Consider the following 72,089-nt stretch of genomic DNA (forward strand, 5'->3'; position numbering starts at 1 on the left):
AATATTATTGGTGAGTCCCATACACAATCGTCTGGGCTTACTTATCTAAATGGCCTCGCCAGTGGAGGTCCTCACCAACTAGGATCACTTGTGGTCCCTAGCAACGAGGATCTAACGCGATGGCCTCGCTGATCGACCAACGTGACAAGCCAGTAAGATCGCCCCCTGTGTCTACAAAACAGTAAGAAGTCTCACAACACCAGGTTAAAGTCCAACAGGTTTATTTGGTAGCAAACACCATAAGCTTTCGGAGCGCTGCTCCTTCGTCAGATGGAGTGGAAATGTGCTCTCAAACAGTGCACAGCGACACAACCCCAAGTTACAGAATACTGATTAGAATGCGAATCCCTAAAGCCAGCCAGGTCTTAAAGGTACAGACAATGTGGGTGGAGGGAACATTAAACACAGGTTAAAGAGATGTGTATTGTCTCCAGACAGAACAGCTGGTTAGATTATGCAAGACCAGGAGGCAAGCTGTGGGGGTTACTGATAATGTGACATAAATCCAACATCCTGGTTTAGGCCGTCCTCATGTGTGTGGAACTTGGCTATCAGTTTCTGCTCAGTGACTCTGCGCTGTCGTGTGTCGTGAAGGCCGCCTTGGAGAACGCTTACCTGAAGATCCAAGGCTGAATGCCCGTGACCGCTGAAGTGCTCCCCCACAGGAAGAGAACAGTCTTGCCTAGTGATTGTCGAGCGGTGTCCATTCCTCCGTTGTCGTAGCGTCTGCATGGTTTCCCCAATGTACCATGCCTCGGGACATCCTTTCCTGCAGCGTATCAGGTAGACAATGTTGGCCGAGTTGCAAGAGTAGGTACCATGTACCTGGTAGATGGTGTGCTCACGTGAGATGATGGCATCCGTGTTGATGATCCGGCACGTCTTGCAGAGGTTGCTGTGGCAGGGTTGGGTGGTGTCGTGGTCACTGTTCTCCTGAAGGCTGGGTAGTTTGCTGCGGACAATGGTCTGTTTGAGGTTGCGTGGTTGTTTGAAGGCAAGAGGCGGGGGTGTGGGGATGGCCTTGGCGAGATGTTCGTCTTCATCAATGACATGTTGAAGGCTCCGGAGGAGATGCCGTAGCTTCTCCGCTCTGGGGAAGTACTGGAAGCCTTCAGGAGAACAGTGACCACGACACCACACAACCCTGCCACAGCAACCTCTGCAAGACGTGCCGGATCATCGACACGGATGCCATCATCTCACGTGAGAACATCATCTACCAGTTACACGGTACCTACTCTTGCAACTCGGCCAACATTGTCTACCTGATACGCTGCAGGAAAGGATGTCCCGAGGCATGGTACATTGGGGAAACCATGCAGATGCTACGACAACGGATGAATGAACACCGCTCGACCATCACCAGGCAAGACTGTTCTCTTCCTGTGGGGGAGCACTTCAGCAGTCACGGGCATTCAGCCTTGGATCTTCAGGTAAGCGTTCTCCAAGGCAGCCTTCACGACACACGACAGCGCAGTCGCTGAGCAGAAGCTGATAGCCAAGTTCCGCACACATGAGGACGGCCTAAACCAGGATGTTGGATTTATGTCACATTATCAGTAACCCCCACAGCTTGCCTCCTGGGCTTGCAGAATCTCACTAGCTGTTCTGTCTGGAGACAATACACATCTCTTTAACCTGTGTTTAATGCTCCCTCCACCCACATTGTCTGTACCTTTAAGACCTGGCTGGCTTTAGGGATTCGCATTCTAATCAGTATTCTGCAACTTGATGTTGTGTCTCTGTGCACTGTTTGAGAGCACATTTCCACTCCATCTGACGAAGGAGCAACGCTCCGAAAGCTTTGGTATTTGCTACCAAATAAACCTGTTGGACTTTAACCTGGTGTTGTGAGACTTCTTACTGTGTTCACCCCAGTCCAACGCCGGCATCTCCACATCATGTCTACAAAACAGGTCAGACATCAGAATTCTGTGCTGTGTTTTTCACTCCTACCTCCCCAAAGTCTGATGAAATATTCAAAAGCTCAACACCATCCGGGGTGGGACGGTGGTACCGTGGTTAGCACTGCTGCCTCACAGCTCCAGGGACCTGGGTTCGATTCCAGCCTCGGATCATTGACTGTGTGGAATTTGCACATTCACCCCCTGTCTGCTCTGGGTGCTCTGGTTTCCTCCCACAGCCTGAAAGACATGCTGGCTAGGTGCATTGACCCGAACAGGCGCCGGAGTGTGGTGGGGAATTTCATAGTAACTTCATTGCAGTGTTAATGTAAGTCTTACTTGTGACTAATAAATAAACTAGAACGAGAAACTAGATCCAGGACAAAGCAGCCCACTTGATCGGAACCCCATGAACCATCTTAAACTCTCTCTACCACTGGCGCATCGTGGCAACAGTGTGTACCATCTCCAAGATGCATTGCAGCAACTCACCAAATCCCATCGACAGTAACTTCCAAACCCACGACCACTACTATCCAGAAGGACAAGGGCAGCGGATACCTGTGAACACCTACATCTGCAAGCTCCCTTCCAAGCCACGCACCACCCTGACTTGGAACTCGATCACCACTCCTTCACTGTCACTGGATCAAAATCTTGAAACTCCCTTCCTAACAGCACCGTGGGCCAACCTAAACATCACAAACTGCAGCACTTGAAAAAGAGGTCTTACACCATCTCCTCCCAGGCATTTAGGGATGGGTAATAAATGCTTGCTTAGCTGGTTTACACTTACATCCAATGAATGAATAAAACAAAAGTAAGGATGACCTCCATGGTCACCTCATCAACATTAATTCCACACCATCCACAAGTTCCCCTCCAAGCCACTCACCATCCTGACTTGGGAAATATATCGGCCGTTCCTTCACAGTCGCTGGGTCAAAATCCTGGAATTCCCTCCCCAATGGCATTGCAGATCAACCCACAGCACGTGGACTGCAGCGATTCAAGAAGGCAGCTCACCACCACCTTCCCAAGGGCAACTAGGAATGGGCAATAAATACTGGCCAGCCAGCGACACCCATGTCCCACGAACGAATAAAAAAAATCATAGCACCTAAAGAGCAGATGATCCAGTCAGTTATCGCATTGTTTTTTGTGGATCTTGCTATGTACAAATTAACTCTTGTATTTCCCTATATTACAACAGTGACCACACTTCGAAAGTAATTCATTGGTTTTAAAGTGGGTAACAGTTTTTAAAGGCATTATATAAATGCAAGTCCTTCATATCCTAATGGGCCTAGAATGCACTGCCAAGTGAGGTGGTTGAGGCAGTTATGTTAGCCACATTTAAGACTTATCTTGTTAGGCATATGAACAAATGGGAATAGAGGGATATAAACGGTTGGTCTAGAGAGGTAAACGTGATTGGCGCAGGCTTGAAGGACCGAAGGGCCTGTTCCTGTGCTGTACTGTTCTTTGTTCTTTGTTCTAATCCCACTGGGTCTGACTTTTCCAGAAAGGCCAATATGCCAAGAAAGAATTAGGGAAAAGAATTAGGCACTTCTTCCGCCACCTTCATCTTTGGCTTACCTTGCATTAAATTGATCTTTCTCTACCCTCTAGCTATGACTGTAACACTACATTTTGCACTCTCTCCTTTCCTTCTCTATGAATGGTATGCTTTGTCTGTATAGCGCGCAAGAAACAATACTTTTCACTGTATGTTAATACATGCGACAATAATAAATCAAATCAAATCTCGGGGCCACGAGATGTCTATCACCGTGGGCTCTCTGAGTGAGACGACACTAAAGGTCAGGACGCAACACTGATGCCCGTTCCACTCTGGCTCACAAACTGATTAAAATACCAAGGCACCGCTGCTATAATTGGGGGACAGTCAGCAGCTCGTCAACGTGTTGCACAGGTCACGGGGCTTTGTCTATTTGAGATGCTAGCGCTCGTATCCCTCCACCTCCAACTCACAAGTGAAATTCCTTTTGAAAAAAAAAGGTTTTGGCCCAGAATATACACTATTTAAAGAGGTTACTGCCTCCATCAAAAGCAAAGAGACAGGAATTTCCGACACATACTTTAAGTGTTCACAGATTAGTATCCAATGACATGATTTCTGAGGCTATGTTCTTTTTAACTTCTGGCCCGTGTCCGATAAACCAACTCTCTTTAGCTGCAGTGCAATACCTTATACTTACTTCCTCACAATGCTTGGAGAAACCTGGTATGTGTGCAATTGTGTCATGAGAATGCAGAGTAAAAATGTAAGCCGCTAACGCAGCATGATTTATTGGCTTTCACAGTCTGTTGAAGATCCTGTCGTTACGACGATGCAGCAACACGTATTTGTTCTGCGGTCACCTTTACCATCCAGCGAGTGACAGTGATTGTTTATACTCCATGTTGACATTTCCTTTGCCACGGGTTGGCCACTTGACCTTAACCGTTGACAAAGCTTGCCAGGACATGGTGTGGCACATATTTACAAAATCCTCTGAAACACGAGCACAGCTCTTCACACGGCCTGTGTCTGCATTGTGTGGCACTCCCACCCTTCTGTACAGAGTCATACAGCGCAGAGAAGTCCCTTCAGCCCATGGAGTCTGCAGCCGACAATATCTATCACTAAATTTGCGCTAATCCCATTTTAAATTAAAGTTTATTTGTTCACCACAAGCAGGCTTACATTAACAGTGCAATGTAGTGACTGTGAAAATCTCCTAGTTGCCACACTCCGGCGCCTGTTCGGGCACACTGAGGGAGAATTTAGCATGGTCGATGCACCTAACCAGCACGTCTTTCGGACTGTGGGAGGAAACCGGAGCACCCGGAGGAAACCCACACTGACACGGGGAGAACGTGCAAACTCCGCACAGACAGTGACCCAAGCCGGGAATTGAATCCAGGTACCTGGCGATGCGAGGCAGCAGTGCTAATCACTGTACCAGCACTTTCCCATTTCCCAGCATTTGTCCCATATCCTTGAATGTTGTGATGTTTCAAGTGCTCATCCAAATACTTTTTAAAGGTTGTAAGGTTTCCGGTCTCCGCTACCTTCCCAGGCATTGAATTCCAGATTCCCACAACCCTCTGAGTGAAATGTCTTTTCTAAAATCCCCACTGAACCTCCTGCCTCTTACCCTAAGACTCTGCCCCCTCGTGATTGACCCCTCAAACAAGGGGAACAGCTGCTCCCTACTCACCCTGTCCATACCCTTCAGAATCTTATACACCTCAATCATGTCCCCCTCAGCCTTCTCTGCTCTGAAGAAAACAATCCAAGCCTATCCAATCTCTCCTTGTAGCTCAAATGCTCCATCCCAGATAACATCCTGGCTTACCTCCTCTGTAATCCCTCCAGTGCTCTCACATTCTTTCTATAGTGAGGTGACCAGAACTGCACACAGCACTCCAGCTGTAACCTAAACAATGCTCTGGTGCACACAACCTATAGAGAGTAGCAGGCAAAGGCTGCAAAATAGGTCATGTGGGGGTCGGGGGTAGGGGCGGGGCTGGAAGGGAGGGGAGGGGCCGGGGGAAATACCGCCCATTATTTTTGATCCCCGCTCCTAATTCCTCCTCCAAATACCTACTGCATGACTCTAGCTGGCAGCAGTATGAGATTAAATTAGCTGTTCAAAACCTTGGTGTCACATTCAACCCTAAAATGAGCCTCCGGTCTCATATTCATTCTAAAATGAGGACAGCTCACTTCCAACTCCTTACTATTGCGTGACTCTGCCCCATCTCAGCTCATCTGCCTTACAAACCAATTTCATCATTTTTGTTACCTCTTGACAATTCCAATGACTTGACCATTGATTTGACAATTGTCTTGACCCATTGCCCTGGCTGTTTATTTGACTATTCCATTGCACGCCTGGCTGCCCTTCCACATTCTACCCTCTGTAAACTTGCGATCATCCAAAACTCTACTGCCAATGTGTTAACTCACATCAAGTCCGGTTTCCCTATCACCCCCCACCACTCCCCACCCCCTGCTCCCCTTCCCCCCCCCCACCCCCGCCCCAACCCCCAGTGCTCACTGACCTGCCTCTCAGTCAAGCAGCATCTCGATTTTAAAGTTTTATCCTTGTTTTCAAATCCCTCCATGATCCTCCCCTCCTGGTCTCTAATGTTTGCCAATCCTGCTACTTCCAAGACACCTGCATTCTTGAATTCTGGTCTCTTGTGTATCATTGTTGCATATGTGGCATCTGTATAGGGCGGCACGGTAGCACAGTGGTTAGCACTGCTGCTTCACAGCTCCAAGGACCTGGGTTCGATTCCCAGCTTGGGTCACTGTCTCTGTGGAGTTTGCACATTCTCCTCGTGTCTGCGTGGGTTTCCTCTGGGTGCTCCGGTTTCCTCCCACAGTCCAAAAATGTGTGGGTTAGGTTGATTGGCCATGCTAAAAATTGCCCCTTAGTATCCTGAGATGCGTAGGTTAGAGGGATTAGCGGGTAAATATGTAGGGATATGGGGGTAGGGCCTGGGTGGGATTGTGGTCGGTGCAGACTCGATGGGCCAAATGGCCTCTTTCTGCACTGTCGTGTTTCTATGATTCTGTGATTTCTATGATTCTGTCACTTTAAGACAGCACAGCAGAAGTGAGTCACCTGACTTGAGGAACCAATGGAAACTGAGAGTGAGTGGCCACACCAGAGGGCTGCCTCTCTCAGGCAGAATCTTCTAGAAACCATGGAGTAAGCATGTAAAGACTGGAGCTTTGACTCTGTCTACACTTCCCGCTGCATCAGCAAAGCAGCCAGCATAATTAAGGACCTCACGCACCCCGGACATACTCTCTTCCATCTTCTTCCGTCGGGAAAAAGAGGTCATGTACCAACCGACTCAAGAACAGCTTCTTCCCTGCTGCCATCAGACTTTTGAATGGGCCTACCTCACATTAAGTTGATCTTTCTCTACACCCTAGCCATGACTGTAACATTACATTCTGCACTCTCTCCTTCCCTTCTCTTGGAACGGTATGCTTTGCCTGTGCAGTGTGCAAGAAACAATACTTTTCACTGTATACCAATACATGTGACAATAATAAATCAAATCAAATCAAAGCTCTGCTGCAGGGTAGCCAAGGGCTTCAAACTCCGCCACCAAGTTTCTCTTATTAATAAATAACTTCCTTGTTCTGAGCGAAGCCTGAAGCATCTCTTAACAGCTCCAGAAACCGGTCAAACAAAAATACATAATAATGCTCAACTTTAATGGTTCCTCTATTGGTTGATCTATGTTTAGTTGCCTTGGCCCCCAACTCTGGAATTGTCTTCCCACACCTCTCTGCTTCACTCTCCTCCTTTAAGAAACTCATTAACACCGATGGGAGGATTTCTCCCGTCCCGCCCACCACGGGAATCGTAGCAGGCGGGGGACAAACCACACAAAGGTCCATTGACCTCGAGCAGGATTCTCTGGTTTTGGAGTGAGCGCGTCCGGAGAACCCCACCCTATGTCCTTGACCACGTTTTCAGTCACCTGACCTAATATCTCCTCATGAGGCTCGGTTAAACATAGAGTATCGAGGTTTACAGCATGGAAACAGGCCCTTTGTCCCAACTTATCCATGCTGCCCTTTTTTTTAACCCCGAAGCTAGTCCAAATTGCCCGTGTTTGGCCCATATCCCTCTATATCCACCTTACCCATGTAGCTGTCTAAATGCTTTTTAAAATTCAAAATTGTACCCGCCTCTACTATTGCCTCTGACAGCTCGTTCCAGACACTCACCACCCTCTGTGTGAAAAAATTGCCCCTCTGGACCCTTTTGTATTTCTCCCCTCTCACCTTAAACCTATGCCCTCGAGTTTTAGATTCCCCTACCTTTAGGAAAAAATGTTGACTATCTAGCTGATCTGTGCCCCTCATTATTTTATACACCTCAATAAGGTCTATGTTTGTTTTACTTTGTTCTACTTTGTTTTATAAAGCTCTGATGAAGCACCTTGGGACATTTTATTACATTAAAGAATCTACATAAATATAAGTTATCGCTGCTGCTTGCATTTCTCAATCTCTCACCTCTAAATGCTGCTCGAATTTGTTTATATTGTCCACTTCAATGCTTTTCTTGCTTAATACTTCATAATTCTATAATCATACACAGTAAAATCATTGATCCCTTGCTTCCATTCGAGGGGAGTCATGCATGTGGAGAGTTTGGGTCAGAGAAATTGCACTCCAGGATTATAGCCCACACTCCAAGTCTGAACACGGTTACTGGCTCAAAGCACTGATTAGTGAGTGAGTAAAGAGCACGTGTCAAGAGAATTCTAGCAAGCATCTGACTTTCTCCTAACCTCCAATTTTCACCTTGCGTCCCCCTGGTATTCTAATCATTATTCACAGTAAGCTATTTGCTGGATCTAATTCTGATGCTAATGTGAGGGATCATATGATAAAATCCTCTGGCTTGTCACTGAATTCCACATGAGTACTTGGGACAAATGTCTTTCCGCAGATTATTTTTAAAATCCAACCATTGCGATCGTCCGTGACACAGGATTGTTTGTGATATAGAGTGTTTGTGGGGCAGGGAAGTCGGGGGGAGGGAACTGGGGGGATGGGTAGTGGGTGGGTCGGGTGGGATGGGGGGGCGGGGGATGGTATCACTAGGCTCGGTGTCCTGGACAGTCAGTTCCTCAGGGGCAGCACAGTGGCACAGTGGTTAGCACTGCCAGCTCACAACACCCACAACACCAGAGAGCCGGGTTCAATTCCAGCCTCGGATGTCTGTCCGTGTCGAGTTTGCACGCTCTCTTCGGACATCTTTGGACGCCAAGGTCTAATTTATCATGGCCAATCCACCTAACCCGCACATCTTTAGACTGTGGAAGGAAATCGGAGCACCCAGAGGAAACCCACACGGACATGGGGGAGAACGTACAAACTGCACACAGACAGTCACCCGGGTCCCTGGCACTGTGAGGCAGCAGTTCTAACTACTATGCCACTGTGCTGTCCATATCAATCACGTATCCTTCCACCCCCCTGTCCCCAATCTCCAATATTTGTATAACCAATGGATGAAAACGTTCTAAGAAAAGAAAGATTTTTAAATGCCTTGTTGAATTTTCTCCCGCATTTTCACAGCAATGATTGGGGAGGCGATGGCCTAGTGGTATTATCGCTAGACTATTAATCCAGAAACTCAGCTAATGTTCTGGGAACCCGGGTTCGAATCCCACTACAGCAGATGGTGGAATTTGAATTCAATAATAAAAATTTAGAATTAAGAAGCTATTGATGACCATGAACCCATTGTCGATTGTCGGAAAAACCCATCTGATTCACTCATGTCTTTTAGGGAAGGAAATTTACCGTCCTTACCCGGTCGGGCCCACATGTGACTCCAGAGCCACAGCAATGTGGTTGACTCTCAACAGCTCTCGGGCAACTAGGGATGGGCAATATATGCTGGCCAGCCAGTGACGCCCATGTCCCATGAATGAGTTTAAAAAATGACCTGCAGTCTTCAATTCCTGGAAGGTCCAGGGTGATCCTGGAAGTTTGGCAAACATTTGCTGAGATTGTGGTCAAACCTGCTTGATAACACAATTTATCCAGCTTTCTGCAGCACTCGTTTAGTGGTATGTTCATGAAACGTCAGCAAAAGTTGTTGTTCTCTTTATTCTTAACCACAGTCACTTGTCTTTGTGTTCCAAAGCCCTGAATGTAAAATGAATGACCAGACTTGGGACAAGACACAATTCAATTTTCATTTCCCTTGAGGTGGCGTTCACATGGAACACATGAATGACAAAGACCGTCCGGAAAAGCATTGCAGGGACAGGGCATACTCTGGCAATGAATACTCTTATTTCGATCTGGAAGGAATATTATCTTAAAACCCCTGAGGAGCAGGTTGCAGAAGGCAGGGCCAAACAAGGTGGCAACGTGAAGCTAATATGATTTGGTAGTCAAGAGGGGCATGGTGAGAGTGCAACAGTCAACAATGTGTCAGAGCTGGAATGTAGTGTAGGCCAGGTATGTAAGAAAGAAAGGAAAGAGATTACTTCTGCATATCCTCCCTCATTGTCTTTTAGAATCATAGAATCATAGAATCCCTACAGTGCAGAAGGAGGCCATTTGGCCCATCAAGCCTGCACCAACAACAATTCCACCCGGGCCCCATCCCTGTGACCACACATATCTTACTCTGCTAGTCCCCCTGACACTAAGGTGCAATTTACCATGGCCAATTAACCTAACCTGCACATCTTTGAGTGTGGGAGAAAACCGGAGCACCCGAAGAAAACCCATGCAGACACGGGGAGAACGTGCAAACTCCACACAGACAGTATCCTGAGGCCGGAATTGAACCCGGTCCCTGGCGCTGTGAGGCAGTGGTGCTAACCACTATGCCATCGTGCCGGCTTTGTGTCATATGAAGAGGGGATGATCATCGTACAGTAGGGAGACGACAGGATGAAGGACGGCCAAGCAACAACCGTGTAGCACTTAAATGAACATTCCAAAATGTAACTATTCACTGGATTCCAATGAGGATGGATGTCACAGCACGTTTAGCAAATGTTAATGGGATTTGTTTTTCTTTCGGTTGTTAATGGATGACTGGTGGAACTCTAATTATTATTATTTTTTAAACGACAACCACAAGGCAATTTGAAGAGTAATTAACATAAATTACAAGCAGCTCTTTGGCTTTGCAATATCAATCTTTACGTTAGGTTTTCGCCAATAGTAATGTTTTTCTTGGATTGAGAAAGGCTCCATTGTTTAATTATGCCAAATGCCGTTTGGTTCTCAGGCTTTCTTACATTTCCATATTGAAGTATTGGGGAGATTTTCCATTGTTGGGGTTATTGCAGTCCCACCTCCTCCTCACCATCCATCAACTCGGCCAATGCCCCACTCCCCCTGCCTGTGATTATTCTGCTCATGGTCTAAGGGTAGGCACTATTTTACAGTGCTTAAAAGGAGAAAAATAATTACAGGGATAGGGGAAAAGGGCACGGGGATGGACTACATTGATTATTTACCAACTGAGATTATTATGTTTTCATTTTACAACCATCAGGACAGATGCAAGAATGCCAAATTTCAAAGGGAGCAACAATTTATGCTGCATGCAAAAAAGGTGTTGGTTGGTTGGCAAGTTGACACAAGATGGTCGAGGTGTTGCCTTGGATAATGCACCAGGGAACTGCTGTTCCTCATGGCATTGCCTGGACATGTACCTTTTTCCTGCAGAGGACAGGTCTCTGTTTATGAGTATCTGCAGCTTCCAGCAAGCTCAAGTGAGCCTCATTGTGAACCTGACTGATAATCTTAAATTGTTTGTTTGTGTAATTCTTAGTACACTCAGGAATGTTCAGTAAGTACTGCCCAATTGTAGAATCACATCTAACATTGGACACTATATTCTGGGTTTTGCAAGCACGGACTGATTGAGTGCAATCAGAACTCTGCCTGTTGTGAATAGCTGAAGGGGCATGCTCTTGAAAACAATCCCGCCTACCATTAGGACATATAACCCACATACCTGTTATCACACTGGTACTGAAACTCTTATTCCACATCACTCATTTACATGGCAGGCAGAACATCCCCTTGGCTTGACGGCAGCATCCTGTTGATGGAATCTACCATTTGTGATGCTACTGCATAGTAGCAGTGTGACTAACTGGATTGTTCTTCACAAAGAGGAGGCACTCTCTAGATGGGCTGAACGGCCTCTTTCCTTGCTACCATCTAGTACACTTCTACAATTCTATGTGTTTCTACCACGAGTGACAGAACACTACCCACTTCCCCACCCATTATATCTGATGCTAAATCTTACTTGCAAAGGGCAAAGCTGTTTCTTTTGGCAAGTCTGTTGGTAATAAGCGATCACAGATTTAAAGTAGTTTTTAAAACAATTAGGGAAGAAAGGAGGGGACAGTGCTTCACACAGAATGTTGTCAACCTACCTGAAAAGGTGGTGGAATCAGATTCCACAGGAATCTCAAAAGGCAATTGGACATGGACTTGCGGGAACTGTCTGCAGTGTTATGAGGAAATCTCTGAGCTGTGGAATTAAATTGGATAGTTCAGTCAGAGAGCTAGCACAGAGATGACAAGTCAAATGATCTTCTTTCTGTGGTGGAAGAGTCTAGAATTGGTAAACTAAGCTACAGGCCAGGAGGCCCACCTCACCATTTCACTTCTAGGCCTGATCTCTGACCTGAATTGGACTGATTCCAAAGATGTGCACATTCGGTGGATTGGCCATGCTAAAATTGCCCGTTGGTATCCAAACGTGCGTACGTTAGGTGGATTGGCCATGGTAAATGCGTAGGGTTATGGGAATAGGATGGAGGGGTGGGCCTGGGTGGGATGCTCTTTTGGAGAGTTGGTGCAGACTCAATGGGTCAGGTGGCCTCCTTCTGCACTGTTGAGATTCTATGGTTCTATGGTTGTTGTTCTGAGACGAGTGCCTCGACCTTGGACTCTCGGGCATGGGACTTGGTTCTTAGTCATACTCTGGTATCTGCTTAACACTTCCTTATTAAACAGATTACAGAATAGGCATGTTGCTCCTAGGAATAATTTCAACCTCCCTCCCTTTCTCAAGTCTAGCATGAGACTAATTGGTATCAGTGATACCCCATCATCTACTCATTCATGAGCACAGCATGGTGGCACAGTGGTTAGCACTGCTACCTCACAGCATCAGGGACCCAGGTTCAGTTCCAGCCTCGGGTGACTGTGCGGAGTTTGCACATTCTCCACGTGCCTGCGTGGTTTCCTCCGGGTGCTCCGTTTTCCTCCCACACTCCAAAGGTGTGCAGGTTAGGTTGATTGGCCATGAGAAATTAACCCTAGTGTCAGGGGACTTGCAGGGTAAATATGTGGGGTCACCGGGATAGAGCCTGGGATTGTAGTCGGTGCAGATTCAATGGTCCGAATGGCCTCCTTCTACACTGTAAGGATTCAATGATTCCATCTGTTAACCCTTTATATGTCCCAATTAGATCACCCCTTAATCTTCTGCGCTCGAAGGGGAGTCACTCCAGATTTGCTGGAGTTTTGCTCTTGACTGTTACATGTAACAGCTCCTTTGCTGGGGAACGAGCATGTGTTGAGGGGGGACAGTATTTCATCTGTGTCCAGAATACAAACACTCACCTGAAGACCCCACGCACCTGAAGAATGGACAGCTGGTTGAGCCGCCCACCATAAGAGATCCCAGCCCCTGTGGAACCATGGGCCAACAAGGGCAAATGAAAGAAAAACTAGACACAAGTTAAAAGTGACAAAACCTCCAAGACAGACTGTCAATCCCTCAGCCAGTAAATCTTTTAAGCTATGCAGAATCTTGCGGAACCACGACGTGGGTCTGTTTGCAGACGACAAGGTGATGCATCCATTCAGAGCGCTGGTGTAAAGACAGGCTCCTCTGTTAATCCAAAGGGCCTGCAGCTGGGACTGCGAGCACCTCGACACAGGGGCTATCAGTAGATAGTGTCACGGCCATATATTACGCGCAAAAGAGACACGCATAGTCATTTCTGTTATCTGAGCCCGTTGAGGAATTTTCATAATCTCCCAGCTTGCACTTTACTGTGCTTTCCCTGCATCTCCCTGTCAGGGGAAATAATGCCTATGTCCGAAACTGTGAAATAAAGCTACCTTCCTAGAATGAGAGAATAAAGCACGGAAAGAGGCTATTCTGCCCCTCATGTCCCTGCCTGCTCTTTGAAAGAGCTATCCAATTAGGGCTTTAAATATTCCCCCTTTGAGAACTTAACCAATTTCCTTTTGAAAGTGACAATGGAATCAGTCTCCAGCATCCTTTCAGCGAGTGCATTCCAGATGGTAACAACTCGGTGTTCTACAATAAATCACCCTGCCTGGAGTGGGCTCTTGTCAATTACTGTAAACCTTTGTCCTTTAGTTACCAATCCTTCTGCCGGTGGAAAACGGTTTTCTCTTATTTGCTCAATCCAAATAATTCATGGGGCAGGATTTGCCCCGTGGGCTTCTGAACCATCAGAATGAACTGTGGATCAAAAGCCCACACTGCACAGTAAAGAGTCACTGACTTTCCCTGAGCATGATGTGGAGATGCCGGCAGTGGACTGGGGTGAACACAGTGTGGTGAACCATAGTTGGTTACCACTATGAGTACTGAACCATAGATGGTCAGCACTATGGGTACTTGTAGATATGTTACTGTTGTCACTGTTGGGGTTAGGGTTGGGCTGTTCTACCTGTTGATATTGTCCTGTGGTACACTCCAGTTGGCTCCACCTACCTGGAGGAGTATAAAGGTCACTGCACTGCCTGGTGACCCTTTAGTCTGGGATTGTATTGTATAAAGTGTGCTCCATTCTTGTTAGTAATAAAAGCCTTTATTTCCCGGGTACAATCCAGCCTCCCGAGTGATTTAATCGCGCACCACACCGTAAGAGTTTTAACAACACCAGGTTAAAGTCCAACAGGTTTATTTGGTAGCAAATACCATTAGCTTTCGGAGCGCTGCTCCTTCGTCATCCTTCGTCTTCCTTCCCAGAGCAGCCAGCTAGTGGTCAGAGGGTGGGCTCGACACCCAATGAAGAGAGGCAGGGGACTCCCAAAGCTGGGAGGCCAATCAGACATTTACACAAGTCTCTAGTGTAATCTCTGGGAACAGCAATGATGTCTCCAGTTTCTCCACATAACTCAATTCCAAATCCCACGCACCATTCTAGTCAATCTCTTGTGCACTCTCTAAAGGATTCGAACTTGAAGTGAGATTAGCCCTGATACTATAAGATTCAGTTCATGAAATAGAGTATAATCTAATGGCAAAATTTACAGACTATTCCTGATTTACTGGGAAGGAGGCTACCAAGGGGACACTTGCAAAAAAATGCAGCTAAGTTAAAATTGAGTGCAACATTGGTTTGAACAAGCACTGTTGGTATCAAATTAATTAGAGGTCATCTAGAATATGTAGTCTACATGGACTTCAGTAAAGCTTTTGACAAGGTCCCATTTGGGCGGCCCGGTGGCACAGTGGTTAGCACTGCTGCTTCACAGCGCCAGGGATCCGGGTTCAATTCCCGCCTTGTCTGTGTGGAGTTTGCACTTTCTCCCCATGTCTACGTGGGTTCCCTCCGGGTGCTCCGGTTTCCTCCCACAATCCAAAAATGGGCGGATTAGGTGGATTGACCTTGCTAAATTGTCTCTTAGTGTCAGGGGCACTAGCTAGGGTAAATGCATGGGATTATGGGGATAGGGCCTGGGTGGGATTGTGGTCGGTGCAGACTCGATGGGCCGAATGGCCTCCTCCTGCACTGTAGGATTCTATGATCTACGATAACATGTGGGATCAAGAAGACAAGAGCCCATTGACAAATTGGATCCAAAACCTACGTAGTGGCAGGAGGCAGAGGGTGGATGTTTGAATGTTGTTTTTGTGACTGCAAGCCTGGGTCCAGTGGCGTATCACAGGGATCAGTGCTGGTCCCTTGTTATTTATTGTGTGCATCAGTGACCTAGAAGTGAATGTACAAGGTATGATTAGTAAGTTCGCAAATTATCTGAAAGTTAGATGAGTTGGTGTGAAAGGGGATTCCTAAACAGATAATAAGACTGTATTCTGTTCTGAATCTTATTAGCTGGTTAGTGTTCATGCATCCAGGGGCATATCTATCCTTGGCAGTGAATGCATCTATTCATTAATGTTGCAACATATGTTCCCTTATAGGAATCCTGCGGAAAAGATTGCTGCTGGCTAACAGGTTCCCAGACCTCCGGTTTACCACCTTTCAGTAACTTTGCTCGGCTAAAGTGAATATTACTTTTAAAATATCATAGAATATCATAAAATATCAGCATATATGTTTTAAAATCATAACTTTTTGTTTTGATTGTCTTATTAGATTCACATATGTGTAAACTGTTTGTGTTAGCTGTCCTAAGAATCATTTAACTCCCCTTAACGATCTCTTGTCCTCTGTAAGTTTGCATTCTACCTACAAATCTTATTAGCTGGTTAGGAATCCCCTTCCACAGTTGGTCAGATGCGCTGAACAGTGAAAAATGTAATCCAGAGGCTCAGATCAAGACCTAGGGGCTCGGGTTCGAATCCCATCACAGCAGATGGTGAAATTTGAATTCAATGAAAATCTGGAATTAAAAGGTGACCATGAAAGCATTGTTGATTGTTGTAAAAACCCAGTTCGTTCACTCATGGGAAGGAAATTTGCTGCCCTCACCTGGTCTGGCCTAGATGTGAATCCAGATCCACAGCAAAGTGGTTGACTCTCAAATGCCCTCTGAAATGGAGGGCAGTTAGGGATGGGCAATAAATGCTGGCTCAGCCAGGGACACTCACGTCCCATAAAATTTGATTTGATTTGATTTATTATTGTCACATGTATTAGTAGACAGTGAAAAGTATTGTTTCTTGCATGCTATACAGACAAAGCATACCGTTCATAGAGAAGGAAACACGAGAGTGCAGAATGTAATGTTACAGTCATACTAGGGTGTAGAGAAAGATCAACTTAATGCAAGGTAAGTCCATTCAAAAGTCTGACAGCAGCAGGGAAGAAGCTGTTCTTGAGTCGGTCGGTACGTGACCTCAGACTTTTGTATCCTTTTCCCGACGGAAGAAAAACAAAGAAGGAAATTATAGAAAATATAAGAAATTATACAATTATATATTGGGGAGTAGGATGAATTGACTATATCCTCCAAAGAGTCAACACAGGCATGATGGGCCAAAATGCCTCCTTCTGTGCAGTTGGGTCATTGGATTTCCTACAATAACCAATAATCGCAAAACTCAATGTCAGTGTTCTGCAGGGAGTTACAGAGTGAGGCAGAGGAAAGAGAACTGGGTGACACACAGAGCTGCTGATGCACCTTGTTCTCCTTGACTGAATGGCCTAAGGTTACAGAACTGTGACTAATGGAAGGTTGATTGCAGAGCACCATGTGTGTGTGACAGCATTGGAATCATTTCAGACAGAGTGCCGTAGAGGGTAGTTCAAGTGAAAGGATCTGGTAGCCATATGGCAGGAGAATGACACATTTATTTATTCCTGCCATGCCTTCAATCTTCCTGCAGCAGGGAAATCAGAAACCCTTGCTTTCTGAGACTATTAAAATAAAGTAGGTTGGTTTAAAATAGAGACCACAGTATGCCTTATGTAAATCAAAGGTATCACAATATGCCTTACTTATATGCTACGAAAACACTGTCCCTGATTTTAGCGGCAAGCCCGCCCTGAAATCGGGGCAGGCGAATCTCGAAGAATGGCGTTCTCCCTTGGCCTCAGGCGTGATCTTACAAGCCTCAGTGGGCGTGCCGGTAAAAGTCTGGCCCATTGTCTGTATTTTTGAACAAGCATTATAGATTTCAACTGTATTTTTGTATTTACTTCTGAGCTTTGGCCAACAAGCAGCTTACCCCTTGGCATAATGGGAAATAAGTTTAATTAGACAGACCACATTCTTTTGGAGCAATGAAGCACAGAGAATATAACCTATTATCAGGACAAGGCCAGGCAGCTGCAATACCAAGGTATTGAAATGAGTAGAAGGATTCAGCTTCGAGCTGCAGTGAATACTTGCAATCCAGCCTCCACTGACATAAGGGACAGGAAACAGATAAGGCGGATGGCTCCATTCTTGTTCTCAGGACCATAGGTGTTAGGAGTCTGAAATCTATCGGATTTATGTAGGTAAGGTTACTAGACAACGGGGGGAATGAGTCTATGGGTTCAGTTGACCAGTGAATTCCTAATTCTGCTGGAAGGTAGAATGCTATTATCCAAAGTAAATGAAGTGTATTATTATAATTGGACCGTCCAGTTTGGATGACAAGTGGGACGGGAAGATCAAATCTTCAGAAATGTATATCTGTTGTACCCATGAGATGTAACATCAGAGAGAGTTAGAATCCTCTGACCATTTCTGACCATCTCCCTCCCAATACGCGTTGGTCAAATAAATTGCATACTGTATTTCGCAAAGTCTTTGTGTTAGTTGGGTTCAGCTGAATACAAGACTCCCCTGTAGGGCACCCTAAGAAAATTCCCCTTACACTTCACGAATAGAGTCCCTCCTTCATCCCTCAGCATTCCTATCCTTTCTTTCATTTTTCATTTTTGATATGCCTTATGATTGCTCCTATTGGCTGCTTTTATGCTATCTCAAAACCTTTGTTTTAATCTTACTTTTCATCCCCTGGTGTTTTCACCTCCTGGGGCTGCACAGTGGCACAGTGGTTAGCACTGCTGCTTCACAGCACCAGAAACCCGGCTTGGGTCACTGTCTGTGTGGAGTTTGCACATTCTCCCTGTGTCTGTGTGGGTTTCCCCCAGGTGCTCAGGTTTCCTCCCACATTCTGAAAGATGTGCTGGTTAGGTGCATTGACCCGACTAGGGGAATTTGACAGTAACTTCATTGCAGTGTTAATGTAAGCCTTACTTGTGACTGATAAATAAACTTTATTTTAGAATCTACCTGGTGACAACTTTGTATTGGATGTAATGTGACCAATGATAACAAGCTGTAAGGGTCAGTTGACCCAATAAATCATGGAACCAATTACAGAATGGTCTGATAGTCAGCTGACCAGCTGACTCATGATAGATAAGAGCCTGTTTGGAATTGTGGAGAACTTGGATTGTCCCAGGGCAAAGCCCCAAGTTTGGAGTGATGAAGTTTCTTTAGTAAACCCTTTCTTCGATTTATAAGTTGGAGTTAATTTTGTTATATTTTTATTTTCTGCATTTGAAGAGTTTCTTCGGAAGGAACACTGGTTGTCCTTTCTGTGTTCCTCATTACTTCCTTTCGAATCACTAATCCTATTCTGGATGTTGCCTTTCAGGATAAAGGGCCTCTATCTAAAGATAATAGACAAATAAATGCACGGTAACAACTTGTGATTTTTATGTCAAGCCATTGTCAGTGAGTAGAAAAGTCAATGGGCCAAATTTTCCAGTCCTCCCCAATCCCGCCCCATCCACCCATCCATTCCCCAACCACGCCCTGTCCATCTCCCCCCTGCCTTGCAGTGGATTTACCAGTAGGTGCTGAAAAAACTCGCGTAAAATGATGGCGGGAACTTGCACTTGCACCAGTCATTGTGGTTCACCATTCCTGCCAGAAGCTGGAGTGAAACCGTTCCGCATCCCGTTCATGAGATGTTGATGAAGGTCCCAATGGAGCCGCCCACACCTTCCCCCCACCTGCCCACCCCATCTTGTGCCCAACCCTCTGCACCACCAGTGAGTTTTCACACCGGCCCAGATCACATCTGGACCAACATGGCATGCACATGTGGGGAGTTAACTGAAGAAGGCTTGCAGAGATTGGGATGGAGGCCTCTAGCGACCTCCTATCCCACCACGTGAATCATCAGGACAGCCCCCCCCCCCCCAACTGCATAACTAACCAGGCCAGCATCATGCAGTATGACGCAAATTCCCACCAGCTTCCATGGCAGGGAACACCCCTGGTTCCTGTTCCCGCCACAGGAACTTAGTCCAGAATGGAAAATTCCATCCAATGTTCCTCATAACACTGGTGAGCTGAACACTCTGTCTATCCACAATAGATGGAGCAACTAGTGCTGGTCACCTGGGTTTCCTTCCTCCAGAGGTTCCTGGTGAGGGGGCAGGGGATGTGGGATCATACCCTGACATATATACAGAGAAAATAGCCGCATATTATTTATTGGCAGCTATGACTATTGAAGGACATCAGACAGCAGAGACTCTCCAAAAGCAATTGATTGGACTAATCAGGACACTCAGATGGCCAGAAATTCTATCTCCAGGGGCAAGGGTTTGGCCCATTCTACTCCTGATGGGCAGTTGGTGAAGGAATTACCAGAGCTAGTCTTGGAGTAGGTTTATTCACAGAGTGAAAGATTTCAGACATATATCTCTTACCTCCACTCATGCACAGGACTAGCATTTGCCTGTCTCTGCCTACCCCCTCTCCTCTTCGCTGTCACCTTCTCCTCTCACCCTCTCCTTGGCCTTATGTAAGGAAGTTGGCCCAACATTAATCTCTTTGTTCAGGTATGCCACAAATCTAGTGGTGACCCCATAATCCCGCACAGTTACCATGGCTACTCCACCAAACCTACACATCTTTGGACTGCGAGAGGAAACCCACACAGACAGGGGGAGAACATGCAAATTCCACACTGACGGTCACCCCAGAGTGGAATCGAGCCCAGGTCCCTGGCATTGTAAGGTAGCAGTGCTAACCACTGTGCTGCCCACATATCTTAGGACACTAACGGGCAATTTAGCACGACCCAATCCACCTAACCTTCTTTATTTGATTTGATTTGATTTATTATTGTCACATGTATTATTATAGAGTGAAAAGTATTGTTTCTTGCACGCTATACAAAGCATACCATTCATAGAGAAGGAAACAAGAGAGTGCAGAATGTAGTGTTACAGTCATAGCTAGGGTGTAGAGAAAGAGCAACTTAGTGCGAGGTAGGTCCATTCAAAAGTCTGATGGAAGCAGGGAAGAAGCTGTTCTTGAGTCGGTTGGTAAATGACCTCAGACTTTTGTATCTTTTTCCCGACGGAAGAAGGTGGAAGATATATGTCTGGGTTGCATGGAGTCCTTTATTATACAGGCTGCTTTGCCGAGGCAGCGGGAAGTGTAGACAGAGTCAATGGACAACCTAGATAACTTGGGACACTAAGAGGCAATTTAGCACGGCCAATCCACCTAACCTACACATCTTTGAACTGTGGGAGAAACCGGAGCATCCAAAGGAAACCCACGCAGACACGGGGAGAATGTGCAGACTCCACACAGACAGTCGCCTGTTCAACAGCTCACAGTTCCCATTACTGTTGAGGCCACCCTTGACGACAGAATTTGTATCACACCCAAAAATGTCAGAGCTGCCATCAAAGAAAACAATACAGCATCTGAAGCTTTACACTTAACCCACAGGAGCCACGCTGTTTACTAGTATGAAGATGTAAGGCTTATTTTTATTGATGTCAACTTTCGAATCGCCTGGAACTCATTCTGTAGTTCTGCTCATCAGTAGCCTGACGAATTAACCGTTTCTCCCTCTTGTGGAGCACTCTCACGGATTAAGTAGATGAATGCGAGCGTAGGGTTGGTTTGTAGAAGTGGAAGCACTGAAGTAATTAATTCCCTTGCAGTCTGAGAAAAATGACACCACCTTCCCCCCCACCCCTCGCCTTTGTAAATATTGCACTAATCCTGTCACTGTTCCTGTAAATTCATCACTTTAATACCTCAGAGTTCATTAAATACTGCGTCTGGACTGCTGCGGTGTAAATGTCACCCATTGAAACTCTCCCCAGAGCAAGAGAGAGAGTTTAATGAGAAAAAAAAGTAAATTGAAAAGTCATATTATATACCGAGTCAATGTGCAAACATCATTGTGATTTAATCCCCTGCTGGCATGCATGCAGCTCCCTGGTAATGACTTTTGTGTCGAAGTCTAATTGAACATCAGATGATGGCAATTCGACGGTGTTTGAATTCTAATGAGAACCTGAAGCGAGTCAATTGCATGTATAATTCAACACTGAAACGCAGAGCAGAGCCTGTGTATATCTTGTAGCATCACCATAAAACCCATCTGTAAAAGAAACAGCTTTCATTTTGATAACACCTTTAGTATAAAAGAACCCTCACAGGTCCTCCATGGAAACAATATCAGACATATCAAATCCATAAGACCATAAGATTGAGAGGCAGAATTAGGCCACTCGGCCCATCGAGGATGCTCCGCCATTCAATCATGCTGATTTTTTTCTCATCCCCATTCTCCTGCCTTTTCCTCACAACCCCTGATCCCCTTATCAATCAAGAATCTATCTAATATATCTCTGTCTTAAAGACACTCAGTGACCTGACCTCCACAACCTTCTGAGGCAAAGGGTTCCACAGATTCACCACTCGCTGGCTGACGAAATTCCTCCTCATCTCTTTTAAAGGATCGTCCCTATAGCCTGAGGTTGTGCCCTCTGGTTCTAGTTTTTCCTACTAGTGGAAACATCCTCTCCACGTCCACTCTATCCTGGCCTCGCAGTATCCTGCAAGTTTCAACGAGATCCCCCTTCATCCTTCTAAACACCAACGAGTACAGACCCAGAGTCCTCAACCGTTCCTCATACGACAAAGTGCCTTCCAGTGCAAAATCTATCTGGTTCACCAATGTCCTTCAGGGAAGGAAATCTGCTGTCCTTTCCTTGTCTGGCTGACATGTGACTCCAGAGCAATGTGGTTGACTCTCAAATGCCCTCAGGCAATTGGGGATGGGCAATAAATGCTGGCAATATCAGACCACCATTTGATGCTGAGTTTCATGAGGGAGACACCAGGACAAGTGTCAAATTCTTTGGTTGAAGACTTGAGTTCTAAGCAGCGTTTTTCCTGTTGAACTTATTGGGTGGGATATCTCCAGCCGTGCTCGCCCCGAAACCGGAAAATCCCGCCGAGGTCAACGGACCTTTCCGTGGTCCGCCCCTCGCCCGTTCCGACTCCTGTAGCGGGCAGAACGGGAAAATTCGCCCTATTATTTTTGTTTTCTCTTTTCTCACGCACACAGAAACAAAAGATTAAAACGATCAAAGGGTTAGAACTGCACATCACGCTAATCATCAGTGCTGGTGACAGAAATGTAAAAGAAACAATATTATGAAGGCACTTTTAGCTTAGAGAATCAGGTCACATGTATGGACAAGTGTTGCTATGGCAGGTAAGCAAGAATTTGATGATGGTAACTGGTCTGGGATAAAAGTTGTTTCCTTACGTGAGGTGTCAGTGAAAAATAACTATCGAAAATATATGGGAAAGGAAGTTTAGAAAAAAAAATCATTAAAAATGGAATAACAATTAAATAATAGTAATAATACCAGAACTAACCAAAAAGTCAATTAAGATATAATTGCCTTTTTTGATTAGTTCTGGTATTATTATATCGTTTTAATCAGCATTTTGTGTGAGAGATAGAGAAGTAGACAGACTTAGGGACAGAGTTCCAGAGTTTGAAGCCTCAGTGGTGAGGGAAAGTGATGGCCTCATCGTATTGCTGCCAGACTATTAATCCAGAAACTCAGTTAATGTTTTGGGGACCCGGGTTCGAATCCCGCCACGGCAGGTGGTGAAATTTGAATTCAATAAAAAATAATCTGGAATTAAGAATCTACTGATGACCATGAAACCATTATCGAATAAACCCATCTGGTTCACTAATGTTCTTGAAAAGTTCGTAAGATACAGGAGCAGAATTAGGCCATTCGGCCCATTGAGTTAGCTCTGCCATTCGAACATGGCTGATATGCCCATTTTCCTGCCTTCTTCCCTTAACCCTTCAACCCATTACCAATTAAAAATCTGTCTAACCCCTCCTTAAATTTACTCACTGTTCCAGCATCCACCACAATTTGAGGTAGCGAATTCCACAGATTCACAACCCTTTGGGAGATGTAGTTTCTCCTCAACTCTGTTTTAAATTTGCTATCCCTTATCCTAAGACTATGACCTTTCATCCTAGAATGTCCCACAAGAGGAAAGAAATCTGCCATACTGACCTGATCTGACCTGCATGTGACTCCAAAACCACAGCAATGTGGTTGACTCTCAACTGCCCTTGGGCAATTAGGGATGGGCAATAAATACTAGCCAGCCAGCAACAACCATGAGGTTCAAATGAATTTTTAAAAAGCCGAAAGCATGGCTACCAATAGTGGAGTGATGAAAAATTTGGGAATGTGCAGGAGGTCAGATTTGGAGTTGTGCCGAGATCTCATGGGCTTGTGGTGCAGCAGGGGAGATGGGAAAGGTCGAGGCGATGCTTGGTGAATAGAAGGATGGCATTTCCAATGTAGGTCAGTGAGTACAGAGGTGATGGAGTCACGAGGGAAGACAAATCCAAATGCCCACATTTCCTCTGAGACATTGGGCAGGATTTTACGGCCCTTCCTGCTGGCCGGATCTTCCAGTCCCTCTGAAGGCGAACCCCCCATTTGCCAAATTTGTCAAACATGATTTACCTTTCATTAAACCATGTTGACTAAGTTTGATTATATTCAGCTTTCCTAAATGATTAGCTATTCCCTTTTTGATTATTGACTCCAGTGTCATGCCAGTAATAGATGTTGAACTAACTGGCCTATAGTTCCCTGCCCTCTGCCTTTCTCCCTTTTTGAACTAAGGAGTCACATTGGCTGTTTTCCAATCTTCTGGCACCTCCAGAGTTCAGCGAGTTATGAAAAATTTCAACCTATGGGTCCACTATCTCTGCAGCCACTTCCATTAAGACCCTAGCATGCAGTCCATTGAGTCCTGGTGACCTGTCCGCCTTTAGCCCCTTGGGTTTCTCTAATACTCTATCCCCTTGTGATTAGGATTTTTGTAAATTCTACCATGTTATTCGAAATCAGCCCATCTGATATCTTGTGGATATTTGCAATGTCTTCCATGGTGAAGACTGATGCAAAACATTTATTGAGCATATCCAACATTTCTTTATTTGCTGTTGCCAGTTCACCAGCCTCATTCAATAGAGGTCCCACATTTACCTTAGCTGCCCAACTCCTATCTATATATCCATCGAAACTCTGACTGTTTGTTTTTATGCTGCATGCAAGTTTTCTCTCACAATTAATTTGCTCCTTTTCTATGAGTCTTTTTATCCAGTCTTTGCTGCTGAATCCTAAAAACTTCCCAGTCCTCTGGTCTATCACTACCCCTTGCCACTTTGTATATCCTGCTTTCCAATTTAACTTTACCACTTGATCTCCTTTGTTAATGGGGGTGGCACGGTGGCACAATGGTTAGCACTGCTGCCTCTCAGCACAAGGGGCCCAGGTTCGATTCTTGGCTTGGGTCACTGTCTGTGTGGAGTCTGCACTTTCTCCCCCGTGTCTGCGTGGGTTTCCTCCGGGTGTTCCGGTTTCCTCCTATAGTCTAAAAGGCGTGCCGGTTAGGTGCATTGGCCATGCTAAATTCTCCCTCAGTGAACCCGAACAGGCGCCAGAGTGTGATGACTAGGGGATTTTCACAGTAACTTCATTGCAGTGTTAATGTAAGCCTACTTGCGACACTAATACAAAAAAATAATAAACATGGATCTTGCCTCTTTCTTGTGGATTCTCTTTTTTTGATTGGGATGAACTTCAACTGAGAATTATGGGCCAGCTCTTTGACTATCTGCCACTGCTCATCTACTGACCTGTATCTTAACTTGTTCACCCAGTTCACCTTAGACAACTCCTCCCTTATACCATTAGAATCTACAGTGCAGAAGGGGGCCATTTGGCCCATCGAGTCTGCACCGACAACAATCCCACCTCATTTAAGTTGAAGACACTGGAAGACACGGATCTATGACATTCAGCCTCAAACTGTATCTGGATTTCTATCAAATTGTGGTCACTACCCCCTTGGGAATCCTTAACCACAAGATTCCTTATTTATCCTTCTTCATTACACAAAGACAACCCCACAATTATCCCATGGAAATTTGAAGAAACATGTTCCCCGTTTAGAAACATAATTTTAGACCACCACATATTCCATTCTATTAATTAGAAATCACTTGAAACAATCCAGTCTGATGTGGACAAACCAAAGGTCTTAGCAGAAAAAAGTGCATTTGGAACGGTTATTGACAAATCCGTTCGATTTGGTCGGCAGAGTGTTTGGAAAACAATGTACTCAGAAAACAGCGGCTGTAACAGCAGGATCTGGCTTTACAATCTTCTTCAGAAAAGTGCATTTTAAATGAGCAGTCCGAGACATGGAGCAGAGAATTCAGGCAGGAAACAGCACGGATTAGGAGGGAAACAGAAGTATGTGCAGTACAGGGGGGTGCTCTGCATTAACGGCAGCAGTCAGCAGCTTGTGTGCACAATCGACGAACAATCGGAAATGTTGCATCAAGATTTTCAGCAGGAAACAGCTCCATTTCTGGACACTGAAGCATTTTGTGTTCCGGGGGCTCCATGCACTCACTGCACAGGCAAGCGCCCCCAACGCAGATCACAATGTTTCGCCTTTGGAAAAAATGTGCAGTCACTTGGCTAAATGCTGCAGATCCGAATGGCAGCAGTCTCTCTCCTATGCCAGCAGTGCCCCTGCCAGTCACTTTCCCAGGGCACAGGTGTGTAACTAGGATCAGTGAGTGACAAGGTCATCTGAAGGAAACAACCAAGGCGCCATCAGCGCAGTCATCCATTCTATCTTGCCAAAGTGTGGAATCAGACACTCAAAAAGGAGATATATACCGAAGTTTTGCCATCTCACCCGTCCGATGCTCATAAGATCCCGCCCAAGGCCAACGGAGAATGCCGTTCTGCAAGCCCCGTCCACCCTGATTTCGGGGCGGACGTGCCAGTAAAGTTTCGGCAATATTCACTACTCTGCAGATAATCTCAACCAATGCCAAAAAGTTAAAAGTTAAACTTGACACAGAGACCGGAATTCTACCACCATGCCCGCCACTGAATCACAACGGAAATGGGAAGCAACAATGGAATGTACCATCGAAAGCATTCTTTCTGGTTGTATCACAGCTTGGCATGGCTCCTGCTCTGCCCAGGACTGCAAGGTTGTGAATGTAGCCCAGTCCATTACACAAGCCAGCCTCCCATCCATTGACTCTGTCCACACTTCCCGCTGCCTCGGAAAAGCAGCCAGCATAATTAAGGATCCCACGCACCCCGGACATTCTCTCTTCCGCCTTCTTCCTTTGGGAAAAAGATACAAAAGTCTGAGGTCACGTACCAACCGATTCAAGAACAACTTCTTCCCTGCTGCTGTCAGACTTTTGAATGGACTTACCTTGCATTAAGTTGATCTTTCTCTACACCCTAGCTATGACTGTAACACTACATTCTGCACTCTCTCCTTTCCTTCTCTATGAACAGTATGCTTTGTCTGTAAAGCGCGCAAGGAACAATACTTTTCACTGTATGTTAATATATGTGACAATAATAAATCAAATCAGATCAGGTGTGTTAAAGAGAGTTTGTGTGTTTAGTTAATAAATCTCTCGTTTGTTGAAAGTCCCTTGTGCAGTTGTTGATTTAACGGACCACATAGAACTACACATAGGTCAATGCCATCAAGAGTACTAAACACGTGGCAAGTTCGGCTTCATAAGGTAGTCTCTTCTCACCTGTTTGCAGAGTTTTATCTTCTAAAGAAATATTAAATTAAATATAATTCTTGGCAGACATTCAACTGCTGAAAGAACATACAACTTGGCAGTGGAGATGCTTTTAACTCCATTATTAATTGCTGCCTTTCTGAAATCTAGTAGATGTATTGTACAGCTGAATTGTACCAATCATAAAAGTCCCGTAAAAGGAAGAATTAAACATATTTGAGGTTAGCAAGTTGTCATTCATAAGAAGGATGGGCTGTGCTCTGAGATGTCAAGATGGTGTGTTATTTGCTGCAATGTTTTTTTAATTCATTAATGGGATGTAGGCGTCGCTGGCAAGGCCACAGTTTATTACCCATCCCTAGTTGCCCTTGAGAAGAGTTTGCCACCATGGTTGGGTTAACCAGCTTCAATAGTCCTCAACTGACTGGTCCAATGCCAGATAGTCTAGTTCTCAACAAGGCTGTTTATAAGAACATAAGAACTAGGAGAATGTATCGGCCATCTGACTGCTCAGGCCTGCTCCAATTTTCAATAAGATCATGGCTGATCTTTTCGTGGGCTCAGCTTCACTTACCCGCCCAAACATATCAACTAGGTGCCAAAAATGCTTCATAATTAAGAAAGACATCTGATTATCCAACCCTCAATTTATTTTTCCAATTTATCATGTGGAAGTTTTTCTGGTAAATTTTAAAATTAAAAGCAGAGCAAGTTGAGGGTATATCTAATCAATTAAAATTATGAAGAAGTTTGAGAGTGCAGACGTAGAGAAGTTACCACATATGGAGAAGATCAAAACTAGGGTTCATAAAAATGAGATGACTATTAATAAATCCAATGAAGAATTTATGAGATACTTCTTCACTTGGAGTGAATGGGCAATTTGGGCTGGGTTTTACAGGATGCTCCATTCCCTGCCCTCCCCCCCAACCCTCATGCTGACTGGAAAGTCAGTTGTGAGACCCCCCCCCCACCAGAAAGCTGGCCACAGCCACTTTACCCCCAGCGGTGCATTCATAGCTTTAAGGTGAGACTCGCCTCTTGGCTAAGATCAAGCATCAAATTAAGCCCAAGATGGGGTGCAATGCCTTCTCCTGTCTTCTTGGTTCTTGTTTGTCTCTCTTGTGGGGACCACGAATTGGATTCAATTGGTATTTGGTCTTAGGAGTGAGCAAAGCGATAGATTTGGGTTTGCCTGTTCCACTCTGAGCTTTGGTTTTGTAACTTAAAGAGCAGAGTAAAAATTAAAAAGAGAGACTTCTGCCTCCATCGGCAAGGAAGTGGATGGCCAATCTGATTGGCCAGCAGCTCTGTAGTCCCCAGCAGTACCAAGCTCAAGCAGTGGCCACTGCTCGGACTACAGGCAGTCTCAAAGTGCTTGGACCGATTAGCAAAGCTGGGGTATCAATATGAGCTTGCAGGCTCCAACAAGCAGGGCAGACGGGCTAGTGGGTAGGTTTGAGAGGCCAGATGTGGGGGTTAAAGGGAAGTGTGACATTCTGTGTGGTGTGTCTGCTTGGCCAATACTTTCGTCTGCCTCCCTGCTATGGGTAAAATGGTGGCAGAGACAGATTGAGGCCCTTAAATGGCTATTAATTGGCCACTTAAGAATATCAATAGGCCCAATGGCAGATGGGCTGCAAGAGAGGCCGTCTAGGGGCGATACGGTGGCACAGTGGCAAGAACTGCTGCCTCACAATGCCAGGGACCCGGGTTCAATTCTGACCTCGGGTGACAGCCTGTGCGGAGTCTGCACCTTCTCCCCATGCCTGCGTGGGTTTCCTTCGGGTGCTGCAGTTCCCTCACACAGTTCAAAGATGTGCGGGTTAAGTTGATTGGCCATGGCAAAATGCCCCTTAGTGTCAGGAGGACTAGCTAGGGTAACTACATGGGGTTATGGGGATAGGGCCTGGGTGGGATTGTTGCCGGTGCAGGTTCAGTGGGCAGAATGCCCTCCTTCTGTTTTATAGGGATTCTCTGGTTCTCCGATCTACGGTAAAATGGGAGACAGATCGAAGGTGGGTGAGAAGGCCATCGAAGAGGCAATCACTCTATTGTACGAGCCCTCCACCCTCCTTTCAAATAAACTGCCGTGCGGGGGCAGGGGGGGTGGGGGGGGGGGGGGGGGCGGGTGAGGGGGGGGGGGGGGGAGAGAAGTGGGCGGAGAAGTGAGTGTATGGGAGAGAAGTGGGCGGAGAAGTGAGTGTATGGGAGAGAAAGCAATTGACAAATATGCTGATTGGTTCAATGAAGAGGGGGTGGGATGAGATTCATATTGAGCATAAACCAATCAGGTTGAATGTCCCATTTCTGTGCTGCAAATTTGAAGTAGTTCAATGTCTCATTAGGAAAAGGTACGATAGGGAACCGAGCTCCTGTTCCATATTGCACCCCTACACAAGAGCAGCTCGCCTCCAGACCAGAGAGAGAGAGGGAGTCAGACTTGAGAGTTCAACATACTGACGGAATCACGAGGATCCGGGGTAGTATCCGAATTTCTAAATGATTAATTAGCTGGAGAGAGAATCGTTAAAGTGGTAAAACTTAAATTTTTTACTGTTTGGAATAAAGTTGTGACTTGGTTATTTATTATTGGTTCATGTGTGGTAGTCCTTTTGCCTGATATATGCTGAGGTGTTTGAGTAAAATCCCTTATACACAGTGCAGGTTGAGTGAGTCTGCAGGATATTAGACATACCCCTTCCAACAAACTCTTCTGCTTTCCCCCTCCCTTCTACCCCACCTTTTCAGGGCAACTGCCACAATCCCCAGGCAGTCCGTGAACCAACTGTACCTCTGTTTTGCCATTCACGCATTCTGAACAATTAATGGACACTTTTAGCACCTTCTCAGCCTTCTGTATCCTCATTTACATTCCCTTTGTCCCATTCCAACCCCATCCTCATTGTATAAATCTCTGCTGATTCTCTTTGCTCTTAGCTCTGATGAAGGGTCATCCAGACTCGAAATGTTAGCTCTATTCTCTCCCCCAAGACCTGCTGAGATTTTCCAGCACTTTCTGTTTTTGTTTCAGATTCCAGCACCTGCAGTATTTTGCCTTTATCCTAACACTTCATCGTTATGTACGTGTCCGTTCTATAGTGAAGCGAGCTAACAGCTATCCGAACATGTTCCAGAAGCTGAAATACCATCCCCCTTGAGAGAGAATTGGTGACAGAATTCATTATCAGGCAGCAACATGGTATACTCCAGTCACTCATGTTGAGCGCAGTGAATGAAATTATTAAAGGCATAATGATCATTTCAAACATTCTGACATTGACGGCTCGAATGCATTTCTTTAATCTCCCACAGGGCCACCAAGCAGGAGGTGGAGCAGGAAGATGGTAATCATTGCTCACAGGAGGTCACACATCTGGAAAGTGCAATCACGAGAGAACAGCAGCCCCTGCAGCAGCTCACACACTTCAATGGGAATAGTGAGGAAGATCGTGGAGTTTTCACATGGTGACTCATGGATCTCAAGTGGAGTCAGGCAGAGTCCGCAACAGCAGGTCGGCACGGTGGCACAGTGGTTAGCATTGCTGCCTTACAGTGCCAGGGACCCGGGTTCAATTCTGGCCTCAGGTCACTCTCTATGTGGAGTTTGAAAGTTCTCCCCATGTCTGCGTGGGTTTCCTCCCAAAGTCCAAAGGGTTCGGTTGATTGGCCATGGTAAATTGACCCTAGTGTCAGGGGGACTAGCAGTGTTACTATGTGGGGTTACAAGACTAGGGCTTGGGTGGGATTGTGATTGGTGTTGACTCGGTGGGTTGAATGGCCTCCTTCTGCACTGTACGGATTGTGTGCATGGATTGTATGAATGCTGCAGGATACTCCAAGATCTGCTCAGCTGCACAGAGGTTGTACCTTGAGGGCTGTCAAGATGAAACAGCAGAGGCTGGGTTCATCATGATTGACCTGTGCATACATGCTGGGAGATTGGAGGAATCTATCTCAAGTATAGATTCATAGAATCCCGACAGTGCAGAAGGAGGTCATTCAGTCCATCGAGTCTGCACCAATCACAATCCCACCCAAGCCCTAGTCCCATCCAGGCCCTATCACCATAACCCCATTTATTTACCCTGCTAACTCCCCTGACACTAAGGGAGAATTTAGCATGACCAATCCACCTAACTGCACATCTTTAGTCTGTGGGAGGAAACCAGAGCACCCAAAGGAAACCCACGCAGACACGGGGAGAACGTGCAAAATCCAGGCAGACATTGACCCAAAGCCGGAATGGAACACGGGTCCCTAGCACTGTGAAGCAGCAGTGCATGGAAACAGGCCATTCAGCCCAACTTGTCCATGCCACCCAATTTTACCACTAAGCTATTCCCAATTGCCCGCGTTTGGCCCATATCCCTTTATACCCATCTTACCCATGTAACTGTCTGAATGCTTTTTAAAGAAAGAATTGTACCCGCCTCTACTACTGCCTCTGGCAGCTTGTTCCAGACACTCACCAACCTCTGTATGAAGAAATTGCCCCTCTGGACACTTTTGTATCTCTCCCCTCTCACCTTAAACCTATACCCTCTAGTTTAAGATAACTCTATCTTCTGGAAAAGATGTTGACGATCAACCTTATCTATTCCCCTCATTATTTTACAGACCTCTATAAGGTCACCCTTAAGTCTCCTACGCTCCAGGGAAAAAAAGTCCCAGTCTATCCAGCCTCTCCTTATAACTCAAACCATCAAGTTCCAGTAACATCCTAGTACATCTTTTCTGCACTCTTTCTGGTTTAATAATATTCTTTCTATAATAGGGTGATTAGAACTGTACACAGTATTCCAAGTGTGGCCTTACCAATGTCTTGTACAACTTCAACAAGACGTCCCAACTCCTGTATTCAATGTTCTGACCAATGAAGCCAAGCATGCCAAATGTCTTCTTCACCACCCTGTCCACCTGTGACTCCACTTTCAAGGAGTTATGAACCTGTACCCCAAGATCTCTTTGTTCTCCTAACTCTCCCCAATGCCCTACCATTAACTGAGTAAGTCCTGCCCTGGTTCAATCTATCAAAATGCATCATCTCGTGTTTATCGAAATTAAACTCCATCTGCCATTCGTCAGTCCACTGGCCCAATTGATCAAGATCCCGTTGCAATCATAGAGTCATAGAGTCACAGAGGTTTACAGCATGGAAACAGGCCCTTCAGCCCAACTTGTCCATGCCGACCTTTTTTTTTAAAACCCGGAAGCTAGTCCCAATTGCCCGCATTTGGCCCATATCCCTCTATACCCATCTTACCCATGTAACTATCTAAATGCTTTTTAAAAGACAAAAATGTACCCGCCTCTACTACTACCTCTGACAGCTGTTGCAGACTCTCACCACCCTTTGTGTGAAAGAATTGTCCCCCTGGACACTTTGTATCTCTCCCCTCTCACCTTAAACCTATGCCCTCTAGTTTTAGACTCCCCTACCTTTGGGAAAAGATATTGACTATCTAGCTGATCTGTGCCCCTCATTATTTTATAGCCCTCCATAAGATCACCCCTCAGCCTACTAAGCTCCAGAAAAAAAAGTCCCAGTCTATCCAGCCTCTCCTTATAACTCATAGAAACATAGAAACATAGAAAACTACAGCACAAAACAGGCCCTTCGGCCCCACAAGTTGTGCCGAACATATCCCTACCTTTTAGGCCTACCTATAACCCTCCATCCTATTAAGTCCCATGTACTCATCCAGGAGTCTCTTAAAAGACCCTATTGAGTTTGTCTCCACCACCACTGACGGCAGCCGATTCCACTCACCCACTACCCTCTGTGTGAAAAACTTCCCCCTAACCTTTCCCCTGTACCTACCCCCCAGCACCTTAAACCTGTGTCCTCTCGTAGCAGACATTTCCACCCTGGGAAAAAGCCTCTGAGAGTCCACCCGATCTATGCCACTCAACATCTTATATACCTCTATTAGGTCTCCTCTCATCCTACGTCTCCCCAAGGAGAAAAGACCGAGCTCCCTCAGCCTATCCTCATAAGGCATGCCACTCAATCCAGGCAACATCCTTGTAAATCTCCTCTGCACCCTTTCAATCTTTTCCACATCCTTCCTGTAATGAGACGACCAGAACTGAGCACAGTACTCCAAGTGGGGTCTGATGAGGGTCTTATATAGCTGCATCATTATCCCCGGACTCCTAAACTCAATCCCTCGATTGATAAAGGCCAGCACACCATACGCCTTCTTAACCACCTCCTCCACCTGCGGGGCCGATTTTAGAGTCCTATGGACCCGGACCCCAAGGTCCTTCTGATCCTCTACCGTACTAAGAGTCTTTTCTTTTATATTGTACTCCTTCATCCCATTTGACCTACCAAAATGGACCACTACGCATTTATCTGGGTTGAAGTCCATCTGCCACGTGTCCGCCAAGTCTTGCATCCGATCTATGTCCCTCTGTAACTTCTGACATCCCTCCAGACTATCCACAACCCCACCAACCTTCGTGTCGTCGGCAAACTTACCAACTCATCCCTCCACTTCCTCATCCAGGTCATTTATGAAAATGACAAACAGCAAGGGTCCCAGAACAGATCCCTCAAGTCCCATCAAGTCCATCAAGTCCCGGTAGCATCCTAGTAAATCTTTTCTGCACTCTTTCTAGTTTAATAATATCCTTTCTATAATAGGGTGACCAGAATTGCACACAGTATTCCAAGTGTGGCCTTACCAATATCTTACACAACTTCAACAAGACATTCCAACTCCTGTATTCAATGTTCTGACCGATGAAACCAAGCATGCCGAATGCCTTCTTCACCACTCTGTCCACCTGTGACTCCACTTTCAACTGGCTATGAACATGCACTGCTCGATCTCTTTGTTCTGTAACTCTCCCCAACGCCCTACCATTAACTGAGTAAGTCCTGCTCTGGTTCAATCTACCAAAATGCATCACCTCGCATTTGTCTAAATTAATCTCCATCTGCCATTCGTCAGCCCACTGGCCCAGTTGATCAAGATCCCGTTGCAATTGGAGACACCTTTCTTCACTGTCCACTATGCCACCAATCTTAGTGTCATCTGCAAACTTACTAACCATGCCTCCTATATTTTCATCCAAATCATTAACATAAATGACAAATAACAGTGGACCCAGCACTGATCCCTGAGGCACACCGTTGGTCACAGGCCTCCAGTTTGAAAAACAACTCTCTACAACCACCCTCTGACTTCTGTCAAGAAGCCAATTTTGTATCCATTTAGATACCTCACCCTGGATCCCGTGAGATTTAACCTTATGCAACAACCTACCATGCGGTACCTTGTCAAAGGTACCTTGCTAAAGTCCATGTAGACAACATCAACTGCACTGCCCTCATCTCCCTTCTTGGTTACCCCTTCAAAAAACTCAATCAAATTTGTGAGACATGATTTTCCACTCACAAAGCCATGCTGACTGTCCCTAATCAGTCCTTGTGTCTCTAAATGCCTGTAGATCCTGTCTCTCAAAATACCTTCCAACAATTTACCCACCTAGATACCCTTCTTCACTGTCCACTATGTCACCAATCTTAGTGTCATCTGCAAACTTATTAACCATGTCTCCTAAATTCTCATCCAAATCATTAATATAAATGACAAATAACAGTGGACCCAGCACCGATTCCTGCGGCACACCACTGATCACAGGCCTCCATTTTGATAAACAACCTTTACAACCAACCTCTGTCATCAAGGTAATTTTGTATCCAATTGGCCTGGATACTGTGAGATTTACCCTTATGCAACAACCTACCATGTGGCATCTTGTCAAAGACATTGCTAACATCCATGTGGACAACATCAACTGCACTGCCCTCATCTACCTTCTTGGTTACTCCTTCAAAAAAACTCAATCAAATTTGTGAGACATGATTTTCCACTCACAAAGCCGTGCTGACTATCCCTAATCAGTCCTTGTCTCTCTAAATGCCTGTAGATCCTGTCTCTCACAATATCTTCTAACAACTTACCCAATGCAAACGTTAGGCTCACTGTCCTGTAGTTCTCAAGCTTTTCCCTGTAGCCTTTCTTAAACAAAGGCACAACATTTGCCATCCTCCAATCTTCAGACACCTCACCTGTGGCTGTCAATGATTCAAATATCTCTGCTAAGAGACCCGCAATTTCCTCCCTCGCCTCCCACAACATCTTGGGATACACTTAATCAAGTCCCAGGGATTTATCTACCTTGATGTGCTCTCAGACTTCCAGCACTTCCTTCTCTGTAATACGTACACTCCTCAAGACATCACTATTTATTCCCCCAAGTTCCCTAACATCCATGACTTTCTCAACACTAAATACTGATGAGAAATATTCATTTAGGATCTCACCCATCTCATGTGGATCCGCACATAGATGACCTTGTTGATCCTTAAGAGGCCCTACTCTCTCCCTAGTTACTCTTTTGGCCTTTATGCATTTGTAGAAAGTCTTTGGATTCTCCTTTGACTTATCTGCCAAAACAATCTTGTGGCCCCTTTTTGCCCTCCTGATTTCTCTCTTAACTCTGCTCCAACAACCTCTTCAAGGGATCCACTTGATCCCAGCTGCTTACGCATGTCATACACCTCCTTCTTCTTGACCAGGGCCTCAATATCCCAAGTCATCCAGTGTTCCCTATTTTTGCCAATACCTACCAGTTCTACTTGATACCCTAGTCTTGATCATTCATCTCGTCTCTGATTTGCAGTGAAGTGTTCTCTGGTTTATGGACCGTGAGGGGGATGAAGGTGAAAGGGCTATTGGAAGAGGGGAGCAGCAAAATTGTGCAGAGTGCAGCGTGCTGTAACTTCTAGACACCTGAACTGGTACATAACAAAACATTCCTCCAGTTCTGTCCAGGCAGCTGAAGCACACTTTCAGCACATTGATGGTTTACGCAATGACACGTCTCACATGACTTTCAGTCTATAGCTCCTGAGCCTCATTGGTTGGGTTCCTCATGAGTATCACCAACTACTCAGGCATTGGTAACTCCAGGTGTGAAGAGGTTTGGGAGGGTGGTTGCCGGCCGTTGAACAAAAGGACCATATTAGCTTCTTGGGAATCATGCACACTGTTGCAAGAACACCTTTGTGTAGTTGCAATCCACCTGGTGTACATTGATGGAGTGGAAGATGTTGACAATTACTCCTGGGTGACTCTGGGGTGGGGGGTGGGGGGGCACCTTAATTGATATAAGCAGTTAATTCTGTCGGAGGCAACCGGGGAGGCAGTGCCACAATGGTATTATCACTGGACTAATAATTCAGGCACCCAGGGGGTCATCAACGACTATTTTGGTGCCGCTCATTCTCTCATCTGGACCTGGAAACATTTTTCAACTTTGCTTTCAATTTCCACCCCTCGATCACCTTCAGAAGCTTCATCTCTTACACTTCTCTTCCCTGCCTTGACCTCTCCGTCTCCAACTCTGGTGATAGACTGCCCACCAGCATCCATTACAAGCCCACTGACTCCCACAGCTACCTTGACTACAGCTCTTCACACCCCATGTCCTGTAAGGACTCTGTCCCATTCTCTCAATTCCTTCATCTTATTGCATCTGTTCCAATGATGCCACTTTCTAAAATAGCGCTGCCAATATGTCTTCCTTGTTCCTCAATCGTGGTTTTCCACCCACTGTGGTTGACAGGGCTCTCAACCACGTCCAATCCATCCCCCAAGCCACTGCTCTCACCCCTTCCCCTACCTTCCAGAACCAGGATATGGTCCCTCTTTCCTCACTTTGCACCCCACCAGCCTCTGCATTCAAAGAATCATCCTCCAGCATTTCTGCCAACTCCAGCATGCTGGCACCACTCAACACATCTTCTCCTCACCGCCCCCCCTCAGCATTCTGCAGGGACTGTTCCCTCCGAGACTCTTTAAACCACTCCTCCATCACACCCAGCACCTCACCCCTGCCCACTGCACCTTCCCATGCAATCGTAGAAGGTGCAACACCTGCCCCTTTACCTCTTCCCTGTTCACCATCCAAGGGCCCAAACACTCTTTTCAGGTGAAGCAGCGCTTCACGTGCACCTCATTAAATCTGGTCTATTCCATTCTCTGCTTCCAATGCAGCCTGCTCTACATTGGAGACACCAAACGCAGACTAGGGTTGGAATTTTACCGACTCGCCCGCCACGGAAATCAGAGCGGGCGAGAAGCGGAACATGCAAAGGTCTGTTCACCTCAGGCGGGATTTCACGGTTTCGGGAAGAGCAAGGCTGTAAAATCCCACCGCTTTGCAGAACACCTTGGGTCTGTCTGCAAGCAGGACCCAAACTTTCCTGTCGCTTGCGATTTTAACACACCACCTTGCTCTCCTGTCCACATCTCCATTCTTGGCCTATTGCAATGTTCCAATGAAGCCCACAGCAAACTGGAGGCACAGCACCTCATCTTCCAACTGGCCACTTTCCAGCCTTCTGGATTTAACATTGAGTTCAACAACTTCAGAGCATGAACTCCCTCCTCACCTTCACCCCATTTCCATTATTTTATTTCATTTAATCTTATTTATTTATTATTTTTTTCATTTCTGCATTTTTTAAAAATCTCACTTTCCATCTTCTTTTCACCCCATGGCCTACACCCCGCCCCCCCCCCCCCCCCGCCTCCCCGCACTCCCCACACCACCTACACCACTAAGTCCATCTGTGACATGTCACAGGTTGCCCTTTGACATTCTGCTCATCTTAGCTCTGCCATTTACACATCCTGATCTCTGAATGTCTGCTATCAGCCCTGTTCTTAGCCACGATCACCACCATTTACAGTCCCTTTGTATTTATGTCTTTGATGTCATCGGGGCGGAACGGTGACACAGTGGTTAGCATTGCTTTCTCACAGTGCCAGGGACCTGGGTTCAATTCCTGCCTTGGGTGACTGTCTGTGTGTAGTTTGGGCATTCTGCTCCTGCCTGTGTGGGATTCCTCCAGGTCCTCCGGTTTCCTCCCACAGTTCAAAGATGTGTGGGTCAGATTGATTGGTTATGCTAAATTGCCCCTTAGTGCTAGGGGGATTAGCAGGGTAAATACGGGGATGAGGTCTGGATGGGATTGTTGGTGGCATGGGGCTCGATGGGTCATCGAGTTATCGAGGTTCACAAGCATGGAAACAGGTCCTTTGGCCCAACTTGTCCATGCTGCCTTTTTTTTAACCACTAAACTAGTCCCAATTGCCAGTGTTTGGCCCATATCCCTCTATACCCATTTTACCCATGTAAATGCTGAAACGCTTTTTAAAAGATAAAATTGTACCCGCCTCTACTACTATCTCTGGCAGCTTGTTCCAGACACTCACCACCCTCTGTGTGAACAAATTGCCCCTCTGGACTCTTTTGTGTCTCTCCCCTCTCGTCTTAAACCTATGCCCTCTAGTTTTCGACTCCCCTACCTTTGGGAAAAGATATTGACTATCTACCTTATCTTCACCCCTCATTATTTTATAGACCTCTATAAGGTCACCCTTAAGTCTCCTACGCTTCAGGGAAAAAAAGTACCAGTTATCCAGCCTCTCCTTATAACTCAAACCATCAAGTTCCAGTAGCATCCTAGTAAATCTTTTCTGCACTCTTTCTAATTTAATAGTATTTTGCGGGCCAAAGGGTCATTTGGGTCAAATGGCCTCTTTCTGCACTGTAGTAATTCTATGATTCTATGTCAATCCCTCTCCACACCCTCACCCATACAATATAAATCTCATCCTATTTTCTGTTGTCTTCAGCTCTGACAAAGGCTCATCCAGACTCAAAATGTTGGCTCTATTCTCTCTCCACTGATGCAGTCAGGCCTGCTGAGATTTTCCAGCAATTTCTGCTTTTGTTTCAGATTCCAGCACCCGCAGTAATTTGCTTTCACCATTTCCCCGAAGGGAATTTATGATCACTGGCTGAAGGTTCAGTGAGGGAGCAGAAGGAAGCCGACAGCATTTCAGTGCCACTGTATCTGCCGTCCACCATGAAGAGCAGCCGCTTGAGTGATGTACCCACAGGGAGACTGAAACTCAAGGAACTGGACCCCCACTAAGGGTTAATGCCTGCAGGAGGGAAAAACTGCAGAGAATTAAATAAGTAAAACAAACCCCATATTTATGTGTTTCTCTGTGAAAAGGAATGTTCATTTCATTTCCCACCAATCAGTCTGGTCATTAAAACAGGATACATTGTTGAAATTTAATAGAAAACACAATATTTTGTTAACAGTAAAAAGTCAATTCAACAGAGCACCATACATGTAAACTGACAACATGTTGACTTACAACAATGATGGAGATATATCAGTCCTGGCACAAAATGTCAACCAATCTTGTTAATGCAGGAAAATAGTTTATTACAGAGATATGGAGGAGAAAGTCCAGGAAATATCACATTTTCAAATACATCTGTATTTATATCAATGCCGTTATTACCTTGGACGCAGCAGTTTAAATGCAGATGAACCTTGCTGGACCATGCAAAGGGGTTCCGAGTCATCTCGGCTGGTAGAAAATCCAGCCCATTAGTTTCTCCCTCTATAGATACTGCTCAACCTGCTGAGAGTTTGCAGCATTTTCTGTTTTTATTTCAGATTTCCAGCACTTGCTGTGTTTGGTTTTTGTAAGTATCCAGTCAATTTATTTTTGCTGATGTTTGTTGCAGGGTGAGCTTTGGCCAGGACTGGAAATTCCCACTTTTTCAGTGGCGTCATTGTGATCTGTTGCTTTGATCAAAACGACAGCAGACGATACCCGGGTTTCCAAACAGTGGCACTTTGCAGAGTCCACACGAAACCACAACACAATGGTGGCAAAGATAGTCTCAAGAATATTAAACCAAACCGAGTGTCCACACGTTGTTTGTTTGTATTTTGATCTGGATGTTTGAAAGGCTAATTTATTTCCCTGCTTATTGGGCGACAGATAGTGGTAACAAGGACAGATTAAAGTTTTAAAGTTTATTTATTAGTCACAAGTAGGCATGCGTTAACACTGCAATGCAGTTACTGTGAAAATTATCCGGTCGCCACGCTCCGGCGCCTGTTCGGGTACAGTGAGGGAGAATTTAGCACGACCAATCGACCTAACCAACACATCTTTAAGACTGTGGGAGGAAACTGGAGCACCCGGAGGAAACCCAAGCAGACACAGGGAGAATGTGCAGACTCCGCACAGACAGCCACCCAAGCCGGGAATCGAACTGGGTCCCTGGTGCTGTGAGGCAGCATTGCTAACCACTATGCCACCGTGCCGCCCCATGTCACATAATGTCAGATGTCACATAAATTGCACCCTGGAGTTGAATGGAACAGAAAAATGCCTTTTCTTGGTTTCTCATACTCTCTTCTCTGACTCAGCCGATGGAGGGTTCAAGAGCTGGTAAAATAGATGTTTGAAATTTATTTATTATCAAGGTTTATTAGCATAGTGGCACATTGGTTGGCACTGCTGCCTCACAGTGCCAGGGACCCGGGTCCGATTCTGGCTTGAGTCACTGTCTGTGCGGAGTCTGCATGTTTTCTCCGTGTCTGCGTGGGTTTCCTCCAGGTGCTCCAGTTGCCTCCCACAGTCGAAAAGACGTGCTGGTTAGGTACATTGGCCATGTTAAATTCTCCCTCAGTGTACCCGAACAGGCACCGGAGTGTGGCGACTGGGGGATTTTCACAGTAATTTCATAGCAGTGTTAATGTAAACCTAGTTATGACACTAATAAATAAAAGTGTTTGAAGTTTATTTATTAGTGCCACAAGTAGGCTTACATTAACACTACAATGAAGTTACTGTGAAAATCCCCTCGTCGCCACACTCCGGCGCCTGTTCGGGTACACTGAGGGAGAATTTAACATGGCCAATGCACCTAACCTGCGCGTCTTTTGGAATATGGGAGGAAACCGGAGCACCCGGAGGAAACCCACACAGACACGGGGAGAATGTGCAAACCCCACACAGACAGTGACCCAAGCCAGGAATCAAACATGGGCCGCTGGCACTGTGAGACCGCAACACTAACCACTGTGCCACCTTGCTAATAAACCATGCTAATAAATAAACTTTAAACATCTATTTTACCAGCTCTTGAACCCACCACCGGCTGAGTCAGGGTTGGAGAGTATGACAAACCAAGAAAAGGCATTTTTCTATTCCATCGACTCTAGGGTCCAATTTATGTGACATCTGTCCTTGTTACCATTATCTGTCACCCAATAAACAGGGAAATAAATTGGCCTTTCAAACATCCAGATCAAAATACAAACAAACAATGTGTGGACATTCGGTTTGGTTTAATATGCTTGAGAGGACCCTTGCTGGAAACAGCTCATTTAACACAGACCAGAGACTCCTCGGAGTTGAACTATTCGCTGAATAAACTCACAAAACGCTCAGGGAAGTTTACTTTAACTTTCTCACCACAGTGACAGGACTTGAACTGTAATCAGAAATTAAACTACTTTGGAGAGTAAAGTTGACTGATTCCCTCAACAGAACTAAACGCTGAGGCAGACATTAGCAGGCTGTCTCGTAATGTACCTTATAAATCATGCTGTCATCACCAAGCCAAGCAAATGTCAACTTGTTAAGTGAGATAACCTGTTATCTCATCCCCAGATGCAAAGCTTTCTCCTACCATTAATTAGCACCTCATTGGCTGATAAAACCAAGAACGTACCAATATCCTAGGAGGATTAATTATTGCATTCAGTGCAAAACCATTGAAGAAATGTTACTTTACAATAGCAAACCTGCCAGCTTACCATTTCCAACTTAATGCTTAATCATATTGATATGTTTTGTGATTTCTTTTTCTTCTTCAGCTTGTTTCAGTTGGTAGCAGCTCCGAGTCATAAGGTTCTAGATTCAAAGCTGGTCGCAAAACTTGAATGTGTGACTGTGGCTGACATTCCAGTGTGGTACTGAGGGAGTGCTGTATTGCTGGAGACAAGTTGCAGGTCGCGCTTGCCCCAAGGTCGGAAAATCCCACCTGAAGTCGATGGACCTTTGCATGGTCCGTGTCTCACCCGATGTGATTCCCGTGGCAGGCAGGATGGTAAAATCCCACCCAAGATGTTAAACCAAGGTCCCCGTTGTCCACTCAGGTTGCTTTGGAAGTTCAAAGAAGTTCTCCTGTCAGCCTGATCAACACGTCCCTCTTGATCTACACCACCAAAAATACACTCATGGACATGTGTCACACGTACCAACAGATGCAAGATTTGGGCAGCACGGCGGCACAGTGGTTAGCACTGCTGCCTCACAGCCCCAGGGACCCGGGTTCGATTCCCAGTTTGGGTCACTGTCTGCACGGAGTCTGCACATTCTCCCCGTGTCTACGTGGGTTTCCTCTGGTTTCCTCCCACAGTCTGAAAGATGTGCTAGTTAGGTGCACTGATCATGCTAAATTCTCCCTCAGTGTGTGGCAACTAGGGGATTTTCACAGTAAACTTCATTGCAGTGTTAATGTAAGCCTACTTGTGACAATAATAAATAAACTTTAAGAGCAGTTTCTTCCCTGCTGCCATCAGACTTTTGAATGATCCCACCATATATTAAGCTGATCTTTCTCTTCACCCTATCTGTAACTGCAATATTATATTCTGCAGCCTATCAGCCAGCATAATTAAGGACCCCACGCACCCCAGACATTTTTTCTTCCACCTTCTTCCTTCAGGAAAACGATACAAATTCTGAGGTCACGTGCCAACTGACTCAAGAACAGCTTTTTCCCGGCTGCTGTCAGACTTTTGAATGGATTTACCTTGCATTGAGTTGATCTTTCTCTACACCCTAGCTATGAATATAACACTACATCCTGCACTCTCTCCTTTCCTTCTCTATGAACAGTATGCTTTGTCTGCAGAGCGCGCAAGAAACAATACTTTTCACTGTATACCAATACATGTGACAATAATAAATCAAATCAAATCAAATCAAATCCTTTCTTTCTCCCCTATGTACTTTATGAAGAGGAAGTTTTACCTGTATACTGCACAAGGAAAAAAAGCCTTTCACTGTATCCCAGTACATGTGACAATATTAAATCAAATCAAAACATTATCCGCTGCCAGATTACATTCTTTGTAAGCTGCATGCTGTGTTTGCTTACAAGACAATAATGATGACAGTTCAAGAAGTAATTCACAAATTCACAGAATTAGTGCAGCACAGAAGGAGCCCACTCGGCCTGACATGTCTGCGCTGGTTCTCCAAAGAGCAATTACCGAGTGCCACTCCCTCGCCTTCTGCCCCCAGCCCTGCACATTCCTCCTTTTCTGATGCTAATCTTACTCCCTCTTGAACGCTTCGATTGGCTCTGTCGGCATCACACTCTCAGGCAGCACATTCCAAATCCCAACAGCTTGCTGCCCGAAGCAGTTTTTCCCAATGTCTCCACTGCTTTTCTTTGGCAATTACCTTAAATCTGTGCCCTCTCATTCTCGATCCTTCCACCAATGGGTCAGTTTCTCCCTCTCTATTCTGCTCAGGCCCCTCATGACTTTGGACAGTTCCATCAAATCTCCTCTTCTCCAAGGAAAACGATTCCAATTCAAAAGCAAAATACTGCTGGAAATTTGAAAGGAAAACAGGGATAGATCGGTGGCACAGACTGCTGCCTCACAGTGCCAGGGACCCGGGTTCGAATCCAGCCTTATGGGACTGTCTGTGTCCGGCTTTCCTCCAGGTGCTCCGGTTTCCTTCCACAGTCCAAAGATGTGCAGGTTAGGTGGATTGGCTGTGCCAAGTTGCCCCTTAGTGTCAGGGAGATTAGTAGGGTAAATACGTGGAGTTATGGAGATAGGATCTAGGTGGGATTGTTGTCAGTGCAGACTCGATGGGCCGAATAGCCCCTATTCTGCACTGTAGGATTCTATGATTCTATGAGACGCAGTATAATGTGGATAAATGTGAGCTGATCCATTTTGGTAGCAATAATTGTCCCCTAGTGTCAAAAGATTAGGTGGATTAGGCATGGTAAATGCATAGCATTGTGGGGATAGAGTGGGGGTTGAGCCTGGGTAAGATGCTCTTTTGGACAGTCGTCGCAGACACGTGGGTCAAATGGCCTCGTCATGCACTGTGGGGATTCTATGGTTTGATGAAATGTTGGAAATACTTAGCAGCTCTGGCAGTGTCTATAGAGTAAGAAGTTTAACAACACCAGGTTAAAGTCCAACAGGTTTATTTGGTAGCAAAAGCCACAAGCTTTCGGAGCCTTAAGCCCCATCTTCAGGGCTTAAGGCTCCGAAAGCTTGTGGGCTTTTGCTACCAAATAAACCTGTTGGGCTTTAACCTGGTGTTGTTAAGCTTCTTACTGTGTTTACCCCAGTCCAACGCCGGCATCTCCACATCATGACTAGTCTCTATAGACACAGTAAGAAGTCTCACAACACCAGGTTAAAGTCCAACAGGTTTATTTGATCGCACGAGCTTTCGGAGCGCTGCTCCTTCACTCACCTGATGAAGGAGCAGCGCTCCAAAAGCTTGTGCTATCAAATAAACCTGTTGGACTTTAACCTGGTGTTGTTAAACTTCTTACTGTGCCCACCCAGTCCAACGCCAGCATCTCCACATCATCAGTACCTATAGAGAAACAGAGATAGCATTTCAGGTTAATGAAAATAAAAAGTCATGTTTCATTTCAAAACGCAATTAATTGGATCTAATTCTATGGAATATAAGACAATATATAATATTTTGGGTTTCTGTGTCCGTAAAGTCTCCTTTTATGGCTTTGGAACATAAGAAACACCAAAACAATGTTCCTGAAATCCAATCCTTCACTGACAGGTGCCTCAGAATGATCCTTGGGATGCACTGCCAAATACCAAAAAAAATTCAGCTTTGCGGGGAGACAAAATAAGGCCACATGGTCTTCCAAATCAAAAAGTGAAAGTGGAATTGGATAGGCCATACCTCGAGGAAACCAGGGAACAACATTACACGGCAAGCTCTCGCATAGAACCTGCAACACATGGATACGGGATACAGGAAAGGAGATGAGAGCCAAGGGCTAAAGATGGGGCGGCACGGTAGCACGGTGGTTAGCACTGCTGCTTCACAGCTCCAGGGACCTGGGTTCGATTCCCGGCTTGGGTCACTGTCTGTGTGGAGTTTGCACATTCTCCTCGTGTCTGCGTGGGTTTCCTCCGGGTGGTCCGGTTTCCTCCCACAGTCCAAAGATGTGCGGGTTAGGTTGATGGGCCATACTAAAAAATTGCCCTTAGTGTCCTGGGATGCGTAGGTTAGAGGGATTAGTGGGTAAATATCGAGGGATATGGGAGTAGGGCCTGGGTGGGATTGTGGTCGGTGCAGACTCGATGGGCCGAATGGCCTCTTTCTGTGCTGTAGGGTTTCTAAGATTCTAAGATACAAGGTAGGTATTCACCCCTCAGAGATGGCTAGAGAAAAGTCTTGAAAAGAAACTCTAGGAAAACCATCCAAAGACAGCAAAGAAAAGGAAGAATAGTATTTCCAATTAAACCATAACAGCAAGTTCGCAGGCTCTAACCAGCATTAAAGAATCTTAGAATCTATGGCACGGAAACAGGCCCTTCAGCCCAAACTGGTCCCTGTTGACCAAAATGCCAATCTAAGCTAACCCCTTTTGACTGCGTTTGGTCCATATTTCTCTAAACTTTTCCTACCCATATATCTGTCTGAATGCCTTTTAAATGTTGTCAATGTCCCTGCCTCAATGGCTTCCTCCAACAGCTCATTCCACATACATACCACCCTCTGTGTAAAAAAGTTGCTCCTCAGGTTCCCATTAATTCTTTCCCCTCTTAACTTAAGCCTATGCCCTCTAGTTCTCGATTCCCCAACCCTGGGGAAAAGACGAAGTGCATTCACCCTATCCATGCCTTTCATGATCTGGTATACCTCTATTAGATCACCCCTGAGTCTACTACACTCCAAAGAAAAAAGTCCTAGCCTGTCCAATCTCTCCCTATAACTCAGTCCCTTAAGTCGTGGCAGCATCCTTGTAAATCTCTTCTGCGCTCTCTCCAGTTTAATAATATTGTTACTTTAGCAAGGCGATCAAAACTGAACACAATACTCCAGGCGTGGCCTCACCAACGTCCTGTACAACTGCAACATAATTTAGTTTAGAAAACTTCAGAAATTTTAGCTTCCAGTGAAAAATGAACATGTGGAGGAGAATGTTGGTCAAACAGCTGGAGGCAAAAGATTCTTGGGTTGCTGAGATGGAGAGATGTTCCTCTCCTGGGTGAATGAGACAAGGTGACCCTCCACATATCCATTCATACTGTTGAGAGAAAAACAGAGTTATCTGTGACTTTTCATCACAGTGTAATAAATAGTGATTGATCTGGTAGTACTGAGAGAATGGAGAAGGATTCAGGTCTTAGCCCAGGGCAGGCATATATAGAGTGCCCTTTTTCTGTTAATGCAACGTGAAAACATTGGGAGCCAACTGTAAGCAGTGTAATTATAGGAAGAACTCTGAGCGATCTACCCACTAGCTGAGTTGCTATTTGATGTAAGTACCCATGTTCTTGTTAGGTTTAATTTATTAATACAGGGTCCTGTGGAATCTTTGACTCCAAACTGAGCCTTAACTTCCATGCAAGATTGTAAAGCTGGTTAATGAGTCTTGAGAAGGAGATTAAATATGTGGGAGGTTTAATTACTGTCACAATTTAAGGATAAATTGGGAGTAATTGCTATTAATTACCATCAGTTTCTGACCAGGCAGCAGCATGTAAAGCAATGTCTCAATATTCAATACTAATTTAAAAACACTGCACTATCTGTATAGTATCAGACTGGCATTGCGATGCAACAGGAACAGGGGTGAAGTACTAAAATAAACTCATTTTCAACTTGTAGCGTGTTTTGTCTGCCTTTGCTCTGAAAAAATGTAGTCAAAGGTCCAGGCCAATATACCAGGGGCATGGGTTCAAATCCCATCATGAAAGTTAGTCACATGTACATTTAATGAATAAGTGTGGAATATAAAGTTAGTCTCAATAAGAGTAACCATGACAACTACTACTAATTTTTGTAAAAACTCGTCTGTCCACCAATGTCCTTTAGAGAAGGAAATCTGCCGTCCTCACACAGTCTAGCCTGGCCCACAGCAACGTGGTTGACACAAAGCTGCCCTCTGAAATGGCCTCACATGACACTCAGTTCAAGGGCAATTAGATTATGGACAACAACACAGCCAGTTACAGCACCCAAAGAACAAAGAACAACACAGCACAGGAACAGGCCCTTCGGCCCTCCAAGCCCACGCCGCTCCCTGGTCCAAACTAGACCATTCTTTTGTATCCCTCCATTCCCACTCCGTTCATATGGCTATCTCGATAAGTCTTAAACGTTCCCAGTGTGTCCGCCTCCACCAACTTGCCTGGCAACGCATTCAAGGCCCCCACCACCCTCTGTGTAAAATACGTCCTTCTGATATCCGTGTTAAACTTCCCCCCCTCACCTTGAACCTATGACCCCTCGTGAACGTCACCACCGACCTGGGAAAAAGCTTCCCACCGTTCACCCTATCTATGCCTTTCATAATTTTATACACCTCTATTAGGTCACCCCTCATCCTCCGTCTTTCCAGTGACAACAACCCCAGTTTACCCAATCTCTCCTCATAACTAAGCCCTTCCATACCAGGCAACATCCTGGTAAACCTCCTCTGCACTCTCTCTAAAGCCTCCACGTCCTTCTGGTAGTGTGGCGACAAGAATGGGCGCAGTATTCCAAATGCGGCCGAACCAACATTCTATACAATTGCAACATCAGACCCCAACTTTTAAACTCTATGCCCCGTCCTATAAAGGCAAGCATGCCATATGCCTTCTTCACTACCTTCTCCACCTGTGACATCACCTTCAAGGATCTGTGGACTTGCACACCCAGGTCCCTCTGCGTATCTACACCCTTTACGGTTCTGCCATTTATCGTATAGCTCCCCCCTACGTTAGTTCTACCAAAATGCATCACTTCGCATTTATCTGGATTGAACTCCATCTGCCATTTCTTTGCTCAAATTTCCAGCCTATCTATATCCTTCTGTAGCCTCTGGCAATGTTCCTCACTATCTGCAAGTCCAGCCATTTTCGTGTCGTCCGCAAACTTACTGATCACCCCAGTTACACCTTCTTCCAGATCGTTTATATAAATCACAAACAGCAGAGGTCCCAATACAGAGCCCTGCGGAACACCACTAGTCACAGGCATCCAGCCGGAAAAAGACCCTTCCACTACCACCCTTTGTCTTCTGTGACTGTGGTGAACCATCGTATGTTACTGTTGGGTTAGGGTGTTGTCAGTGTGGGGGTTGTATAATGTTGTTGGGTTAGGGTGTTTACCTGTGGTAAATGTTATTATGGCACATCCCCAGTTCTTGAACACCTGCAAATCAAAGTGAACAAAAGGTCAAATAATGCAGAGATTTAATGTGGCAACTGTGTTTTTCTTGGTCCTCCCAGTACAGTACCTGAGAAATAAAATGATGCTGCAAATCTGCAATAAAAACAGAAAATGCTGGCACCTTCTGTGGAGAGAGAACCGGCACTTGGTGCCGACCATGTCCAACATTGTGGTTTAACATAAGGATCACCATATCTCAGGCAAGGTGAAGTTAAGGTCATGAATAATCTCAGCTAGTACAGGAATTGAACCCACGTGCTTGATTGTCGCGCATCAGTGACCAAGCCAGTTCTCCACCCATCTAGCCACCTCCCCCTTTATCCCATGAGATCCAACCTTTTGCACCAACCTACCATGAGGGACTTTGTCAAACGCTTTACTAAAGTCCATATAGACGACATCCACGGCCCTTCCCTCATCAACCATTCTAGTCACTTCTTCAAACAACTCCACCAGGTTAGGGAGGCATGGCCTCCCTCTCACAAAACCATGCTGACTATCGTTAATGAGTTTATTCCTTTCTAAATGCGCATACATCCTATCTCTAAGAATCCTCTCCAACAACTTCCCCACCACGGACATCAAGCTCACCGGCCTATAATTTCCCGGGTTATCCTTCCTACCCTTCTTAAATAACGGGACCACATTAGCTATCCTCCAATCCTCTGGGACCTCACCTGTGTCCAGTGACGAGACAAAGATTTGCATCAGATGCCCAGTGATTTCATCTCTCGTCTCCCTGAGCAGCCTTGGATAGATTCCATCAGGCCCTGGGGATTTGTCAGTCTTTATATTCCCTAAAAAACCTAACACTTCCTCCCTTGTAATGGAGATTTTCTCTGACGGGTCAACACTCCCCTCCGAGACACTCCCAGTCAACACATCCCTCTCCTTTGTGAATACCGACGCAAAGTATTCATTTAGGATCTCCCCTACTTCTTTGGGCTCTGAGCATAATTCCCCACTTTTGTCCCTGAGAGGTCCGATTCTTTTCCCTGACAACCCTTTTACTCCTAACGTATGAATAAAATGCCTTGGGATTCTCCTTAATCCTGTCTGCCAAGGACATTTCGTGACCCCTTTTTGCCCTTCTAATTCCTCGTTTGAGTTCTTTCCTACTTTCTTTGTATTCCTCCAGAGCTCCCTCCGTTTTTAGCTGCCTGGACTTAACGTACGCCACTCTTTTCTTTATGACCAATCGCTCAATTTCCCTGGTTATCCACGGTTCTCGAATCCTACCCTTCCTATCCTTTTTTACAGGCACATGCCTATCCTACAGCCCTAACAACTGTTCCTTAAAAGACTCCCACATGTCAGATGTAGATTTACCCTCAAACAGCCTCTCCCAATCAACAGCTGCCAAATTCTGCCTAATCCCACTAAAGTTAGCTTTCCCCCAATCCAACACCTTACCCTTGGGACACCACTCATCCTTTTCCATCACTATCCTAAAGCTAACAGAATTGTGGTCACTATTTGCCACATGTTCCCCTACCAAAACTTTGAAGACCTGACCGGGCTCATTCCCCAGTACCAGGTCCAGTATAGCCCCCTCTCTAGTCGGGCTATCTACATATTGTTCCAAAGAACCTTCCTGTATGCATTTTACAAATGCATCCCCATTCAGACTCCCAGCCCTACGCGATTTCCAGTCTATACCAGGGAAATTGAAGTCTCCCACTACAACAACCCTATTTTTCCTGCACCTATCCATTATCTCCTGACATATTCATTCTTCCACTTCCCTTGGGCTGTTGGGGGGCCTGTAGTATACCCCCAACATAGTGACTGCACCCTTCCTGTTTCTGAGCTCCACCCACAGTGACTCGTTACACGACCCCTCTGAATTGTCCTCCCTCTGCACCGCTGTAATATGCTCTCCAACTAATACTGCTACTCCCCCACCTCTTTTGGCCCCTCCTCTGTCTCGCCTAAAACACTTGTACCCTGGAATATTCAGCTGCCAGTCCTGTCCCTCTTTCAACCAAGTCTCTGTCACCCCATCTTAAAAAAAACGATAAAAAAGTATTGCTTCTTATTTTCTCCTTCCAGTGCTCTCTTGTCTTCCCTCTAAGATGTTGACTCTTCCTTGCAGATCTGAAAGGTTGACTTCTTTCTCTCTGCACAGATAGTGCCAGACCTGCTGACTATTCCCAGGCTTTGCTGTTTTTATTTCAGACTTTCACCTTTTGCACCAAGATTTCATATCTCGTCCCCAGTTCTTGAACACCTGCAAATCAAAGTGAACAAAAGGTCAAATAATGCAGAGATTTAATGTGGCAACTGTGTTTTTCTTGGTCCTCCCAGTACAGTACCTGAGAAATAAAATGATGCTGCAAATCTGCAATAAAAACAGAAAATGCTGGCACCTTCTGTGGAGAGAGAAACGGCACTTGGTGCCGACCATGTCCAACATTGTGGTTTAACATAAGGATCACCATATCTCAGGCAAGATGAAGTTAAGGTCATGAATAATCTCAGCTAGTACAGGAATTGAACCCACGCTGTTGGCATCACCCTGAGTCAATGAACCAGCCATCCAGCCAATTGAGCTAACCGATCCTCTATTGGAAAGCAAACAGAATCCTTGTTTCCCAATTGGATAGTTTTGACCATTGGGCAAACAGCCAATACTTTCATAAATGGAGTTTAATCCGGACAAATGTGAAGTGATGCATTTTGGAGGATCAAATTTAGGTGGAAATTATACTGTAACTGGCAGAACCCTTAGGAACATTAACATACATGGGGCGGCATGGTGGCACGGTGGTTAGCACTGCTGCCTCACAACACCAGGGACCCAGGTTCAATTCCGGCCTTGGGTCACAGTCATTGTGGAGTTTGTACATTCTCCCCGTGTCTGCTTAGGTTTCCTCCGGGTGCTCCGGTTTCCTCCCACAGTCCAAAGATGTGCAGATTAGGTTGATTGGCCATGCTAAATTAACCCTAGTGTCAGGGGGATTAGCAGGGTAAATATGAGGGGTTACAGGAATCGGACCTGGGTGGGATTGTGGTTGGTGCAGACTCAATGGCCGAATGGCCTCCCTCTGCACTGAAGGGTCTAGGCATGCAGGTCCACAGTGCCCTAAAAATGGCAACACAGGTGGCCAAGGTGATTAAGAAGGCAAACGGCATGGTTGCCTTTATCAACCGGGGCATTGAGTACAAGAATTGGAAAATCATGTTGCAGCTATATAAAACCTAGGTTAGGCTGCATTTGGAATATTGTGTGCAGTTCTGGTCACCACACTACCAGAAGGACATGGAAGCTTTGGAGAGAGTGCAAAGAAGGTTCACCAGGATGTTGCCGGGTCTCGAGGGTGTTGGCTATGAGGAGAGGTTGCATAAACTAGGATTGTTTTCACTGGAATGATGGAGGCTCAGGAGAGACCTGATAGAGGTCTACAAAACTATGAGAGGCATAGACAGGGTGGATAGTCAGAGGCTTTTTCCCAGGGTGGAAGTGTCAATAACAAGGAGGCAAAAGTTCAATTGAGAGGGGGAAGTTTAAGGAAGATGTGCGGGGGATGTTTTTCATGCAGAGAATGGTGGGTGCCTGGAATGCGCTGCCAGAGGAGGTGGTGGAAGCAGACACATTAGTAACATTTAAGAGGCATCTGGATGGGTACATGAATAGGGAAGGAATAGGGGGATATGGACCAAGTAACGTCAGAAGGTTTTTTTTAGTTGAAAACCAAATTACTATGGATGCTGGCATTTGAAACCAAAAGTGAAAATGCTGGAAAATCTCAGTAGGTCTGGCAGCATCTGTAAGGAGAGAAAAGAGCTGACGTTTCGAGTCCAGGTGACCCTTTGTCCCCTTGTCATCTGGACTCGAAACATCAGCTCTTTTCTCTCCTTACAGGTTTTTTTTAGATTAGTTGGTGAATCATGGTCGAACGGGCTTGGAGTGCCAAAGGTTCATGTGCTGCACTTTTCTTTGATCTTTGTTCTAAATCTAAAAGGAAAACAGAGTTCCCAAAAAAAAGAAACAGCCACAATATTTCTCTTCAACATTCCTATGACATTTTTTTCTCCAGGATGAATTCTTAATTCCTGAAGACAATCCGGTGAATCTTGTCCACATTCCAACTGGGAGTTCAGCACCTTAAAGACTGGGGCGGGGTGGGGTAGGATGGGGCTGTGTTGCAGCTATTGGGGAAGAAGGCCCAGTCCCTTAGACTGGGCTCCAACAGAATAGATATCATAATCTGGCTCCCTGACCTTCTGCAGATTGTTGCTACTCGCCAATTTATTCAGGTCAACTGAAATTAAAGACAAACAGTGCCACGTATGACAAAGTGCAATAAATCCAATGAAAAAGACCTCACCACCTAATTCTTCCTCCACAGATGCTGCCAGGCCTGCTGAGTTTATCCAGCATTTTCTGCTTTTAGCCCCTGAGAAAATCTGGTTGTGACCTTTGACCTTATTAAAGCAGGGGCTGTGTTTATTGTTAAGCTTGGGGTGGAATCTACTGAAGGAAATAGAATGAACGGGTCAGTCAGAAAACATGGAGTACCACATTTTGAATTTTAACAAAGGCTTTAAAATTGCCGTTCTGGTATAATTAATCAGAAACTGGGAAAGGGAGGAAGACCATTCAGCCCTTTGAGTCTGTTCCATCATTGAACTAGTAAGAAGTCTCACAACACCAGGTTAAAGTCCAACAGGTTTATTTAGAATCACAAGCTTTTGGAACTCTGCTCCTTCATCAGGTGAGTGGAGGTAAGTTCACAAACACGGCATACATAGACAGAGACACAATTGCAAGATAATTAGAGATTGGAATGTGAAGAATGGTTGGAATGCGAGTCTTTACAGGTTATCAAGTATTTTACCTTTACAGGTAATCCATGCACGTTGCTTGTGCCTGTCTTTGCCTATATATGCTTGTTTGTAAACCTCCAATCACCTGATGAAGGAGCAGTGCTCCGAAAGCTCATGATTCCAAATAAACCTGGTGGACTTTAACCTGGTGTTGTGAGACTTCCTATTGTACCCACCCCAGTCGAACACCGGCAATTCCATGTCATCATTGAACTAGATTATGAGTTCTTGTCAGTAGCCATCTTACTTTGTTTAGAAACTACGGAACAATGTTAAGCTAATTTGGAAAGAGACAGGGGTGGGGCATCTCCTGTTTCCAACAAACCGTCCGATCTTTGTCAGGCATTGAAGCTCTTTGGGATGTAATTGAAGCAACTGACTCAAACATGCCAGGAGAGAGAGGTTAAAATAAGGGCTAAATTTTACATTACGTTGCTTTTAAATGAACACTTGCAAATTAACACGGCAAAGTGTCATTTAGGGGCCACGGCAGAGTTTTTAAAAATTGACGTTTTTTTGAAGATTGAGCGTAACGTTTTCACGGGTTTTTCCAGCGAAAGCGATCATGTAAAAGCATCAGTTCCCATTAATTCAAGTGGTTTCCATCTGTGTGAACTTAGACTGCACAATAGGTGGCACAGCAGGGAATCAGCTTCTGGTGGTGTAATGATAATGTCACTGCATTAGTAATCCAGTTGGCCCAGTCTAATGCTCAGGAGCAAAGGTTCAAATCACACCATATTAAATATGTACAGAGGCATGGTAGCACAATGGTTTGCACTGCTGCCTCACAGTGCGAGGGACGCAGGTTCAATTCCGGCCTTGGGTGACTGTCTGTGTGGAGTTTGCACGTTCTCCCCGTGTCTGCGTGGGTTTCCTCTGGGTGCTCCGGTTTCCTCCCACACGTCAAAGATGTGCAGGAAGGTGGGTTGACCATGCTAAATTGACCCTTAGTTCCCAAGATGTGCAGGTTAGGTGGGTTAGCCATGCTAAATTGCCCCTTAGTTCCAAAGATGTGTAGGTTAGGTGGATTGGCCATGCTAAATTGCCCCTTAGTGTCCCAAGGTATGTAGGTTACGTGGGTTAGCGGAGTAAATGCGTGGGGTTATTGGAGTGGGAGTGGGGCTTGGGTAAGATGCTCTGTCAGAGAGTTGGTGCAGACTTGATGGGCCGAATGGCCTCTTCTGCACTGTAGGGATTCTATGATTTTAAATTCAATTAATAAATCTGAAATATAATGCTAGTCCCAAAATGGTGACCATGAAACTATCTAATTGTTGTTAAAAAAAAAATCTGGTTCACTAATGTCCTTTAGGGAAGGAAATCTGCCGTCCTTACCTGGCCTGGCCAACATGTAACTCCAGACCCACAGCAATGTGGTTGACTCTTAAATGCCCTCTGAAATGGTCTTGCAAGCCATTCAGTTCAAGGACAAAATTAAGTTTTCACAACAAATGCTGGCCTTACCAGTGATGCCCGCAACCCATGAAAGAATTAAAAACACATTGAACTGCATATGTCCAGACACCAAATGTTGCTATCATTTTCACAGCTGTATTGATGAGGAAAGTTTGCGGTTTCACCATCATGACAATCTGGATCATAGTCACCCAAAGAAAGGGAGTTGTACTTACTTGTGTCGTGCTCTTTAAATAGGCTACACTCAACATGTGATGGTGGGCAATGGGCATCATTTCATTTTGTCACTCTTTGCTATTTACAGGAAGTGAGTTGCATCTGTGGCATCTCGGCAGCCAGTTTGTTTTACAAGTTTCAAAGATGTGAGTAAGACACTGTGGGAATCATTGCTCAACCCAGTCTGTTGTTGAGGAAATTTTGGCACCAACTTATGCCAAACCAAAGTGAGCAGTGACTTGGATCCAAAGTAGAGGTTGCAGAGGCTTAACAACTTCTAGATATGGGGTGCTGTATGCTTTGTGCAAAGTTCCCACGTGGCTCTTCATTCAGGACCGGTCCAGACCATTCTGTGGGCTTTGCTTTTCTGGAATGAAGAATTATTTGTGCCGTTAATCTTTAATAGCAGGGTTTCGAATTACTGCTTCCAGAAAGGCTTTGTGAAGGTTGACGTTTCCCATGGAGTGAACATTTCTGTACTTGTCATCTCACCAAATGTTTGTTTCCCAAGGAACCTGGGGACGGTTGACTGCAGATGGACTAACTCCTGCCACTCCCCCTGCCCCCTGCAACCGACACCTAACATCCCCCTCTCGCTCGCCCCCCCCCCACCACGTTCACTTGTCTTTGACAGGCTGTAACATTTGAGTAGCAGAAAGAATCTAAAACTGTTCACCTTACGGTCACTCCTGTGGATTCGAAAATAGAGGAAAAATAGTTTCCCTGCAACAAGGACCCAGAGGCTTTACAAATAGCTGGGTCTTGTTGTATCGGGGATGGATGGCTTTGCCCACAGTCCCGGTTTTCTTCATTTATACATAGACATACATTCACCGAACAAATGGGCTCACAAATTCCTTAATGAAGCAAGGGAAAACAATAAATACAGAAGATTCAGAGTCATATCACAATGAGCGCTGACAAGTGGCATTTCTTTGGCTTGAAACCAAAAGAGAGCTTCAGAAAAATTCTGTCTCAGTCTTCTTGCTTTTTATATCAACCTGCAAAGGGCTGCCATTGAGATAATGGACCAGAATTTATTGAAAGCTGCAAACAAATGCTGCAGGCTATTCATTAGAGTTGCCTTTGCCTGTGTAGTTTCCTTGAGAATTATTGGCAGTATCAGTTGCTGGAAGTTAGAAATACAATCAGTGCAACCTCCCATCCATTGACTCTGTCTACACTTCCCGCTGCCTTGGCAAAGCAACCAGCATAATCAAGGATCCCACGCACCCCGGACATTCTTTCTTCCACCTTCTTCCGTCAGGAAAAAGATACAAAAGTCTGAGGTCATGTACCAACCGACTCAAGAACAGCTTCTTCCCTGCTGCTGTCAGACTTTTGAATGGACTTACCTTGCATTAAGTTGATCTTTCTCTACACCCTAGCTATGACTGTAACACTACATTCTGCACTCTTTCCTTTCCTTCTCTATCAACAGTATGCTTTGTCTGTATAGCGTACAGGAAACAATACTTTTCACTGTATGTTAATACATGTGACAATACAGTGGAGGCCCGTTGTAACACGATGGTTGGGGTCCATAAAATGTTATTGCGAATGTTATCGGGGTCGCGCTAAATCGGGGTCGCGCTAAATCACTCAACCAGAAATAGCAAAAAAAGGGTCCATCGCATCATCGCGTCATATCCGATTTTACGTTAAATCGGGGCGTGTTACAACGGGGCTCCACAGTAATAAATTAAATCAAATCAAATTGTACAATTTTTCTGGGTCCTGTGGCCCAATCAACTGAGTAAGCAGCTTATAAAATCTTAACCAATCAAATTGAAGAACAGGTATGAAGCATCCCAGAGTTTGAGTCAAAAAATGTCAAGAGTTGTTAATTCGACATCATATCAAATACAGACAGCAACAAAAGAAAGGAAAGATTGTATCAGGGAGAGGTCAAAAAGGCAGAAAGTAAATATTAAAAACAAATTATTTTAATCTCTAACAACAATTAAAGTTTATTTATGAGTCACAAGTAGGCTTACGTTAACACTCCATAATCAGCTACTGTGAAAATCCCCAAGTGGCCACACTTCAGCGTCTGTTCGGGTACACTGATGGAGAATTGGCCAATGCACCTAACCAGTATGTTTTTCAGACTGTGGGAGGAAACCAAAGCACTCGGACAAAACCCACATAGATACGGGGAGAACATGCAGACTCCGCACTGACAGTGACCCAAGCCGGGAATCGAACCCGGGTCCCAGGCCCTGTGAGACAGCAGTGCTAAACACTGTAAGATGGTGTGCCTTTCACCTTCCCACTGCCCCAAGTGCTTTACCAGCTGTGGAGTAGGTGGCGGATGTCCCTCCTACTCTTAAACCATGAATTAGCCATTTATGGATCGCTCCCCAGCACCACTGGTATATTACCATAACTGGGTGGACACTATGCCATGTGGGGAGATCACCAGTATACCGTGGCAGCCCCATGCAGGCTTGGGGGGAGGGGGCTTCCTGATCTGGCATCCTGTCGCCCATGGAGTGTTCCTCACTGAAATGCCCTCCCGATGCCTAGCAATGGGCCTCCTTCCTTACAGGGAAAGAATCCTCAAATGATTGCCTGAGGAGCACAAACTGCAGTCGGGGCTTCCATGATCAGCCAAGGCGCGGTTTCCCTTGACTTTCTAGCCAGTGGATAGCGTCAGCACCATCCCGTAAAATCCTGGCCAAGTGGCTGTGCAGAACCGCTACATTTTGTCTGCAGCCCACACTTTGCCAATCCAATCAGTCTGAACATCTCGCAGCACTTCCTTTCTTGATTCCTCTTCCCATTCCAATGGGCGGCACGGTGGCACAGTGGTTAGCACTGCTGCCTCACAGTGCCAGGGACCTGGGTTCGATGCTCGGGTCACTGTCTGTACGGAGTTTGTACGTTCTCCCCGTATCTGCGTGGGTTTCCTTTGGGTGCTCCGGTTTCCTCCCACAGTCCAAAGGTGTGCGGGTTAGGTGGATTGGCCATGCTAAATTGACTGTAACACTACATTCTGCACTCTCTCCTTTCCTTCTCTATGAACAGTATGCTCTGTCTGTATAGCGTACAAGAAACAATACTTTTCACTGTATGTTAATACATGTGACAATAATAAATTAGTGTCAGGGGATTAGGAAGGTAAATGCAAAGGGTTATGGGGATAGGGCCTGAGTGGGATTGTGGTTGGTGCAGGCTTGATGGGCCAAATGGCCTCCTTCTGCACTGTTGGATTTTATGATTCACTCCGGAAAATACAACTGCGTTGGTAAGTATTCCCGAGGCATTCAATCTTACATGTTAGTTAAACAAAAATCAAGTATTTCATTAATGTTCAGTCAAACGTTCTGCTCTAGGTTTCTGGATATAACAGAAAACAGATATATCTAATGGGTTCCATCATTCCTGTGGGTTTTTGCAGAGGTCGCAAAATAATGTCCTTGAAACCAACACGTGGAAGAGTCTACAGAATTATTTATTTATTTCTATATCTTTATTTCTATATATTTATGTCTATAAAACACGCACCAGGTAAAGAAATCTCCAGTGAGTAAAGGTCATCACAACCAGGATTCACGACAAAGTAGCTTTGCAGCTCACAGTTATATTGTGTTAAAGCACAAATATGACCAAATCCATTTCCCAGACAAGGTATAGAAACAGTCTCAGACTTTGATTTAGTTTGAGGCAACGCACTTATTACAGGTCCTGCATGAGGAGAAATAGGCTTAAAGCATCAAGGTGAATTCAGGACAAGTTATTTAAGATTAACTCATTGAGGACAGCAAGCAGCTCCTATTTGAAATACTCGCTTTCAGTGCATCTTTTTAAAGTTTATTTCATTAGTGTCACAAGTAGGCTTACATTCACACTGCAATGAGGTTACTGTGAAAATGCCCCAGTCACCACACACTGGCGCCTGTTCGGGTACACTGAGAGAGAATTTAGCATGGCCAATGCACCTAACCGGCACGTCTTTAAGACTGTGGGAGGAAACCGGAGCACCCGGAGGAGACCCACGCAGACGCGGGGAGAACGTGCAAACTCCGCACAGACGGTGATCCAAGCTGGGAATCGAACCCGGTTCCCTGGCGCTGTGAGGCAGCAGTGCTAACCACTGTGCCATCGTGCCGCCCATGGGTAGATCCTATCAGAAAACATTGGGCAGAATTGCACGTGTGACATACGTGTACATTGGGTAGGACTGGAAGTGCCCGTGTTGCCTGCTCCCACCTGAGATCAATTAACAGTTGTGAATTGTGTCTGTGTTTGGTCAGCGGTGTCGAAGTGGGCGCGCGAGAGCAGCGGGTGCCAGGTCCAAGCGTTGCCAGGTGCAAAATTTAAAGTTGGCTCCCAGAGGCTGCTGAAGACAACAGAGGAGCCAGAGGGAAGTAATGGCTACAGTGGGAAGGCCCACTCAGTGGGAGGGAAGCTCAGGTGGGCAGCTAACTCCCTGTTACTCCGACAATTGTCTGTAAGCTCTTGTGGAGGCAGTGACAGGTAGAACGGACATCCTCAAGCTGAGGGGTGAAAGGAGGAGGCCAGTCTATCTCACCAAATGTATTACAGCTTGGTATGGCTCCTGCTCTGTGAACGAAGTCGAATCCATCACTCAAACCAGCCTCCCATCCATTGACTCTGTCTACACTTCCCACTGCCTCGGCAAAGCAGCCAAGCATAATTAAGGACCCCACGCATCCCGGACATTCTCTCTTCCACCTTCTTCCATCGGGAAAAAGATATAAAAGTCTGAGATCACGTACCAACTGACTCAAGAACAGCTTCTGCCCTGCTGCCATCAGACTTTTGAATGGACCTGCCTCACATTAAGTTGATCTTTCTCTACACCCTAGCTATGACTGGATCACTACATTCTGCACCCTCTCCTTTCCTTCTCGATGGACAGTATGCTTTGTCTGTATAGCACGCAAGCAACAGTACTTTTTCCTGTATACTAATACATGTGACAATAATAAACCAAATCAAATCAAACCAAATCAAAATGATTTCTGCCTCTTTGTCCTTGCCATCTGGCTACCCAGGCTCTGCCTCTGAGTCAACACTGGTGTCCGCATCTGAGGCAGGTGCACTAGCATCAGTGTTTTCCGAGCTCACCTGTTCCCCCCTGAGGGTGAAATTGTAAAGAGCGCAGCAGACGATAAGTGACAGTCACTCTGGCACATACTGCAGGGTGCCCCTAGATTAGTCCAAGCATCACAACCTCACCTTCAGCAGGCCAATACTCCACCACTGCCCTTGTAGATACAAGGCAGTGGTTGTATCTCTCCTCTGCCTCTGTCCTCAAAGAGACGTCATTCGCCACCTTTCTAAAGGATAACCTTTGTCACCGATCAACCAAACTGGAGCCATGAACAACCTTGGCACTTGTGAGTGACATAAAATGTAGACATTGTGGGATTTGCCAGAGTGCCTTGAACAGAGCTGTAGAATCTGGGTCTTGTGGTGACCATCTGCCTGAACGTTCATGGAGTGAAATCCCTTCCTATTAACAAAGGCGCCAGGCTGGCTGGCTCGTGCTTTGATGGCCACATGGGTACAATCGATGGCACCCTGGATCTGGGGACCCTGCAATTGTAGCAAAGCCTCCGGCCTGCTCAGCCTGGCTGACTTAACCCATCCTGAAATTAATTAATTTTTTCACCCGCTTGAACAGTCACCAAGAGAGAAAATGCTGGAAAGTCTCAGCAGGTCTGGCAGCATCTGTAAGGAGAGAAAAGAGCTGACGTTTTGAGTCCAGATGACCCTTTGATAAAGCTAAAAGGCATAGAAATTGGGAGATATTTATACTGCAGGGTGAGGGAATGAAAGATGAGTCATAGCCACAAAAACCAGGGGAAAGGCTGCTGATGGCAGTCCATAGAGAGAATTTCAGATTCCAGCATCCGCAGTAATTTGCTTTTGAACAGTCACCAGCTTGGCACAGTCATGTGCAGCTGACTGGGAGACTGCAAAGATCGTGCACAGAGTCACGGAAAGATCCGGAGGCATGAAAGTTTAGTGCCACAGTGACCTTGAGAGCGACAGGCATTGGGTGCCCACCCACACTATTGGATTGCTGGTGTGTGGTGAGCTGGATTGCCAGTGTACACTGATGCACAGAGCTGAACGCAAACGCTCGGCAACCACAATGTGGAGAGATACTTTTTTAAACCTCTATTTTGTTGAATTTCCTCCCTTGCGGATAATGTTGTGGGGTGGCTAATGACCAGGTCTCCGGAGGTATAACCGGGGCAAGAGGTATTAAGAGCAGGAAGGGTTTTCACTGAGTAGAAGTCAGACTCTGGGGATCAGGTAGCTAACTGGCTTATTCCCCTGTCACTGCCGTTTCTATAATTGGGAAAAAGTCAGACAATCGGGGATCTTACTATCACGATGAATAGTGGAAGTTTGTGCTTTTAAAATTGAAAGATAAATTGAATTTGATAGAAAGAAAAATCAGTGTGAATGATCCAACAGAATTGAATCTCAAGCAGCCATTCTTTATCTCAACTCCAGTCACTTGCACTGGCTGTTGCTATTGAACCATGACAGGAATGAGCAGAGTAGAAAAAAGCTCAGATCTGGCTTATCTCCCACAATATTCACCCTCCAAGTAAATGTGCCACATTGGAATCTAGACACAAAGTACACTATAAATTGTACTGAGCTGAGATGCTGTCTGAATCAAACAGCTTTTGTCACGCTGATATTCAAGTCAACACGGTGCAAGAACTTGGAAGCATGTTCCATTCTCCAGCACTGAAATCCTCGTCCAAAAGTGATATGAAACACATTGGATTTTATTCTGAAGAAGGTATGTCAAATATACAAATTTGACATCAATGTTATCACCATAAATTACTGCTTATTCACAAGCCAGGACGGCACACTGGCACAGTGATTAGCACTGCTGCCTCACAGCGCCAGGGACCCGGGTTCGATTCCCGGCTTGGGTCACTGGTGCTGTGTGGAGTTTGCACATTCTCCTGGTGTCTGCGTGGGTTTCCTCCGGGTGCTCCGGTTTCCTCCCACAGTCCAAAGATGTGCAGGTTAGGTTATTTGGCCATGCTAAATTGCCCGTAGCGAGGGTAAGTGTATGGGGATAGAGCCTGGATGGGAATGTGGTCAGTGTAGACACGATGGGCCAAATAGCCTCCTTCTGCACTGTAGGATTCTATGGATTCTATGATTGTCCCGTGTATTTGATTAGTGTTGGTCTCATCTCTTCCTGGTGAGAGATGTCTAGGGCATCAAACTTTATTACCAAGGCAGTGACATTACAAATAGAATAGCAGCGGGTTTGTCAAGCCCACCCAGGCACATGATGTCTGGAGTGCTGTGGCTAGACTCTTTATACCCAGCACCGCAGCAATGTCATCTCCCTGGCGAAGGAAAAAGGAGCAGAGAAAAATCCCAGAGTCAACAAGGGAAAGAGAAATACCCCCACCCTCAGGTAATCAAAACGGAAGAAGTGCTCATTTGGCCCTGAATGTTAATCCATGAAGACACTTACCCACCACATGATGCAGCCCTCCCCCAGTCAGAGAGAGAGACGCCTCTTAAATGCGAGAGAAAGTGGCATCATGTTCTCTTCCATTTATAAATTCCTATACACACAGAATTCCCAATCTCAGCTCTTTGACGAGGAAGTGGAATCAGAGATAGAACTCCTACAATGCAGAAGGAGGCCATTTGTCCCATTGAGTCTGCTTCGACTCTCTGACAGAGCATCTTACCCAGGCCCACCGGCCCCACTTACCCTTCCAATCTCCCTAACCTACACAAAGGGGTAATTTAGCATGGCCAATGCACGTGGCCTGCACACCTTTGGACACTAAGGGGCAATTTAGCATGGCCAATCCACCGAACCTGCACATCTTTGGACTGTGGGAGGAAACTGGAACACCCGGAGGAAACCCACACAGACACAGGGAGAATGTGAAAACTCCACACAGACAGTCACCTGAAGCCGGAATTGAACCCTGGGCGTTGGCACTGTGAGGCATCAGTGCTAACCACTGTGCCACCGTGCCAGCCAAATGATAAAGAGAAGATAGAGTTGAAGCATTACCTTGCCTCGAGATCAGAAGGCTCGAGAGCTTCAAGCTCCACTACTGGACTTGAGAACACAGTTAAGGTTGACATTACTGAGGGAGCACCGTATTGATAGCCGTGTCATTCTGTAGGGGACATTTTAAACCGAATTGACCACACAGGTGCTATCTGAAAGTCCCTCGACCAAAATAACATGAAAGTCAGCACTGCTTGTGGGATTTTGCTGTGTACAAAGTGGTTGCTGCATTTTACCTCCATGGCAACTATCGCTTCAATAGCATATAGAAAGCTTTGGGATGTTTTGCCGTTATTATTCATTTTCAAGATCTGAACTTCACCTGCCGCAGTTTAAACCACTACTTCCCCACAAAGACGTTCGGCAGGGACTCCCAAGAATTTGATCCAGTAACAATTGAAGAAACAACTGATTTTCTTTTACTCATTGGAGGGAAATGGTCTGGCTGGCCATCCCTAGTTGCCCTTGGAGGGCAATTGAGAGTCAAGCACATTGCTGTGGCTCTGGAGTCACATGTAGGCCAGGCCAGGTAAGGATGGCAGATTTCTTTCCCTAAAGGACATTAGTGAACCAGATGGAGTTTTCAGACAATCGACAATCGTTTCATGGTCATCAGCAGTTCTTAAGTCCAGATTTTAAAAAAAATTCAAATTGCACCATCTGCCGTTGGCAGGATTCGAACCCAGGTTCTCGGGACATTAATTGAGTTTCTAGATTTATCAGTCTAGCAATAATACTACTAGGCCATCATCTCCCATTGAAGTCATATAGATCCAAGTCAAGTGCATGACTGCGAGGGGAGCTTTGCACATATCCTGTCCTCTATGAAAGATGTGCTGCCCTGTTTAGCCAAAAATAAAGCACGGTAGTTTTTCCAGTATTTGTTCAATGAACAGGGAAGTCTAACAAGGCACTGCTGCACTCAGAAATATGCTGTCATTTCAAATAGTTTGAAACAAAGCTTACAAAAACCAGTAAAACAGAATCTGTCTAGCTGTGTTGATTTCCTTCAATGTCCATTGGGTGTTCAAAGCCATTAGCTGCCAAGTTCTGGGGCCGCAGAATGTCAAGAAGCCCCAGGCACCTCTCTCTTAGTTTAGGAAACACAAAATGAGCTGGTGAATGTGTGACTGAGAATGCGAAACACTCGAGCCCAATTGTTGAAAAACTGACAACTATCAGGGAGTAAAGCGAGTGATTATAGTGATTTGGGCAAATCCTTCCTGCGATTATACAGCTTTATATCCTCAGAGGTGTGATTATGGGCAAGGTTTAGGAAGTGCTTTTTGCACCACAAGTGAAGGAGAGATAAAAGCTCACAGGCTTCCGCCAGTCACAATGTGACCTCATCTCTTAAAAGTTCAACAGGGTAACTACTCTGGACAAAACGCTGGCAAGCAAGCAGATAGATGCTGTGACGAAATTTGTTTTGCAGTATGTCGGGTGATCACATTGGGCTGTGTTCAGTCCAATCTAGTGTCGCTGCAGTTGACAGGTGACAACCCAGTGTTTCAATCGACAGCTGCCTGGATTATTGGAGATAGCTTAGGACAAATGTGCTTTTTTAAATTAATTGATGGGATGTGGGTGGCACTGGCTGTGCCAGCATTTATTACCCATCCCTAATTAATGCCCTTCAATTTCACAGCCCATTTGAGAGGGCTGCTTCGAGTCATAAAATTCCAACAGTGCAGAAAGAGACCATTCAGCCCATCAAGTCTGCACCAACTCTCCCACAGGGAATCTTAACCAGGCCCGTAACCCCACATGTTTAACCCGCTAATTCCTCTAACCAACACATCCCTGAACACAAAAGGACAATTTAGCGTGGTCACTCAACCTAACCTGTATATCTTTGGGCTGTGTTAAGAAATTGGAGCACCCGGAGGAAACCCACCTGGACACGGGGAGAAGGTGCAAACTCCACACAGTCACCCAAGGCCAGAATCGAACCCAGTTCCCTGGCACTGTGAGGCAGCAGTGCTAACCACTGTGCCACCGTGCTGCTGGAGCAAAGCTCTCCTCGCAGTCACGCACTTAACTTGGATATATGTCAGCTGTTTCTTAAATTGTCACTGGATCAAATTCCTGAAAGACCCTGCCATGTCAACCATATTACAATGGGTCTGGAGTCACATAGAGGCCAGATAGAACATAGAACATAGAACATTACAGCGCAGAACAGGCCCTTCGGCCCACGATGTTGCACCGACCAGTTAAAAAAAAAAACTGTGACCCTCCAACCTAAACCAATTTCTTTTCGTCCATGAACCTATCTACGGATCTCTTAAACGCCCCCAAACTAGGCGCATTTACTACTGATGCTGGCAGGGCATTCCAATCCCTCACCACCCTCTGGGTAAAGAACCTACCCCTGACATCGGTTCTATAACTACCCCCCCTCAATTTAAAGCCATGCCCCCTCGTGCTGGATTTCTCCATCAGAGGAAAAAGGCTATCACTATCCACCCTATCTAAACCTCTAATCATCTTATATGTTTCAATAAGATCCCCTCTTAGCCGCCGCCTTTCCAGCGAAAACAATCCCAAATCCCTCAGCCTCTCCTCATAGGATCTCCCCTCCATACCAGGCAACATCCTGGTAAACCTCCTCTGCACCCTCTCCAAAGCCTCCACATCCTTCCTGTAATGTGGGGACCAGAACTGCACACAGTACTCCAAGTGCGGCCGCACCAGAGTTGTGTACAGTTGCAACATAACGCTACGACTCCTAAATTCAATCCCCCTACCAATAAACGCCAAGACACCATATGCCTTCTTAACAACCTTATCTACTTGATTCCCAACTTTCAGGGATCTATGCACACATACACCTAGATCCCTCTGCTCCTCCACACTATTCAAAGTCCTCCCGTTAGCCCTATACTCAACACATCTGTTATTCCTACCAAAGTGAATTACCTCACACTTCTCCGCATTAAACTCCATCCGCCACCTCTCGGCCCAACTTTGCAACCTGTCTAAGTCTTCCTGCAAACTACGACACCCTTCCTCACTGTCTACCACACCACCGACTTTGGTGTCATCAGCAAATTTGCTAATCCACCCAACTATACCCTCATCCAGATCATTAATAAATATTACAAACAGCAGTGGCCCCAAAACAGATCCCTGAGGTACACCACTTGTAACCGCACTCCATGATGAATATTTACTATCAACCACCACCCTCTGATGAGGTAAGGACATCAGGTTTCCGACCCTAAAAGGCATTAGTGAACCAGATGAGTCGTTTTACAAAAATCAATAGCTTCTTGGTCATGATTAGACTTTTAATTCCAGATATTTATTGAATTCAAGTTTCTCTATCTGCCACAGTGGGATTTGAACTTGCGTGCCCAGAGCATTAGTCACAATTGCTAACCCAGGGACAATACCACTGTGCCACCACTGCCCTACCACACTATGACCTCCATTTGAAAAATAAAGGTCCACAGCAACTTATCTAACCACAGGGTGTCCCAAAACATTTTATAGTCAATAAAGTACTTCTGAAATGTAGTCACTGTTGTAATATAGGAAACTCTCAAGCTAACTGATGCACGGCAAAGGCCCACAAACATCAATGTGATAACAAATAATCGGTTTTAAGTTTACTTCTTATTATTAATGTCACAAGCAGACTCACATTAACACTGCAATGAAGTTACTGTGAAAATCCCCGAGTCGCCACACTCCGGCGCCTGTTCGGGTACACTGAGGGAGAATTTAGCATGGCCAATGCACCGAACCAGCACGTCTTTCGGACTGTGGGAGTAAACCCACAGGCGAAGGCCTCATGGTATTATCACTAGACTATTAATCCAGAAATTCAACTAATGTTCCGGGGAACCTGGGTCGAATCCTGCCACGGCAGATGGTGGAATTTGAATTCTATAAAAAATATCTGGAATGAAGGGTCTACTTATGACCATGAAACCATTGTCAATTGTCGGAAAAGCCCATCTGGTTCACTAATGCCCTTTAGGGAAGGAAATCTGCCGTCCTTACCTGATCTGGCCTACATGTGACTCCAGAGCCACAGCAATGTGGTTGACTCTCAACTGCCTTCTGAAATGGCCTAGCAAGCCACTCAGTTCAAGGGCAACATGGGTTGGGCAATAAATTCTGGCCAGCCAGCAACTCCCATGTCCCATGAATGAATTTAAGAACTTAAAATTTAACCGGAGCACCTGGAGGAAACCCACGCAGACATGGGGAGAACATGCAAATGTCACACAGACAGTAGTCCAAGCTGGGAATCAAACCCAGATCTCTGGCACTGTGAAGCAGCAATGCTAACCCTTGTGCTACCATGCCACCCTGGAGTAATGTCAACGGAGGAATAAATATTGACCAGGATGCTGGAAATACTCCCCAGCTTTTCTTCAAAATAAAGCCATGAGATCTTTGCATCCACCCCAACTTTCTAACTCAGAGCTAGATTTGAGATTTTTTTTTCTTCATTTACAGGATGTGGGCATTGCTGGCTGGGTCAGCAGTTATTGTCCATCCCCAATTGTCCTTCAGAAGGTGGTGGTGAGCTACTTTCTTGAACTGCTGCAGTCCCTGAGGTGTAGGTACACCCACGGTGCTGGACATAAGAACGTAAGAACTGAAGCAGTGGTAGACCATACACCACCATTCAATGACTGATCTTATGCCTCAATTCCGCGTTCCCACCAACTCCCCAAACTCCTCAATTTCCTCAGAAATCAAAAATCTATCTATCTCAGTCTTAAATATATTCAGTACTGGAGAATCCACAGCTCCCTTGGGTGGAGAATTCCAAAGATTCATAACCCTCTGAGTCAAGTAATAATGGTTTCAACAAGGAGGCCTCATTTAACAACCTGAAACCAGTGCCACATGATTGAGATTTGGGCTGCCTGAATTCCTTTATTTATACAGTCTTTGGATATTGTAGACAACCGCTCTTGGACCTCTGATAGGAACGGGACTGCAGACAAACAGCCTGGGCTGTCTACCATCAAGGAGGTGGCAGCAGAAAGAACTCTGGCTCTCATCAAAACTGCAAACTACGAGAACACATTCTTTGATTTTGATTTGATTTGATTTATTATTGTCACATGTATTAACATAGAGTGAAAAGTATTGTTTCTTGCGCGCTATACAGACAAACCATACCTTTCATAGAGAAGGAAATGAGAGAGTGCAGAATGTAGTATTACAGTCATAGCTAGGGTGTAGAGAAAGATTAAGTTAATGCAAGGTAGGTCCATTCAAAAGTCTGACAGCAGCAGGGAAGAAGCTGTTCTTGAGTCGGTTGGTACGTGATCTCAGACTTTTGTATCTTTTTCCCAACGGAAGAAGGTGGAAGAGGGAATGTCCAGGGTGCGTGGGGTCCTTAATTATGCTGGCTGCTATGCCGAGGCAACAGAAAGTGTCGACAGAGACAATGGATGGGAGGCTGGTTTGCGTGATGGATTGGGCTACATTCACGACCTTTTGTAGTTCCTTGCGGTCTTGGGCAGAGCAGGAGCCATACCAAGCTGTGATACAACCAGAAAGAATGCTTTCTATGGTGCATCATTCTCCAGGACAATTTGGAATGGGCAATAAGTGCTGGCCTAGCCCATGACACCCACATCCCATAAATGAAAAAAGAACTTGTACCTCCAAGGCTAACTCACTCCACGTGCCTTCACCCATCATGGAAGTCTTGTTTCTGGAAAGACGTGGGGGGTGGGTGGTCGATTCTCCCATCCCACTGCGGAGAATCGCACGCCGGCCCGATTCGCAGGATTCCCGCGGATGTTCGCACCGCACTTACGTCTCCCAGGTCTGGATTTCTGATGGTGTCTGCGTGGTGCCAGAAATTGGCTGGAAGGCAAGGCTAGCATTTTAACAGACCATTAAATGCTATTCGCATACCCGGGACTGAAATCTCCGAGGTCGCTGGCATGTCCCATCTCGCCAGAGCGTTTCATTTCAGCGGGGTTCAGAGTAGCTCCCCACTTTCGGGGAACTAGTGGGACGACCGCACTGGAGTGAAGGGAGGGTAATCGGGGCTCCCCAGGGGGTTGAGTGGGTGGGGGGGGGCAGGTGCCCCCTGGGCATGGGCATCCTGGTAGTGCCGGCCTGTGTCCTCTGTGTCCTCAAGGGGCATAGTGCCCGTGCCACATCTTGGCACTGCCCACTGGACATGGGGCAGTGCCAAAGAGGTGGGCCGATTGGGGGTGGGGCCTAGGGGCGGGACCAGCAGGGGGCAGTGCCTGGGGGCGATCGGTGGGGGTGGGGGGGTCCCACTGCCACTCTGTATTGGGATTCGGTCGGGGCTGGAGGAGGGCCAGCATTCGGGGCGGATTGGGAGTGGGGGGCCAGCTGGGGGGGTGGTTCTGCCTGCGGGGGGTTGGGGGGACCATCACTGCTGGGGGAATGGGGGGACTGGAGACCTGGGCAGGCTTGGACAGGGAGCGGGGTTCGGGGCTGTCCTGCGAATGGATGGGAGGCAGCAATCAGGCCGGGGGGGGGGCCGGGGGGGGCCGGGGGGGGCCGGGGGGGGGGGGGGGGTGCTGCGGGTTAGAGGACAGCAATGGCCAGCAGTCAACTGCCCAGCACATGGGAGGCTGAAAGTTCACAGCCACTGCGCATGCACGGAGGCCCGCTGGTCTCAGCCTCCCGGGTGGGAATATAATGATATTTATGCTGGTGGCCCCTGCAGTGCACAGAGTGAGCGAGATTCTAGTGTGAACTCCCACTGAAAAAAACAACTTTAACTACTCCAGCTTTCCCGCGAATTCGATAGTTAGAATTTTTTTGGGAGAATCGCCCCCAGGATCTCTCTACAATTAGCCAACTTCCCCTCTGAAGAGACATTCCATTTGAGTTTTGATTCTAGACTCTGGATTCACGTAAACCCATAACTTGTATTGTGGTCTTACCCTGAACCCACTACTGTTTTCCTTATTCCCCCGTGTGTTTATGTGTGTGTGTGTTCGTGTGTGTGTGCGTGTGTTTGTGTGTGCGTGTGTTTGTGTGTGCGTGAGTGTGTGTGCATGTGTTTGTGTGTGCGTGTGTTTGTGTGTGTGTGTTCGTGTGTGTGTGCCTGTGTTTGTGTGTGCGTGTGTTTGTGTTTGTGTGTGTGTGCATGTGTTTGTGTGTGTGCACACATGTAACGATAAACAATCCTGTGGTGGCACATTGGCACATTCGTTAGCACTGCTGCCTCACAGCGCCAGGGACCCGAGTTCCATTCCAGCCTTGGGTCACTGTCTGTGTGGAGTTTGCACGTTCTCCCCATGTCTGCGTTGGTTTCCTCTGGGTGCTCCGGTTTCCTCCCACAGTCTGAAAGATGTGCTGGTTAGGTGCATTGGCCATGCTAAATTCTCCCTCAGTGTACCCGAACAGGCGTCAGAGTGTGGCAACTCGGGGATTTTCACAGTAACTTCATTGCAATATCAGCCTACTTGTAATATTAATAAATAAACTTTATTTTATCTCACTTGGAGTTTGCTGTGTAAGTTATTCATAAAGAATTGGGACACTCTAAATTAAGGATTGGGGAAAACATGCCACTAGTTATAAAAGGGGAAAATCAGAAAATAAAAGCATCTTTTTGCTATTGGATGACAGTTTAAATTGACAGCCCCCACTTGTCCGTAAAACTGACTTGCTGCTCGTTAGCCCAGTGTTATTTGTGGATGTTTGCACAAATTTGCTGCCACGTTTTTGACCTGGTGACAGTGATTACACTTCAAAAATAATCAATTGGCAGTAAAATGAGTCGGGACAACTTCAGAACCCGTCTGTTAAATCTTATTTTTCTTAATCACACACACAGCCATACCTCCGCATGTTCCAACAAGGACCACCTTCACTTTCCAAAATTATTCTTTATACTGGTAACCTGTTAACAATTACAATTCACTTGAACGAATTCTAATTTTATTTCAGTGTGGTTCTAATTAGGTTGCATTGCAATGGGCTGCTTTATGGGGGTTGCAATGGTTTGTGCATTCAAAATACCATCTCCATAAATGATTGATTACACAATGGCAATAAAGTGCATGAAATTTGTATAAATTCAGTATTTTTATTACCCAGTGAAGGCAGATGGAAATGTAACGGCTTAATGAATTAATGTAGCGTAGCAATAGCAATTAACCCTTCATGAGTGGCAAATGAAAATATAATTTAGGGCTCGTACCTCTTTTGGGGTTGACGAGAAGTGCACTCAACCATCAGCTGATATAATGAAACAGGTCAGGATGAGATTCCAAGCTTGCATGGTAACAGAGCAGGCTGAGCGTTGTCCCGGATGAGAATGGTTTCAACTCAGGGAAAGGGCATTAGCCTTGACTGCAAGCCCAGCCAATGCATCAGCACATTTGGAAAAGTGAAAGTAAAATGACCAAGTTCGAGAGGTTCAACTCTTGGCATTCACATTTGGAGTTGATGATGTCATGCTGCACAGAATACAGATTGGGATTTTCTTTATCAACTCATTCAACCGTCAGCCATTTCCAACCCATTGTGAGGACTGGTAAAAGTGAAAATGCTCTTCTCGATTATGTGAGGCCTTTTTACAACCTCAGGATATTCCAATGCATATTCCAAAGATTTACTAGGATGCTATCGGGACCTGATGGATTGAATATAAAGAGTGGCTGGATAGACTGGGGCTTTTTTCCCTGGAACCTAGGAAATTTCGGGGTGATCTTATGGAGGTCTATAAAATAATGAGGGACATAGATCAGCTAGATAGTCAATATCTTTTCCCAAAGGTAGGGGAGTCTAAAACTAGAGGGCATAGGTTTAAGGTGAGAAGGGAGAGATACAAAAAGGTCCAGGGGCCAGTTTTTTCACACAGAGGGTGGTGAGTGTCTGCAACGAGGTGCCAGAGATAGTAGTAGAGGCAGGTACAATTTTGTCTTTTAAAAAGCATTTAGACAGTTACATGGGTAAGAATGGATATAGAGGGATAGGGGCCAAACGTGGGCAATTAGGACTAGCTTAGTGGTTAAAAAAAAGAGCGGCATGGACAAGTTGGGCCGAAGGGCCTGTTTCCATGCTGTAATCCTGTATGACTCTATGACACAGCCAACAAAATACTTCTGTAGTGCAGTCACCATTGTAATAGGAACAGCAAGGGGGTTCTCCC

Source organism: Mustelus asterias, chromosome 4 (genome assembly GCF_964213995.1).
Source record: "Mustelus asterias chromosome 4, sMusAst1.hap1.1, whole genome shotgun sequence".
Classification (NCBI taxonomy): domain Eukaryota; kingdom Metazoa; phylum Chordata; class Chondrichthyes; order Carcharhiniformes; family Triakidae; genus Mustelus; species Mustelus asterias.